This window comes from Leucopleurus acutus (genome assembly GCF_964270905.1).
Source record: "Leucopleurus acutus genome assembly, chromosome: 12".
In the NCBI taxonomy this organism is placed as follows: domain Eukaryota; kingdom Metazoa; phylum Chordata; class Mammalia; order Artiodactyla; family Delphinidae; genus Leucopleurus; species Leucopleurus acutus.
The window spans coordinates 14,700,372-14,771,843 of NC_139154.1; the positions used below are offsets into that span (position 1 = coordinate 14,700,372).

Consider the following 71,472-nt stretch of genomic DNA (forward strand, 5'->3'; position numbering starts at 1 on the left):
ATGTGTTCTTATGTCCATACAAACTCACATATTCAGAGCCACATTAAGGACTAATGGATCCTTTTGGAAAGCATAGATACAAAGTATGTTGAGTTGGAAAAAGTTGAAATCAAGAGAACTTGGAATTAGATGTGGGAAGTAGTGGAGAAGGAGTAGTCAAGATGACTCTCAGTTTCCTGCTACTGGAGAGAGGGTGAGCAGTGGTGTCTTAATCAGTATTTTTGGTGAAAATATGGAGTTCTAGGATGAAATATAATGAGTACACATTTTAGACACGTAACTTGAGCTACTGGCAGGACACCCAGATGCAGATGTACAATGGGCAGATGATGATGTGTCTGGAACTCAAGAAAAGTTAGAACTAGATACAGACTTGGAAGACATCAGCAGGTTTTTAGTAGGTAAAATCCTAAAAATGACATCAGAGAGAGAAGAGAAGAATATGATGAACACTGTCGGTTGTCCACCCAATCACCATCTCCCCATCTTCCTTACTGACAGAACCCTGACTTCATTCAGAAAGAAATATGTCTTGAATTGGCTTAGACCAACTGGACTCAAAGAATGAGTCCAATTGATCTGAGCCAATCATGGTCATTCTGTCCTCCCATGACTAAGTCACGTTGAGTTAGTCCTGCCTAATGAGATGTCTGCTGGGGGCAATTTCTGGGAAAGATTTTCTACTCTGATAAAAGAGCCATGTAGAAGAAAGTCTTTTTTTTTCTTCCTTCCTTCCTGCATGAGACATGTTCTATAAGGATGTAGAGCTTGGAACTGTGCTAACCAACTTGCACGTGGGAAGACACAGCCACACGCTGAGGATGGCAGAATGGAAGGAGAAATAGAGTCAGCATTTCTGATGACATTGTTGCACTAAGAATCTACTTACTGCCAGACTTTAAGACCACAAGAAGCATTATTGCGATTTTATTCCTTTTATATTTGGCCGCGTCGGGTCTTCGTTGCTGTGCACGGGCTTTCTCTAGTTGTGGCGAGTGGGGGCTACTCTTCGTTATGGTGCGCGGGCTTCTCATTGCAGTGGCTTCTCTTGTTGCAGAGCACAGGCTCTAGGCATGCGGGCTTCAGTAGTTGTGGAGCACAGGCTTAGTTGTTCCAGGGCATGTGGGATCTTCCCAGACCAGGGCTCGAACCCATGTCCCCTGCACTGGCAGGCGGATTCTTGACCACTGCACCACCAGGGAAGTCCCATTATTGTGATTTTAAATCATTTACATTTGGTTTGCTATTACTTACAGCCGAACTCAGCCTAATTGAGCACCACAGAATACAGACACAGATACAGAGCACTGCAGAAAAACAGAGAGAAAAGGAAAAAAACCTGTTCTCTTGTTTGTTTCACACTGTTCTTTCTAGTTGCCATTACTTTCCTAGGTTTTCTATACCCCGAGTCTGGCTAGAGTAAGACTAGGTATCAATATTTTAAGAAATAGAGAAATACAAAACACTGAGCAAGCAATACCAATTCAAGAAATCTTAAAAAGCATAATAGCTGCTCAGTCTTCAACAGTGAAATATTGAATCATTCTAGAAATGGCCTCAAGTATTATTCTAACAGGATCAGCTATGCATATCCCCTACTCCCTACTCCCCAGCTGCATAAACAGTGAGAAGGTCACCATGATGAGCTTCAACAATCCTAGCACTGAACTTGTTGGAGTCTATTTCTTTAATATGGTCTTATACATCAGTCTCCAAATTGATGAGTATAGAGCCATATCACCTGTAAGTCCAAGGTATGGAAGGAAAAGGGAAAGGATATTTCCCTAACCCTCCCCCCAATTAAATCATCCCTCTGATGCTTACATATACCTACACTTGAACTTTTGGGGGATGATGGAAATAGTTGGGATAACAGTAAGTACTGTGTTGGATGTAAAATATCCTTGTGTATCTATACCTATTCCTTGATTGTGTGGTGGTTTCATGACCATATACATTTGTCAAAATTGTCCTCTTGAGTCTTGGCCAATGTTGGCTTGTCAATATCTCTCATAAAACTTGTTACCCAGAAATTAGTATACTATTCAGGATATGGCCAGCCCAGCACAGCTTAGAGTGGGACCTTGTCCTTCCAATTTTAGACACCATGCTGTTTTTAGAAAGTGACATTAGCTTTTTGAAAGCAAGTGACATTGTTGATTCATATAGGGTTTGTAGGCAACAAAAACCTATAGGTTCTCATCCTAAATTCAAAACTTTACATATATCCCTGTTCAATTTTAATCTTTATTTGGCCCCAGATCTTTCTAGATTGTTCCAGATTCTGATTTTTTTTTTTTATACACTGACTCTTCCTCTTAGTTTTGTGACATCTGTAATTTGGTGAGCATGTTTTCATTTTGTACATAGTACAAATAAAAAATAGGTTACAAACATTTTTGCAAGGTGCCTGAACTACAGTGACCAAGGGGAGAGTGGTATGAGCTGAAGCTGTAAAAGTAGGCAAAGGCTAGGCCCTGCAGGAGTTGTAGGACTTTAGCCTCAGAGCAATGGGAAGCCATTCAAGCCACAAGATGGATACTTTGCTAGATGAGTTGAGAATTGTTAAACCTATTTAGCTTTTTTTCCATATTTTGTGTCCTACAAAATAGTTCTTCAAATATCCAAAGAATTTAGAAAAGGGTGCAGAGTCAGCCCATGTTGCTCCAGAGAACAAGGATCAATGAGCAAGAGGCTTATTTGAGCTCTTTTTTTTCTTTAATTTTCATAATAATCAGCAGTTGTCTAAAAACAGGACAGGTGAAGCAGCTCCCTGACCCAAGCAGTATTCCTGCAAAGATGCAATGCACACATGGGACCTGCAGAATACTCTAGCACTGGGTGGTGGACAAGATGACTTCTCAATCTGCAACCCATTCGATCACTAAGATTCTATAAAGACCAAGAGAACTCCTTTCACTTTTCTGAAACTGTACATGAGCCACTTTCTTACTCATTAACCAAAAATGTTCTGCCCAGCTGCTAGATTTAACCATTAGGCAAGGATTCATGGCACTAGACAAAGAGTCCAAGTTTTTCACTTAAATAATTATCAGTTGTCCTATTTTAAACATATTTGTATACTACTAGTGTGTCAAAATATATAAATCCAGAAACCCCAGCATGGCTCCCTCCTGAACACCGTGTTTGGAAACAAAGAGGAGAGCTGCCCCAATGGCTTCATGCCCAGCTGAGCACCCAAGTGGTGAAGCAAACCTGGCAAAAATGGGCCCACACACAGCTCCACCTCTCTATCCACCACCTCTCTGGCACCTAGGGAAGTGGAACCCTAACACATAGAGTGCCAAAAGCATTTCCCAAACCTCTTCATGAAACTGTGGACTAGCCAAACTGGGGAAATTTTTGAAAGAAAAGTTTTAGGACAGAAATAAAAGGAATGAGGTGTGTCTAGGGACTCAGGAGGTCTGGACCTGCCCCCATTGTCCCTTCCTTGGTTAGGCATACACCCAGCTGATAAGGTCTAATCAAAAATATACATCAGAAAGGGGCCATCCCGAAAACAGTATGGCGGTTCCTCAAAAGATTCAAAATAGAGTTACTGCATAATCCAGTAATACCACTTCAAGTTATATACCCAAAGAATTGAAAGCAGAGGCTCAAACAGATAATTGTACACTCATGTTCAAAGCAACATTATTCACCATAGCCAAAAGGTAGAAGTAACCCAAGTGTCCGTGACAGATGAATGCATGAACAAAATGTAGTATATACATGCAATGGAATATTATTCAGCCTTAGAAACGAAGGAAATTCTGTCATACGCTACAACATGGATGAACCTTGAGGACTTAATGCTAAACGAAGTAAGTCAGTCACAAAAAGGCAAATACTGTATGATTCCTCTTAAATGAGGTTCCCAGAGTAGTCAAAATCACAGACAGAAAGTAAAATGGTGGTTGCCAGGGCCTGGGGGGAGAAGGCAACAGGGAGTTAGTGTTTAATGGGTATAGAGTTTCTGTTTAGGAGGATGCGAAAGCTCAGGAGACAGATGATGGTGTTGACCTGAAATAGACTGCCAGATAGTTTCCCAGCAGAGATGGGTTTATTCAGGGTCAGCAGAGAATTGCAATTTGGGATCTGCAACCATGACGAGCCACACTGAAGTCGAGGGAAGGAAAAGGCTTTTACAGAGGGGGAAACGGAAGTTGGGAGAGCTGTAATAAACAAAGAGTCCCTGGCTTTTCATTGGCGAGTCCTTGCCAGGAAGCAGGAGTCTTTCTTCTTATGACTGGGCTCCCTGTGGTCGCAGAATATGAGAACTCCCCCTTCTGATCTCCCTACTCTATTTGAGGTACATGTTTGATTTTTTACAGTGGTGATGATTGTACAGCATTGTAAATGAACATAATGACACTGAACTGTACACTTAAAAATGGCTTAAATGGTAAACTTTGTTTTGTATATCTTAGCACACTGAAAAACATAAAAGGAGACACGCTGCAGTACTAAAAACTAAGATCCTTTAGCTTCAGAGACCCATAACAAGTGGAGATGTACACTCATGTGGAGTTGCCAAATTCATCATTTTGGTTTTATCTTATTTTTATGTGAACCTTAGCATCTAAGGGGGCTGGGGAGGCGTTGTCTATGGGGCCCGGGGGCTCCCCCATCGCCCATCCCCGCTGCCTTCAGCGTAAGTGACAGCACAACGGCCCAGAAACCGCATCCTTAAAAGGGGGGCTTCTCCCACTTAACCAGCCGCCCTCAGTGCCAACTGCCCGTTCAACTGTACGTTCTTCCAATCAAAGGGCCCCCTGGGTGATTTGACTGGCAGAGCCAACCACAACGCGTCTATTTCCTTTTGTCCCGCCCTCCCCTGCTTCCGACTGGCGGGTTTCAAAACAACGGGAGCCAATGAGAGTGGGCGCACGCCCGACGCGCCGGCCTTGACTGCAGGCGCGGCCTTTTGAAGAACTGTGGCTGGGGAGTCATGGTGCAGCCGGGGCCCTCCGCCGCCGCGGGTGAGTATGACTTCGAGCCGCTGTGTCTTACGGGCGGGGACGAAGGGAGGCCCCCGAGTGAGTCCTTTAGGCGGAAGTGGCTGGTCCGCTCGCCTGCCTGCCTCTGCCCCTCCGTCGGCGTTTCCGGTCTAGGGGACGCTGACCCGAGCCCAGGCCCTAGGCCCCGGTGAGAAGTCGGGGCCGGGGGTCGGGGAGGGTGTGCGCGGGGCCATGTGCCTCCCAGGCATCTTCCCAGTGACTCCCGCAGCAGCTCTGCAAGAAGCTGTCATTGTCACCTCGTTTGGGTAAAGAACCTGAGGCCCCTTGCCCGGGGTGGCACAGTCAGTAGGAAGCTAGGCGCTCCTGCGGCCCATATTTGGCTCCAGGCGGAGCCCGGGTGTGGCCCTCGGGCAGCGCCGGCCGCCCGAGTAGTGACAGCTGTCAAGGAGGGTCTCACCCCGACGCGGAGCTCATCTCCTCGCAAGCCCGCGCGCCCTGGTGGAAGCTGATGGGTTAAACGTGCGCGGAGGCTGAAGGGCTCCCCGACCTCTTAGATGTGCCTGGAGCCCTTTGCTGACTTTCAGCATACTCCTGCTCAGGTGCCTGCCACCTGCTCCAAAATGCGTATAGTGTTTTGTTGGTTTCGGTAATAATGCATGTTGACTGTTTAGGCACTTTACACAACAGCCTTTCAAGATGGGCATTTCTGCCGCATTTTAAAGGCTCAGCAGCAGCAAGGTTTGGTAACTTGCTAGAAGTCACAGAGCTGGGATTCCAGCCCCGTCTCTCAGTCTCCAACAGTCCTCTTGACACAGCTGTCTCCTAGGGATGCATCAGAGCCAGATATCAAAATACAGGGCATAAATACACTACCACGTGGAAAATAGATAGCTCCTGCTCTGTGATGGCCTAGTTGGGTGGGATGGGGGGGGGGCTGCCCAAGAGGGAGGGGATGTGTGTATGCGAATGGCTGATTCACTTGGCTCTGCGGCAGAAGCTAACACAACATTGTAAGGCAATTATACTCCAAAAACGAAAAACAAAAAAACCCCAAAAAACACAGGGCAACTCAGTTTAAATGAGGTTGAGTTGTTTTGCACCCCTATAGCTTTTTTTTTTTTTTTTTAAACCATTACTGAATTTTAGCCTTTTCCAACCACCCAGTCCCCTCACTGAGTCTTTGCCTCTGGACTCCCATAGTTCTTTCTTTGACCCTATTTTATGGCATTTAGATTTTGCCTTATATTGTAATTATTATTGTGTTTATTTTATCTTCACTACTAGATTGAAACTTCTTGAAGATGGAAATACTGACTTTTCATTCCCTCACAGATGCCTTGCTTAGAAAGTCACCATATGGATACATGTTTGCCATGAACCCCCTAACCTGGCCTATTTTGTCCTTAGTACCAAAGGAAACCGTGTAAAGGTTTGGGGTCAAAAGTCATCATCCCTGTTAGAAGGGATTAATAAAACAAGGCCCAGGCTTGCCAGCTTAGATGGGCCAGTAACAGAATCTCTTCAAGCAAAGCTTGATGTGTTGGAGCTGAGAACAGTGGCTGCAAGCAAGGGCTTTGGGTTTGGATAAACCTGGTTTCAAATCCTGGCTTAGCCACATGTTATCTGGGTAACTTTGGGCATATCATTTATCCTCTTTAAATTTCGGACTGTAAAATACTTCATAGGATTGTAGTGCAGATGAAAGGAAGTGTGTGTGACGAGCTTTGTACGTGGCATATAAATGATATTGTTGATGTTAGTGTTAACCTGGAGACCCATTTGTAGGGCTAGGGACTTTATAGCTTTATGGTCCAAAGCCAGAATCATTACAGAGAGGTGTCATCTTTTAGAATATAAATGAACTGGTTAGAATCTCACGCGTTTGTTTGCTCGCCTGTTTTGCAGAAGAGCGGCAGAGAAAGCTCCAGGAGTACCTAGCAGCCAAGGGAAAACTGAAGTGCCAAAACACCAAGTGAGTTTGTCTCCCGCGGTTATGCACGTTTGCCCTGGTTGCTAATAGCAACTTAAAGCCTTTTCAAAACATAGCCCTTTTGTTTGCAGTCTACTCAGACTTGCCTTGGGATCCTATGATTATTCAAAAAGGGCATTTCCAGGCAAGCCATGACAAAGATGTTGGCAAAGATTTAAGCATTACTACTGTGACAGTCTCCAGAGGCGGGAGAGGAGGGTCTACAATATCACCTGCAGTGCTGCAAGCTTTTCCTGTCCCTGCTGCGTTTCCTGGGAGAGCGATTCTTGTGAAGGCAATGTTTGGCCGAGGAGTTGAGTGACCCTGGTTCTGGTGCCTCTCTCTAAAGCAGGAGAGCCGGTTCAGTCCATCCTCCATAAGCTGCACACCCACATCCTCCAGCCTGACAGTGCTCTTTGGTCTCCCTCTTAGCACTTACTCTTGAGGTAAACGGAATAGGACTGCTTCACTTTGATCTTTTGTCAACATCTTGTCATCTAAATGGTGTTATCTCACTTGCCTTAGCATTGATATGTTTTTCTACCCAACATGTTGCTAAATTTTTATTTGAAAACCAATTTTTACAAAGTTAGCTTTCACCCTTTGTTTTAGTTTCTTTTTACTTTGGGTTTTTACTCGACTCTATTTCCTTGATTAAATAAACCTAATTCATGTAGTCAACATATATTTATTTAATACCTGTAATGTATCAGTCACTCTTGCTTCTGAAGGTATGCGCCCCCTGCCTTCCCAGGACTTACATACATCCAAGATGGGAGAAACAAGCGTCAAGTCGTGATCAAAGTCCCTGTTAGTCTTGTCAGTTTATGATCTGTGAAGACTGAGTCTAAATTCTCTGTTTTTCTCTTTTTTTTGCATTTTATCTCTCACTAGCTAGATTTCATATGTGCCTCAGTATTTTTTATTTATATCACTTTCCCCACCTGAAAATTCACTATGTGAAGATACTTAAAAAACAAGCAAGTGTTTTTCTTACTTGTAGTTGATTTAATATAAATGAATTTATTTACAAAACAGAAACAGATTCACAGTCATAGAAAACAAGCTTTTTAAAGAAGCATTTAATTATCTTATTTGGCATTGAATCTCTAGTGCCTGACACATTGCAGTGTTCCCGGAATGATGTTCCACTGAGTAAGACTATGCAGATATGAAGAAAACACATATTTTATTAATACTGTTAGAATGTTATGTTTATGCATAGGACATCTATGAAAGGATCACAGAAAAAAACGGGCAACAGTGGTTGTGGTCGCTGAGGAGTAGAATAATAGGACTGAGGAAGGGATGATAAGGAGACTTTCTATCAATCATAATTTTTGAATTTTTTTTTTACCATATATGGAAATTCTAATGCTTTAAAATTCTAACCGTAAAAATTTTTAATCACTGTACTGTTAAGCACTGTACTTCCCAAGCCTTGCTGATTCTTCTGTACCAAGAATTAATCTTCTTTCATCTTTTATAGGCCTTATCTAAAAGCCAAGAATAATTGCCCGAATCCACCACCTTCTAAATCTGTAAGTAGAAATTAGTCTTTTAAAAAATACCCGTTTTGGATGGTTAGCAATAAAAATAACAAACATGTTAACAACCTAAAGAACATGTTCTTCAAAGGTATTTACATAAATATAAGAACAGTTTGGTTTAGTAAGCAATAGTATCATTTTTTGAAAAGTACAACATACTATAGTTCAGTTTATTAGCCAAAAAAAATCTTTAAGTGCACTTTTGTCCTCTTAACGTTTATTGAATACTTACTATGTGTCTGGAACTTTTCTGACTTGCATTAACTCCTTGAGTCCTTACAACCTTATGAGGTAGGACTATTAGTAGCCCATTTTACAGATGAGGGAACTGAGTCACAGAAGGGTTAAGTTCCCAAGGTCACATAGTTATTAATCTCTTAATAGGTTGATAGGCTGAGAGCCCATGGTCTTAACTACTTTGGTATGCTGCCATGAAGTTAAATAGCTCAGTAGTCATTAAAAGAGAACATCTGTGTTGGATCTTCCAAGGTACTTAACAAACCTGTGCTTCCCAATCAGTTCGGTTCAGCTAGACTGTGGATGGAATGATAAAAAGATCCTAACATACTTAAGGTTTTAAAATGGGAGAAATTATCCTCCTGAAAATGGCACAAATTGTTCATCTGCAATAAAATAATCAATAAAAATCCCAACTTTAATTTTTAAAACCATAGTTTTATCTAAGTTCAAGTGTAATTGAAATAATGTTGCCCAAAGTGTGACACTGGTGCCAATTTTCATAAGTTTTAATGATTCGTTCATTAAATGTACACAGACACACACATATACATATATACCTATATGCATAGGCATGTATATATCATATATAGATTATATATGTTATGTGTACACGTGACATCATTAGACAGGATAGAAAATGCATAGAAAGCAAAAGTGGTGCATGATGATGTGAACAGTTGAGAATTACTGGGCTAGACTTTTTTTTAATATTTATTTTTTATTTATTTATTTTTGGCTGTGTTGGGCCTTCATTGCTGCGCAGGCTTTCTCTAGTTGCGGAGAATGGGGGTTACTCTTCGTTGTAGTGCATGGACTTCTCATTGAGGTAGCTTCTCTTGTTGCAGAGCACGGGCTCTAGGCACGCAGGCTTCAGTAGTTGTGTCATGTGGGCTCAGTAGTTGTAGCTCATGGGCTCTAGAGCACAGGCTCAGTAGTTGTGGCGCACGGACTTAGTTGCTCTGCGGCATGTGGGATCTTCCCGGACCAGGGAATGAACCCGTGTCCCGTGCATTGGCAGGTGAATTCTTCACCACTGCGCCACCAGGGAAGCCCCTGGGTTAGACTTCTGCTTTAGGAAGATTTAACTGGTATAGCGTGCAAGGCTTAAAAACTCTGTTGGAAGGGGCCCTCATTAAGAGCTCCCAGAAGGTTCGCTCAAAGCTGACAATACTGATTTCAGTAAATCATCTCTTAAATGAGGTGATACCTACCCTTTACGGTAGATATCACAGTAGTGAAGGTAAAAATGAAGTGGGGAAGGCAATTATGGAACTTGGGAGAAACTCAACGTACTAGGCAAATAACTCATCATTACAATTGTATAAGGCTTCACAATTTATAAAACATTTTTTACATATAACCATAAGAGTTAACATTTGAGTACTTATTATTATGCAGATACTGGATGAGACACCTTACATACAATATCTCAATTAATATTCAAAACAACGCTATAAGCAGGGTGGTCATATGATTTAATGTCCAGAGACCTTTGAGAGTAAAAGGAAGTGCTATTAATATGTTGGGCCAACAGGCATAAATCAAAACTATCTTGCAAAAGCCAGGACTTTATAGCACCTTCCCTAGATTATAGATATTACTATTCCCATTTTACACATGAGAGGACTGAGGCTCAAGGAGATTGGCCACATTTATACAGCCAATAAGGACCTGAGCAAAGCTTTTCTGGCATACTCTTAGTGTACTGTTACCATGCCTCACTTTTTGAAATTAACAGCCTCACCATAACTGTTTCAGGTTTCGTTCTGGCACACAAAGGAACACACAAAAGAAGTTTTTCATTTTCTGTTCCTATCAGGAGATTTAACATATTTGAAAAGACTCCTTGGAGCCATCCTCTTGGATTTATTGAGAAAATAATGTATAATAGTTAAGAAACTGCCTTGGTCCAAATCCTGACTCCTTCGTTTTCTAGCTCAGGGACCTTGGGCAAATTATTTAACTTCATCTGTGAGATGGGAATAATAGGAGGTTTCTCATAGAGTTGTTTGAAAGGATTGAGTTAATGCAGATTGAAGTACATTTAGAAGTGTCTGCATATTGGGATATATGTTCCTCTGGAGGTGCATAAAGCATCTCCAGCAGGTACACATTTTACCAGAACCAATTTCCACATCTTCAGCTTCCGTATGTGCTTTTGCCCGAAATTGATTTGTCGTCGAATGTGCTTCAGTTTCTCCTTTCCCACCTCCCTTGACACTCCCTTGTCATCCTTCTTCCACTTTTCAGTTCTTTCTCTGCTTGTTTTGCCCAGGGATGGAAATACGTACCTCCAAAGTACAAAATCAAGGGACAATTTGAAATAATGGTGGTGATGTTCAGAAAGCCTTTTGCAGTTCAAGCAGCTTCCAGTTCTTTGCATTCAACATTGTCATGTGGAAGAACATTAAAAATAATTTTTTGCTGAGAGATCACTGCATGACTTTTAGCATATGCCTCTGGATGAGTTCAAAGAATTGACTGTAATTGCTGTAACAAAACATCTTCTATTCCCATCTACTTGATAATGTGCACAAATTTTCTGTGTTTTTATTTAAAAAGCCAAAGGAATAAAACTGATGAAGACCTCTGTCTCATTCTAGCAATAAATAATATAATGTCTTCCAGTGAATACATGAACTAATTGTGGGGGGAAACCTCCAGCCAACTCACTAAGAGATATTTCCATTTCTTTATGAAAAAGTATTTTACTCTTTATACTTAATAATTATTGATCAAAATTGGTAACATTTATCTTCTTTTGCTGAATTACTTATAGTTATGGTAAATACAGATTAAGGTAAACTTATAGACATATATTTGTTGAGAAGTATGATAGGGTAATGGATTATAAACTTCCAAGCACAAATATCTAGTATAAAAATTTTGTGGTGAACTGGAATGAGAACAGACCAGGAGAAAAAAGAAAGGTATTATCTTTTCAGTTGTTAAAGAAGAGTGTGTTTCTATAGTTTTTAAATGGATTATAGTGGGTATCAAATTTCATTTCATCTTGAAATGTCAGTATTGACAGTGTGCCTGAAATTACATATTTGCAGCTATTTAAACTAATGATGAAAAATGTTAGCTATTAACTTTTAAAAGTATAGGAAGGCACAGAGTTTGTCAAAATTATTTTGGGAGTATATGAACAAAAATGCTTGAAAACCACCAATCAGATGAGCTTTACAATCCCTCCCAGCCCTATTACAGCCCTCATGTCTTCGTATCATAATTTTCTGTTAGCACTCCTCAGGGGCATGTGTCATCTTGTCATCTTTGTATCCCCTTGCAGTCTAGCACAGTGCCTAGTACAGATGCAGTAAATCTCTCCTGATTTAAACCCTAGTCATATCCTTTGTGAATTTTCTCCCTTCTCTGGCCTCATATGTACAGAATGAAGTGACCAAATTCAGTTTGTGTCACTTGTTCCTTCTTGTACATTCTGTCTTTTTTTTTTTTAATCAGATCTATCTGATGTGAGTTGTCTGAGGCCAGGAGTCAGAGACTGAAGTTCTATCCCCAACCCTGCCTCTTAACACCCTGCCTGACCTTGGGCAGCTCACGTTCCCTCTCAGATGAAGGGGCTCAATTTAATGATCTCCAAAATCCCTTCCAGCTCGAATGGTGTGTATTTGCCTATTGATTGCAGGCTATTCTGCTAGCCTAATGACTCTTCTAAGCCTAGTTTTTCTCTCAATGAAGTACTTGAAACTAACTGCATGACCAGTTCTACCACTTACAGTAAGTTAGCAAGGCCAGGCTGATCTAAAATAAAGATATAAAAACTGTACAAGAGAGAAAATATTTGCAAATCTTATATATGATAAAGATCTAGGACCCAGGATAAATAAAGCACTCTTACAACTCAACAATAAAAAGACAGCCCAATTTCTAAATGAACAAAGGATCTGAATAGAAATTTCTCCAAAGAAAGTATACAAATGGGAAATAAGGACATGAAAAGATGCTCAACATTAGGGAAATGCAAATAAAAATCACAGTGAGATACCACTTCACACCCACTAGGATGGTTATAATCAAAAAGACATAATATGTGTTGGGGAGGATGTGGAGAAATTAGAACCCCTATGCATTACTGGTGGGAATGTAAAATGGTGCAGTACCTTTGGAAAATAGTTTGACAGTTCCTCAGAAGTTAATCATAGAGCTACCATATGACCCAGCAATTCCACTCCTAGATATATACCCAAGAGAGTTGAAAACAGAGATACACACACACAAACACACAAAACTTATAGCAAATATTCATAGCAACATTATTCATAATAGCCAGAAGGTGGAAATGACCCAGATGTCCATCAATTGAATAGATAACCAAAATGTGATATAGCCATAAAATGGAATATTTATTCAGCCATAAAAAGAAGTGACGTGCCTGTGTGGGGGCAAGGAATATATGGGAAGTCTCTGTACTTCCACTCAATTTTGCTTTGAACTAAAACTGCTCTAAAAATGAAGTGGGTTTTTTTGTTTTTTTGGGGTTTTTTTGTTTGTTTTTTTCAGGTACGCAGGCCTCTCACTGTTGTGGCCTCTCCCGTTGCAGAGCACAGGCTCCGGACACGCAGGCTCAGCGGCCATGGCTCACGGGCCCAGCCGCTCCACAGCACGTGGGATCCTCCCAGACCGGGGCACAAACCCATGTCCCCTGCATCGGCAGGCGGACTCTCAACCACTGCGCCACCAGGGAAGCCCTAAAGTTTATTATTTAAAAAATAGAGTAATGAAGTGCTGATACATGCCACAACACGGGTGAATCTCAAAATCATTATGCTAAGTGGAAGAAGCCAGATTCGAAAGGCCACATATTATATGATTCCATTTATATGAAATGTCCAGAATAGGCAAATTTATAGAGACAGAAAATAGATTACTGGTTGTCCAGATCCCTGGGGAGGAGGAAATGGGGAGTGACTTCTAACAAATGTGGGATTTCTTTCTGCAGTGATGAAAATGTTCTGGAATTAGTGGCGATGGTTGTACAGTCTTCTGAATATACTAAAACCCACTGAATTGTATGCTTTAAAATGGTGAATGGCATACAAATTATATGTCGATTTTTTTTTAATATACAAAAAAGAACGAGTAAGGAATAGCACATAATTGGAAAGTTTATACCAACATCCCTGCCTCTTCAGTAAGCAGTAATGAGCAATAATGGGGGGAGCCGGGGTTGATGTAAATGTTGGGGCTCAAGGAGTAACCCAGCTGTGGCCGCGTGAGCACACTGTCTGTCTCTCTGCCTCCCGCCCCCTGCGCTCCCCTAGAGTACCCATGAGCAACAGTGCACATGCCCAGGCCATCCTAGGGTGGCCATCTCTTCGCCCTTAAGGACAAGTGGTTCTAGTTACCGACGTCCTTTACACGTTCACAAAGCTTACATAGTAATTATTCATCATATTATCAAACCAAAAATAGAGGACAGTAACTCTAGCACTGCCATATCTTTCCCTGGATAGTCTACAAACCTCTGCCAAATTCTCCTTTCTGAGTAACTGCGTTCAATGCAGACGCTGCAGAATCCACAGTGGCCTGTCCCTGTTATTTACCATATTAATTCTAAACACCCCTCCCTAGTTTTCAAAGTTCTCTGCAACCTAGTCCTACCTTTCTTATCCAAAATTAAATCACATGACTGAAATATTTACTTGTTAATAATGTACAATCTAACCTTAAAACCCTTTCCTGACTTCACAAATATGACTGACTTTCTGCTGAGATGTTAGGTACTTATTCAGAACTGTTCCAGAGTATCTCAGGACTCCCAGCATATCCATACCACTGATCTCCAGGATGAGACAAAGTTTCTTGAGTGACACTCTGACCTTTACAAAGGCAGTGTTGTTTTAAGAAAATTAGTGTAGCAATACAAAGTACTAGGAGGAACTTGGGAGGTACCCTAACATAAGTCTATTATGTATGTATCTTTCCAGAGTCCCTAGAATGACACTTCACTTGGATATAATGGGCATTCAGCAAGTACTTGTTTGATGGAGCCAAATTTATTTTTTTAAACAGCAATTTTTATGTGTTCACTGCATCTCTGCTGAATTCTATCAAGCTAAAAGATTCTAATGTATTTCTAATAGGAGCTCCAGTTATAAAAATCATCTATTAGTGAGTCTTTTATTTTCTCAGGATTCAATTCTCTTAAATGAAATTATAAACAAAATAACTAGTTTTTTTATTTTAAAAACAGTGGACTGGGCTTCCCTGGTGGCGCAGTGGTTTGGAGTCCGCCTGCTGATGCAGGGGACACAGGTTCGTGCTCCGGTCCGGGAAGATCCCACATGCCGCGGAGCGGCTGGGCCCGTGAGCCATGCCGCTGAGCCTGCGCGTCCGGAGCCTGTGCTCCGCAACAGGAGAGGCCACAACAGTGAGAGGCCCGTGTACCGCAAAAAAAAAAAAAAAAACAGTGGACTGTTGTTATGAGTTTACTTTTTTTATATCTTTCTCTGTCTTTTTAGACTATTAGACCTAAAAAGGATGTTACCAACCATGTTGCTTTGCCTGTCAAAGCTACAAGACCCATCAGCATTAAACATCAGTCCAGACCTGCCAGTATCACAGGGTCCCAGAGGCCAAAGTTGGAGCCACCAAAACTTCTGGGCAAAAAAAGGCTCACTTCAGAATGTGTTTCTTCTAACCCAAACCGTAAGCCTTCCGGAAGTAGTCAACAACACCATGAATTTGGATCATCCACTACTGGAGAACTGTCAAGAAAAACCATGGGGTCACTTAATATACAGGAATTGAAAACTAAAAAGCAGCAGGTAACACAACAAGGAACTGCTAAATGTACAGACTCTGTGGACAATACCCATGTTGAAAATGAATCCTTGGGTAGCTGTCTAAAAGAGATGAACAAAGAGAACTTGCCCCAGATCTTACCAGACTCTGGGAGGAAGCCAAATCCTGAATTAGGCACCGTCAGTAAGCCAAAAACTAATCAAACCAAGAGCAGTGTGGCTCCTGCTAAAGAAGTCTTGGGCAAAAGGTCAGTGAACAGTGCTGTGCTGAAGGACAGAGCTAATAAACAATTCCTTGAAGAAACACAAGTCAGGATTCCACCAGAGAAGGCTCAGCAACTCTCTAGAGGAACAGATCTTGCAAGACCAGGGGGAAAACCCCCAAAAACAGTTTCCTCTCACTTTGTCCAGACACTTAACAGGACTCAGGCATCAAAGAAAACAGTGGTTAAGGACATAAAGAATATAAAGGTTAATAGGGGTAAGTATGAAAGACCAAATGAAACTAAGTTACAGTCATGCACTGTTACTGAACAGAAAGTAAAACATAGCAAACCCAGCACATACCCCAAAGTGCTTCAAAGAGGATGTAACAACAGACATCCAAACACAAAGCAAGATCATAAACCCACGCGAGCTTGTTGTAGACGTCGGACATCATATGTACTGCAAAAATCAAAAGCCATAAGCCAAAGGCCTAATTTGACAGTTGACAGCTTTAACTCAGTCATTCCAAGCACCCCTAGCATAAGAGCAAATGGAGCCAAAGGGAATAAATGCAACAACAGCTGTCAACAAAAAGCACGGACTTTGGACTCCAAGTTGAAAAGGGCTCTTCCCCAGAACTGTTTTCTAAACAAGACAGCTCCCAGAACTCAAGCTGGTGGCACAACCGTAAATGGAAGAGGACTCCCAAATGGGACCCAAACTAATCCAAGTAAGAAGACCACAGCAGAGGATCGAAGGTACTTTATTTTAATTCCAAAATTTTGCAAAGTAAGATGACTAGGCAAATTGACCATCAGGAGTGCTAAAGTCAGGAGATGGGTCATAAATAATGGCTCCTGAGTAATTTTTAGCTGTAACTCTGGAAAAAAGACAAAGCAAATATGAAGACTTGATAGAGCTGGGTGGTACATACATGTGTTCAAATTGTTCTCTGTAATTTTCTGTATGCTTGAAATAATTTATTTTTTAAAAAAGAAATTGAAACAGAATAGTTGGATAAGAAGTAGAGGTTGCAGAGGTAGACCATTCATGCAAGAAGTGCCCTGCAGGGACTGAACAGCAACAGAAGAGGCAGGGTAGGAGGAGCCAGAGTAGTGAACTTACACCGCTAGGAAGTGCGGACATGGTAGCCCCTTGTCAAGCCAACTAATGTGAAATCCAAAAAGTTATCAGAGAAGAAGGAGCAGGAAACTTCTATGAGTCTGAGCAGGCCAAGTTTTGGAAAGTACGCTAAGGCAGAGAGAAGTAATCAGTTCACATACAGAGTTCAGATGTTAGAAGTCAGGATCTCAGGCTGCTGGGAGTTAACATTAACATGTGTGATGCTTGAAACTGAACCAAAGGATTTCATACACTTTCTGAACAGGACCAGACATATTCTGATGATGTGGTGAACCTCCCAGGAGAAGCACCTCTGTACACTGGATTGGAGTAGAAAATAAGGAGATTCCTGGCAAGGGCAAAAGGAACATGTAAAATTAGATGGTAGCTAAAAGGTATAGCAGAGTGAAGTGAGGGCAGGATTTATTCTCTGAATACAGCCCTGAACACCACTGACAAGCTCTCTGCCCTCCTGAAGAGACAGAAAATAACTTAATTCAGGGTGATGCGATTGAGAGAGGGAGGCTGGGATGACTTTAGATAGATAGATAAAGGTCAGGGGAGGTACTTTGAACAGTGATATCTGGACTGGGAAAAAGAGGGCTTCCCTGGTGGTGCAGTGGTTGAGAGTCTGCCTGCCGATGCAGGGGACACGGGTTCATGCCCCGGACCGGGAAGATCCCACATGCCACGGAGCGGCTGGGCCTGTGAGCCATGGCCACTGAGCCTGCACGTCCGGAGCCTGTGCTCTGCAGTGGGAGAGGCCACAACAGTGAGAGGCCTGCGTACCATAAAAAAAAAAACGGACAGTGACAGGAAGAAGGATGAGTCTTCTGAGCAAAAAGAAAACTGAATGCAAAGGCCTTGAGCTGATGAATGAGGAGGTCAGGGTCCCTACCCTGGAGCTTTGCAGTGTAGACCAGATAACAGACGATGGATCCTAAGACAGATTACAGTTGGGCCAAGTTGATGACAAAAAGTAGGAGGAGTCTGTGGAGAAGGATAGATCACTCTCTCATTCCTCAAGTGTTCCTTTAGCACCTACACTGGGAGATACAGTGATCAGCACACAGTCATAGTCTACTATTAGGGAACATTTTTTCTGGTGTATATATGGAAAGTACTAGAATAATAAAGCCAGGTCCTAGGAATATGTTAGCTTTAGAAAAAGCAAGTTCCCTCTTCATTTATGATTAGAAGCAAGGCTAAGGAGATAAGAAGAATGCCAGGAACATAGGGGAAACACATGCCAGATGACTCAGCTTCTATCATGAAGCCGGTGAAGGTAAAGGGGAAGCAGTTAGGGCTGATATAAGCACTGTGTGGACTGTGCTGAGAAATCAAGGGAGAAACAAGAGAGTTAATAGTTACTGATTTTCTCGGGGGCTTCCCTGGTGGCGCAATGGTTAAGAATCCGCCTGCCAGTGCAGGGGACACGGGTTCAGGTCCTGGTCTGGGAAGATCCCACATGCCATGGAGCCGCTAAGCCCGTGCGCCACAACTACTGAGCCTGCACTCTAGAGCCCATGAGCCACAACTACTGAGCCCACGTGCCATGACTACTGAAGCCCGCACGCCTAGAGCCCCTGCTCTGCAACAAGAGAAGCCACGCAGTGAGAAGCATGCGCACCTCAACGAAGAGTATCCCCCGCTCGATGCAACTAGAGAAAGCCTGTGTGCAGCAGCGAAAACTCAATGCAGCCAAAAATAAATAAATAAATAATTTAAAAAAAAATTTTTTTTTGATAATTATTGATTTTCTGGAAAAAGCAAAGCTATAAGGACAGCAAAGCGATCAGTGACTGCTGGGAGCTGGCATGGGTGGCAAGGTTGACCACCGAGGAACACAGGCATTTTTGAGGGTGTTATATCTTGATTGTAGTCACAGTCACATGATTTCATGCATTTGTCAAAACTCACAGAACTGTGTACCAAAAAAGGTGAATTTTACTGTAATTAAACACGTGTTCTAAACACTATGCTAGGCACTGGGACATCCAAGGTTTCTGTCTTCATAGACCTTGGATTCTAGTGGAAAAGATAGAAAATCAACATGTTGATTAAGACAGCATAATTACAGAAAATTACCTCTTCAAGGAGTTATCATTTGAGCAGAGGACTGAAGACGGACAACACAAGACCCTGAGGGATGAATGAGCTTGGGTTAAATAACGGAAAAAATGCCAGAGCTCCTGGAAGGCAGTGAGTGAGGGGGACAGTGGTGTAACATGAGGTTGTAGGCAGGAACCAACCTGCTCTGCACCTCCGGCCACAGAGAACATTTTGAATTTTATTCCAAGAGCCATGGAAAGTACCTGGCCATGACTGGTTTACTTTATAAAGATCGCTAGCTGCTGTGCACAGGATGAATTTGAGAAGGGTTAGAGTGGAAGGAAGGAGATGAGTTAGGAGGCTGCTGTAGCATTTCAGGCAGAAGGTGACAGTGATCTGGACAAGAATGGTAGTGGTGGAGATAGAGTCAATACTGATTATATGATGATGTATTGGACGTGGGGAAAAGAAAGGACTACTCAAGACAACTCCTCGTTTTAGGCCCTAGCAACTGGGTAGATTGGGGCACTGTTTACCAATGTAGGGAAGGCTGTTTGGGAAAAGATTTGGAGATGAAAATAGAGAGCTTCGTTTTGAACAATATTAAATTTTAAATGCCTGCCAGACATCAAATAAAAGTTATCAGTTAGGCACTGGAGTTTACAAAGTTTGGGACCCTAGAGAGTGATCTGGGCTGAAATGTACGTTTGTGAGTCATAAACATGTAGTTGTAATTTAAAGAAACTGAAGAGCCTACATTCAGATGCTTGGGCCTACATGTCTTGGTGACTCCTTCAACAGTAGTCTATGGACTGCCTAGGAGCAGGAGTGGAGAGTAAACAGTGTGGGGAGAGTGAGGATTAGGACGTGGCACCATCAGAGACTAGCTACTTAAGAAAAGAGCCCTGAAATTATTGATCTCATTAGGGGAAGAGGGGGTCATGTGTGGTAGGAGAGGGCTAAGGAACTGGGCAAAGTGGGTCACTTTGAGTGGCCACGACCCTACTGAGGGCAGAATACAGGTTTGGTGAGTCTGGTTGAGTGGCAGATACAAAGCTCATGATAAGAGAAATGGAGTGCTGAGTTAATGATCTCAGAGATGGAGGGATGTCTTAGGACAGCAATTGTCAGGAGTAGCATACAGTTAAAAATTTTCAGAGAAAAATATTGAAAAATAAACAGGAAATTAAGGAGTTTGAAGATTGAGATGCTAACCACCTGTTGTAATCCAACTAATCCATCTGGCATCTGCCTTCTGAAGGGTGGGGGCAACCAGTGCTTCCAATACCGATTGGTAAATTATTTTTAAAACATTCTCCTGACTTTCTAGTTGAAGGTGTTCAGTGATAATCTATGCATGTCATACTTTAGAAGCTTAACCGTGTACCAAAAAAGACCCCTAAAACCATCCCCCTTTTTAATTGTATAACAGGAAACAGTTGGAAGAATGGCAGAAATCTAAGGGGAGGATCTATAAACGGCCTCCTATGGAACTTAAAACAAAAAGAAAAATAATAGAGGAAATGAATATTTCATTCTGGAAGAGCATGGAAAAAGAAGAGGAAGAAAAGAAAGCACAACTTGAACTATCCAGTAAAATTAACAACACTCTGACAGAATGTCTGCAGCTCATTGAAGGGGTGAGTGAGAACAGTAAGCTCCCAAAGCTTTGCTGAATCTTAGAGTTTTTTAAACATTTTTGTTAAATATAGTGTAGGGGAGATAACCTCTGTCTAAGCAGAAATTTAGCTCCTCCTTTTAATAGAGAGGAAGGATAGTAATAATAAAAAACCTGTACTTAAATAATGACTCTTGTATGCCAGGTACTGTTCTAAGCACTTTACTTATATTATTTCATACAATAACATAATGACTATTACGATATTCACTTTACAAATGAAGCTGAGGCACAGAGAAGTTGGGAAATTAACCCAAGTAGCCTGGCTCCAGAGGGATTCAAAAGGAACTCTGCCTTCTTCATGTATTGAGGTCCAAAGAGTAAACATTTGACATTTAGATACGAAGCTAAAGTCAAAAGGCAAGGCCGCATGTAGAATTAGATTATCCTAAGGTCTCTAGATAGCTATGAATGGCATCCAAATTGTATCTTGGATTTTGCAGATAAGGATAAAGTAAATGGTAAGCAAAGGGTATGATCCTTAGGATATTCCTTGAAGGAAAAATATATTAATAAAAAATAACTGGATAGACTTCTATACTAAGGTCCTTGCCTGAAGCAAACTCAGTTCTGTCGTTTGACTGGTAGTATTGTGTATCAGCAAAAAAAAGGAAACCTTCAAATTAGGTCTACTCTGGGCAGCTTTTTCATTAGATTCAGTTAAACATTAACTACTTCTCTTTTGTGGAATTAAACTTCAGTTCTTTGTTTGTTCTTTCTCTTGTTTTCATTGCATTAAAAAAATACCTGAATACATTTTTATTATTAAAAGCATTTCAGATAATACAGGTAAATTACTCCCAGCACTTGCGCAGGTGCACGCACACACACAAGGTACGCACCCCAGGCTTCTCCCTGGAGGTGACCACTACTGCCCATTATCCTTCCAGACAGTTTTTATGCATTTGCTTAACAGTATAGGTATGTCGAGAAATGAAGTATATGGTTTTGTGAGTTGCAGTTATTTCAGATTTTTATGTGTGTTCTTTGGTTGTCTTTTCTTGTGTTTTCCTAGTATCAGTATTATGCTGGCTTTGTCAAATGAGTTGGGTATTTTCCTTTTTTCCTGTACCCTGAAAATACTTTATTTACAATTGAGATTCATTAGAATTATTTTGTTCTTTGAAGGTTTGGTAAGAACTTTCCTCTAAAATCATCTGGACTTTGGGGGATAATTTTCTGTTTTTTCAATTTTTTCCATGGTCATTGGTCTATTTAGGTTTTGTATTTCTTGAACCAATTTTAGTAATTCTGTGCCTTTTATTTAAATCAGACTTGCTAAAGATTTCTCTATTCATCTTTTTAAAAGGCCATCTTTTGGGTTTTATTTTTTTCTCTTGCATCAGTGTCTGCATCTATTTTTATGTTTAATTTTCTTTTCTAGCTTTTTTAGTTGAAAGCTTAGAGCATTTATGTCAGTCTTTCTTATTTTATTAAAAATATTTTTTAGTGCTGTCAATTTGCCTCTGAATTTAGCTTTGGTCATATCCTTCATGTTTGACTAGGTAATGTTTTGTATCAGAGTCAAGTCAGAAAAACAGAAACACAAGGTATCTCAATAGAAAGAATGGAATATGAAGGTTGGTTTCACAGTGTCTTAGATGAGTGTCCTTGAAGCAGACCCTTCAAGGAAGAAAGGGGAACAAAGAGAGGTTGGGGATATCAGAACCTAGCAGCTAGGAGAGACAAACCCTGGTGGAAGTGGGACTCCAACTCTAAGGAGGGCATACTACTAGCAATGCTGGTGCCACCGGAGCTGGAGGAGGGGCCCTGCAGGGCTGGGATTCAGACCTTGAGAAAATGATGCTAGCTAGCCGGTTGGTGCTTTTGCCTCTGAAGGAGCACAGTGAGGCGGAGTCTGTGAATGCCAGGGTAAAAAGGTAGAGGCTGGAACCAACTGCTGCTGCCACAGTGAAGGACCATTGCTGGGGTGATGAAAGCAAATGGGAAAGAGGCAGTCCCCTCTCTTCTCCAGCCCTGCAACCTCCCTCTAGTGCCCCATACTGGCCGAGCCCATCAGAGAACTGCTGTCAAAGCAGAAAGTGATTTATAGAATTCCAGCACATTTACAGAATTCTGCACAACAAAGCAGAGGATAAAAGGTGGGTTTAGAGCTAAGAGATCATAGCCTAATAACTGACATGTTCTCATTTTCGTTTCTAGTTTGAGATTTCCATTTTGAGTTCTTCTTTAATCCAAAAGTTATCTTAGAAGAGTATCTTTTATCTCCCAGATATGTAGTTGGTTTTGTTGGTGTTGGGTTTTGGGGGGTTCTTTTTTTGTTTTTTCTGGGTGTCAATTTTTAATTATACTGCATTGTGGTTGGTGAATGTTGAAATTTTCTTTCTGGTCTTAATGTCTGATCAGTCTTGGTGAATGTTCCAAAAGTGTTTGAAAAGGATACGTATTCTCTGTTGAACAGAAAATTCTACATGGGTATCTATTGCTCTCTGAAAGAAATATGCCAGAGTCTGTCACTGGCACTGTGATTTGTGATTGATAATTTCATTTTGTATTTCTGTCAACATTTACTTTCTACTTTTCAAAGTTACGTTGTTAGGTACTAAAGATTCATGACTTGCTTTGATTTTTCTTTTGTCTGATACTAATCTTGCCACACCTGGTTTGTTCTTACAATTTGTCTAGTAAATTTTTTTCTATTCCTTTATTTTTAAAGGTATGTCTCATGAATACATACAATTTAATTTCTCTAACCAAATCTGGAACTCCCTGCTTTTAAAAAAGTGCATTTAGCCCATATACATCTGTTGTAATAATTACGCATATGTTTAACTTTATCTCTGCTGTTTTATTTTGTAATTCAATTTACATGAATTGTTTTTTGGTTTATTTTCCCTCATCTCTTTATCCAGTTTTCTTTATTTCATAACGAAAGCATATAAATTGAAATCACAAAAGAAAGTGGTAAGTGTGAGTTCAAACATGGTATGCAAGTTATACATTCTTCTCGTGGTTACTTTTGTTTCAAGTCTTCCACTTGAATTCTAAAGTTTGTTCACTAGTAACTTTACGTTTTTGAATGGTTAACTTTCTGAGTTGTTATGCTTGTAAAAATGTCATCATTTCACCCTCCTGCTGGATTCATAGCTTGGCTGGGGGAAATTTCTAAGTTCACATGGTCTTCCCTGGGAAATTTGAAGTTACTCTTTCATATTCTTTCTCACATCTGGAATTGTTGATTTATTAAAGTCTCATGTCAGTCTAATTCTCATTCCTGTATAGGTAATCCTTTTTTTCCCTTCTGGAAGGATTTAAGATTTTCCTTTTATCCCTTTTTTTTTTGGTAACTGGCCATACCACGCAGCTTGCAGGCCCTTAGTTCCCCGACCAGGGATCGAACCCACGCCCCCTGCAGTGGAAGCATGGAGTCCTAACCACTGGACCACCAGGGAATTCCCTCCTTGGTTTTCTAAGTATGGGTCTTTTTTCATCCATCTTGCTTAGCTCTCTGAGGACCTTGCAGTCTGAACACTTGTTTCTTTGTTCAGTCCTTGGGAATTTTCTTCTACAACTGCTTTGAGTGTACGTTCTGCTTTGTTCTTTCTCTACTTTTTCTTCTAGAAATTCTATTACATGGATATTGGAATTCTTAAGTAATAGATGTATCCTCCACAACTCTTAACTTTTCTTTTATACTCTTCATTTCTTTGTTCTGTGGCACTGGGTTCTGGAAGGATTCCACAGCCAAATTTTCAGCGCACTGATTTATTCTTCAGCAGGGTCCATGCCACTGTTCTGCCTTTCTACTGATTCTTTTTCACAGCATTCGTTCTAGTTTTATGATGGCAATATTCTCTTATCACTCTGAAGATATTGACTACAGATTTGTTTGTTTTTTTAACATCTTTATTGGAGTATAATTGCTTTACAGTGGTGTGTTAGTTTCTGCTTTATAGCAAAGTGAATCAGCTACACATATACGTATATCCCCGTTATCTCCTCGCTTTTGCGTCTCCCTCCCACCCTCCCTATCCCACCCTCACCCTTAGGTGGTCACAAAGCACTGAGCTGATCTCCCTGTGCTATGCAGCTGCTTCCCACTAGCTATCTGTTTTACACTTGGTAGTATATATAAGTCCATGCCACTCTCTCACTTTGTCCCAGCTTACCCTCCCCCTCCCCGTGTCCCCAAGTCCATTCTCCACTTCTGCGTCTTTATTCCTGTCCTGACTACAGTACTCTTAAAATGTATTTCTCTTTGCTCCCTCAGCTGTTTGCTCCAGTGTTCATTCTTCTGGTTCTTGAGTTTTATGCCTCTTTCATGTAGTGTTGGTTTCCTCAAACATTAGTGATTCTTGACTGTGAGCTTACCCTTGTGTCTTTCCCGTCTCAGGAGAAGTAGGAGGTGCTGCCTGGCTGAGTGTGCCAGTGCCTGGGTTTCTGGGCATGTGGCTCTTCATATTCCTCCTGGTCCAGGTCACTGCGCTGCTCTTGGTACAAGGCAGAAGGGAACCAAACCAGGGAAGCCATTTTAAAGTTCCTTTTTAGTAGCCGCATAGCACAGGGAGATCAGCTCGGTGCTTTGTGACTGCCTGGAGGGGTGGGATAGGGAGGGTGGGAGGGAGGGAGACGCAAGCGGGAAGAGATATGGGAATATATGTATATATATAACTGATTCATTTTGTTGTGAAGCTGAAACTAACATACCATTGTAAAGCAATTATACTCCAATAAAGATGTTAAAAAAAAAAAATGCAATGTGGCATCCTGGTCTGAATCCTGGAAAAAAAAAAAAAAAAAAAGTTCCTTTTTGTGGGATTTAACCCTCTTTATCTTTATATACACCTGTGTGGATCCCCAGCACACACACATATACACCCATGACCCTTGCATACCTTTGCCATCCTTCATTCTTCCGTTAGGGTCAAGCGGAAATTCTGGTCACCATTCAGTGTTCACATTATTGTGAATGTGTAAGAAATACATGAATGGCTGATTACTCCAGGGTTGGGTTTGGTTTGGTTTTGGTTTTGCATAAAAATGGAGAACATATTTCTTACTTTCAACTATGATAAATATTTTTCTATTTGGTCTCTTAATTTAAAATGTAATGATCAGTGTCAAAATTCATCAAAACATGCTATTTAAACGGGTGCATTTTATATAAACTACTTCAATAAAATTCAATTTTCTTTTAATATAAAAAAATATTGACCAGACTGATTTCTGCATACCTTCTATGATAAATATTAGGAGAGAATAACAGCAAGACAGTAATAATTACCTCTGGGTATTTCTCTCTTCTCCAGGGTGTACATTCTAATGAAATAGGCGCCATTTTGTCCAGTATTCCTGAGGCTGAAAAGTTTGCTCAGTTCTGGATCTGCAAAGCCAAGTTGTTGGCAAGTAAAGGCACCTTTGATGTCATTGGGCTATATGAAGAGGCCATTAGAAATGGGGCCAGAGTAAGTATCTACCTTGAGTGGGTGACTTCTTAAAACTTCTCTTTAATACGACTTCTCTGTTGTTTGCAAAATGGCAGCTATGTAATGTAATGTTGAAGCTTCTAATTCACTTCATTAAGTTATATGCAAAATATGAAGTATGATATGTCCTTTATGAACATTTTAATTAAAATATTTATTTTGTAGAATATAGTGTTACATGTAAACCAATAGAATCACTTTCTTGTCAAGCGAATATGTCTCACTTTACACTCACTGTAGAAATAAGCACTTGTGAAAAGTAATAGCATAGAAAATTATAATGTAACATCAATAGCCAATACTAAGAAAGTCATACCTCACCTAAAGAACCTAAAAATATATTAAACCCAACGCATCAATGTCCATAAATCAATAATTCAGGGCTATTTTATGAAATAACTTTTAATCCTAAAACCTAGTAAAACCACTGTCTATATATAATTTTTTTTAATAAATTTTTCTTTATTTTTGGCTGTGTTGGCTTTTCGTTGCTGCACGTGGGCTTTTCCCTAGTTGCAGCGAGCAGGGGCTACTCTTCGTTGCGGTGCATGGGCTTCTCATTGCAGTGGTTTCTCTTGTTGCGGAGCATGGGCTCTAGGCGCGCGGGCTTTAGTAGTTGTGGCTCGCAGACTCTAAAACACAGGCTCTAGAGCACAGGCTCAGCAGTTGTGGTGCACGGGCTTAGTTGCTCCGTGGCATGTGGGGTCTTCCCGGGCCAGGGATCGAACCCTTGTCCCCTGCATTGGCAGGCAGATTCTTAACCACTGCACCACCAGGGAAGCCCTATATGTAATTTTTTTAACACAGACTGCATTAAATAGTTTCATAACTCTTTTCCCTATAATATCACTTTCCATGTCATCATATATTCTACCATACCTTTTCCATGATTGTTCAGAATCAGACTTGTCCATGGACATAGTTTAAATAAATAATTTGATAAGGTCTGTTCCATAAGGCCTGATTCCCTCCCCACTTCCCACTTCCCAGAGCAAACTGAGTATTTTGTTACCTTGATAGTTTCAGATAACATGCTTATATTACTATTTCTTGATTTTTCTCTCTTTAGACATGATTTGTAGACATCCAACTATACAGGATGAGGATCTAACCTTCTTTCTCACACACACCCACACAGATCCCCAACACACACACATAGACACCCCTATCACCCCTGCAGACTTTTACTGTCCTCCATATTTCCATTAGAGTCATATGGAAATTCTGGTCACTATTCAGTGTTCACATTGTTATTGACTATGTGAGAAATTTGCATTGAGCCATGTGGTATACACTGTGATTACTTTGCCTTTCAAGTATGGTTTCATGATTTTCCTGAAATTATTTTCTTGTTTTCCCTTTGCTTAGTTTTCTGAGTATTTATTATATAATTAATTCCCATACTCTTCTATAATTATCTAAATTTCTCCATACTTTCAAAACATTCGATATTCTGTTGATTTCTTTTTCTCAGAGACCTTTCTCCCAGACCCTTCTTAATCTGTTCCAGGCTCAACAGGTTGTTCTTTACCCCTGTCTTTATTGCCTGTCATTCTGGGATCTCCTTTCACTAAAACCTTCAGATTCCCGTTTCTTCCTGCATTGCCTGATTCTTCTCCAATACTTTTCTTCTCTCACCATTTTTTTTTTTTTTGGTGGGTAGGGGGTTGTTCTCTATTGTTCATTAAATGCTTTACTCAGATGCCAGTGAAACTGGGCTGTTTCAATAGAAGAGGTGGATTTTAAAAAGCTTGTTAAAAACTCTGGACACAGATGAGGCTTTACCATAGGGTGATTTGGCTGAGTGAGTTGACTGAAGAACCCTCAATATCAGTGTCTTCAGGTCTTCCTCCTAAGACTGGTTATATTCTCTGAAGAAGCCTCATCCAGTCTTCTTCCCAGGAACTAGAAGCCAGGCTACCAGGTGTTATGGGGGAGGAGAGAGCTGGGTGTCTCAACCTTCAGCGTGGAAACTTTCATTTATCCCTTTTTTCAGTAGGCACTCCCACCCTCAATCTTGCATGATATCCCCCAGAGACTTGGAGGATACATGCCCAGTGTCCTGTTTGGATGAAGGTGGGAGGGGCACAGTCACCGGGCTGCATGGAGTTTAGGGATGCAGGGTGGATTTGGACGTCTGACCGTATTTATTTATTTACTTGCTTACTTCCCAAGCCACGCAGCTTGCGGGATCATCGTTCCCCAGCCAGGGATTGAACCAGGGCCGTGGCCCTGAAAGCCAAGTCCTAACCACTGGACCTCCAGGGAATTCCCAGGTCTGACTGCTTTTTGACAGATGCTCAAGAGCCCTCCTGATTTTGACCCCTCCATCCATTCCTCGGCCTTTCAGGGGCTCTGGGGTCAAATCAGGTTCTTTCTTAGCCACACTGCCAGCTTAGAATTTGGCTCTTTCAAGTTGGTCAAACTGCTTACCTCTTCCTTCCACATTCGAGCTTCCCAAGTCTTGTTGCTGTTTCTTCTATTCCCTGTGGTTACTGCCTCCTTTTTAATCCCTTTAGTATAATTTCAGTAGAGTTTCAAGAGTGATTAGAAATAAATGTGTAAAAAAAAAAGAAATGTGTACTCAATGCATCGTCTTTAGCTAGAAGCCTGTGAAAATATAAAATACACTTGATGAGTGTTTTATATAATTAAGACCTTTTGCAGTATATTCTGTACATTTATTCCCATTTCTTAAGTTTACAGCCTTTTAGATTTTGTAAAAATGTATAGATAGCTTTGCTTTTATGCTCTGTTGTCAGTTTGTATCTGTTATTTACTTGATACAGAGTCCCAGGTCAGGAAGACCAGGCTCCAAATATCATGTTCCTATGAGAACGTACAACTCATTTATGATGTTCTGCTTCATGGCCTGGTTAACATGCTTTAAAAAGGATGGCTATCTCAGATAATTTTATCAGAAAATTACTATTCTATAATAGGTTTTTTTTATTGTTTTTTACGTTATTTTACCAAATAAAAGAAGAAAGGGAAGGCTGGGGGGAAATTGCCCAGAATGCCAACTAAAGGTTATATTTAGATGATGGGATTATGGGTGGTTTTCCTTTTCAAATTTGACCTATTGTTCAGTTTTCTGTAATAAGATATATGACTTTTGGGCTTCCCTGATGGCGCAGTGGTTAAGAATCCGCCTGCCAATGCAGGGGACACGGTTCGAGCCGTGGTCCAGGAAGATCCCACATGCTGTGGAGCAACGAAGTCTGTGCGCCACAATTGCTGAGCCTGCGCTCTAGAGCATGTGCGCCACAACTACTGAAGCCCGTGCACCTAGAGCCCGTGCTCCGCAACAAGAGAAGCCACCGCAATGAGAAGCCCACACACCGCCATGAAGAGTAGCCCCTGCTTGCCACAAGTAGAGAAAGCCCACGCACAGCAACAAAGACCCAATGCAGCCAAAAATAAAAAAGATATATGACTTTTATAATAAAAACAAAAATTCAGTTAAGACAACACTAAAAACATATGCCAAATTTTCTCTATGGCTCGCTTTACATCTTTGGATCAGAATCTTTATGTGGGAACACATCTTCAGTGGGATTATATAAGTCAGCAAGAAAATTGATTTAGAGAAATTTTATTATAGACAACTTTCCATAAATACATCTCTTCATTAAAGTCAAGCATGCCAAAAACAAGATGGCGGCGGCCACATGAGCAAACCCCCCACCCCACCCAGGTCTCTGCTGTCGTGGTCATTGCCACCACCCACGCCGCCAGCCCCTCCCGGCATTCCTCGTGCTCGCATATAGCGCGCCAGCCTCGCACCAACCAAAAAGTGTCACCTCGGAGCACGGGACCCACCACCCCGGAGAAGCCCAAGCCTACGTGTCAGAAGCCGGCACTCCCCCCAGTCGCACACCTCGCTCTCGCCCTGCGTGGCACACGTCAGTGGGGCGAGGAGCAGTCGCTCCGCAAGATGCACGCTGCTTACCTGGCAATTAAGTAAAAAGGCCAAAGAGGCAGCTACCGCCAAGAAGCCGAGAGACTGGAAAGGGCACCGCGCGGGAAGACTCCTGATAAAGCCCTCCTGAAGCCAGTTTCTCGAATTCCCCACCAGTAGGCCGTCTGAGGTGCCTTCTGCAGAAGAGGTTGCTTCAGTCTACAGGAGTAAATCCCAATCCAACAGAACGATTATTTGCTGTCGCTCAGAGTTGCTGAACCCTTGATCCCCAGAAAGGACTTCCACAATACATCAATGCACTTATCCAAAGCAAAGAGTGTCTGAGCCCACTCCCCATGGTTGGTTCTTGTTCAGCCTTCTGAGTGTGTGAGCTACCTTTCCAATGAATGGATTTGACAGACTTTTCGTTTCTGAACTCGCCAGCAAGAAAGAATGGGGGCTTCCCTGGTGGTGCAGTGGTTGAGAGTCCGCCTGCCGATGCTGAGGACACGGGTTCGTGCCCCGGTCCGGGAGGATCCCGCGTGCCGCGGAGCGGCTGGGCCCGTGAGCCGTGGCCGCTGAGCCTGCATGTCCAGAGCCTGTGCTCCGCAACGGGAGGGACCACAGCAGTGAGAGGCCCGCGTACCGCAAAAAAAAAAAAAAAAAAAAAGAAGGAATGGGTTAGTTTGCCCTCAGAGACTCTAAATATGTCATCCATAGAATGGACTTGTCCAGCCTGCTAAGGGTCAGCACCCCAAACACAGACTAGATTTAACTTTTGGACTACAGTGTAGTATGCTTCCACAAAATGGACTTGTCCGGCTTTTGCCATATCCAGACTTCTATGCCCAGGATGGACGTGAAGAGATTTCACATTGTCCACATACGTACTAGTCTTAGCCCTCTGAGAATGTGAGCCCCCGTGCAAAAATAAGAGGTACCTATTTACCTCTCAAAGTGTCGGAGGTCTGATCATATTTCACATTCATGACACATCGTCATGGTTGTTCTATGCAAAGCCTCTCATTTTATTTATTCTTTTATTCCTGTAGCCAACTATCATTCTCTTCCTCCCACAGTTAACTTTATTGAGTTTAATGTGTATCTCTTGGTGTGATTTCATATAAAATCTGCAATTTTGTGTAAAAAAAAAAAAGCATGCCAGCATTTAGCCAACATTTTCTTTGTTCCTTTATTTTTCCCATAAAGCTAAAACTGAAACCTTTTAAATGTTATTTATAGTTAGACAAGAGATAAAAAGGGAAATGTTTTTGTTATAAAAAGTCTATTTGATGTTGAACAACATCGTAAGTTCCTTAGATCACTTTTTTCCATGAATGTTTTTACTACTGTTCATGTATTTTCTTCCTTCCAGCCAATACAAGAGTTGCGGAAAGTTGTCCTTAATATTTTGCAAGACCCAGACAGAACCACAGAAGGTACTACTATTTTGTATTTAAATTCATTCCCTCCAGCCACTCAAGTAGAAGTCATTGAGGAACACATAGCGGGTAAAAAAAGAATTGTAATTGTAAGTCCCCCGAAATGCCTCTTGCTTCTTGGTTTCCATGGCCTGCCCTTTTGGCCTTCATCATCAGCTGATTCATTTCTATTCTATTATTACAAGTAAATATACTGCTCAACACCAAACAAAGGTTTCCACCAGAGCAGCCTAGACTAGGGTGTCTTGCTTCCCTGGAGAGAAGGTGAGAGGAGAAGGCAAGTGACTCTTTTTTTTTTTTTTTTTTTTTTTTTTTTTGCGGTACGCGGACCTCTCACTGTTGTGGCCTCTCCCGTTGCGGAGCACAGGCTCAGCAGCCATGGCTCACGGGCCCAGCCGCTCCGCGGCATGTGGGATCTTCCCGGACCGGGGCACGAACCCGCGTCCCCTGTATCGACAGGCGGACTCTCAACCACTGTGCCACCAGGGAAGCCCAGCAAGTGACTCTTTACCAGAAGAGACTGAGGCAAATGGGAGAGGTGCTTTGGTTTAAGTTACATGTTTCATCATAACAAGCCCACCAACACGTATACATCCAAATTCATGTTATACCTTTAAATCATACCCATCTCAGGAATCATTTCACTTAATTCACCATTACTGTCATTGGCCAGAACCTTTAGAGAACTCTTCTATGAAAAATGTGCCAAATACAGTGAGTGACACGTTAATTATAATATTTGTTATATGAATGGAAAAAAAAAGCTACCTTGAGAAAATAAAATGGGTTATTTTTATAATCTTAGAAGGTGACAAATCTTTTTCCTTTAAGTGTAGGTTTAGGGAATTGCCTGGCGGTCCAGTGGGTAAGGCTCTGCGCTCTCACTGCCAAGGGCCTGGGTTCAATCCCTGGTCGGAGAACTAAGATCCCATGCGTGCCACGTAGCCAAAAAAAAAAAACAAAGGGGTAGATTGGCCTTTGGGGAACAATCACGTCATGAGGAATTATAGCCAACTAACCCATTACTTTTGGGAATAAGGTTGTAGAGTACCTTTACTCAGTGGTCCTCTTGCTGAGAATGATGCTACAATTCAGGTATTTGTTTATAATGTGTGGCAGTGTTCTTCAAAGGGATAAAAAGAGGAGACAGGAATCCATGCCTTTCCCACCTCTTGGCCCCTGTTGGCCTCTCTTGGGGTCTCAGCCTCCAGCCACAGTATCTGTCTGTCTCAGCCTGATTTCCTTCCCTTAATTTTGGTTGTTATGGTTGGGCTATCATGCCAATTGTGTCAACACAAGACATTTTTTCACCTACTGTCCAAGGTGATAGCCATGTGGTCACACCTGGGTAGGGAGGGATCAGAAGGTCAAGTGAATTAACTCTAATGAGTCAGGAAAATTGATCCAAGGTATGATGTAAGGGTAAGAAGAGGCCAATGATTAGTCACTAAGGGAGCTCCCTTGAGAGTGAATAAGAGATTGGGGATGTGTTCACAACGTTGAAAGGGTAGCCGGGATCCATTCTCACAGGCCCCAAGGCTGCCTGGAGGGCTGGTTAGGAGGATGGCCTGATGCAGCAGGAAAAACTAGTTGTAGGTCCCACTCCAAATCAATTACTCTTTATTGAGTATATGGAATCCATAAGGATCACTGAGAAACCATTGTAGATAACTGCTGTTTCATTTTATTGATTTTTTAGCTTCAGTATTAAATTGCTAAATCTTTTTTTTTGACCTTGTATACACAGGAATTACCTCTGACTCCTTAGCTGCTGAAACTAATATAACATCAATAGAAATGCTGGCCAAGAAGATGGAGTCTGGGACGTCTTGTCTTTCTCCAAAAGAGAGGGAACAGGTTTCAGCAACACCCCAAATAACCAAGTCAGAACAGGATAATCATCCTGGTATCAAATTACAGATCGCCCCGATCCCTAGGTAAGCAAACTCTAAAGCAGGCTTGTGTTCGCAGGTCTAATTCAAGTCCAATTCTCAATTTCTCCTCCCCAGATCCAGGATACCATCAGATTAGTGATACCTTCTGCCTCACACGAGGACCAGGGGGTCTAATCCATCTTTGGTGTTAAGGGAAGGAGCTGAGGGTGAGGGGAGGGTTGGAACCAGTGCCAGGAAGATCTGTGTCCTTTCTCAGTACACACGCCATCCCCCCTCACACCACCCCCAAGGAGACCTGACCTGCAATGAGGAAGGAGCTGCCAGAGTCAGGAGGGCTGCTGGAGTGGAGTCACCCCTCCCTCCTGGCATTGGTCCTCCCTCTTCACCCTCATTTGTGCTGCACTTGCAGATCCCACCCACCTTTCCAGCCAGTCCTGGGGGGCAGGAGCAAACTGCCAAGCAGGCAGCCTCTGGAGCTGTGGGAAGGAGGGAGCTGTGAACAGCCCTGTGAGAACAGGGAGGCGGCAGGCACATGCTAGTTAGAGACCGCGCACAGTATCAGGAGTGTTTGGTTTTGAGACAAGTGTAAGTTTAAGAATCCATGGTAATTTAAGGAACTGTGTCAGGGTATCGATGTCATTTTCTAAAACATTAGTGTAACATCAGTCTCTGTTCGTGCTCTTGAAAGGAAAATTCCAAACAAAAGCACCAAGACCACAGTTCTGTATCTTCGTTCTCTGGAAAGCACAGCTGGGCCTCTTCCAGTCTAAACTCCTGTCTCAGACCTGTCATTTCCCCACCGTAGTCAGCTCGTGGGTGGATGAAAGCAGGCAGCTGACGTGAAGACCACCTCTTACTGTCTCCGGAATTGATGATGGGCGTTTTCAGCAGACTGGCCACGAGTTTTGTGAGGCTAATGTAATCAGTGGTTTTGTGATGTGTGACCAGGATTCACTGCCTGGAAAGGTCTCTGCAACGTACCCTCCAGGCTGCCTGTGATTGGAATGCATTCAGGTTTACCAGGAAGATGCCTGATTTGTTCCAGTTTCAATTTGTGGTTTGGTCCACCATCTTAAAAGATGTTTTTTGAATAATTTACTGTCAAAGCTAGAAAGAATCTTAGAATTCATTAGTCCAGCCTCATTTGGTGTTAGGCCCAATTTCATCAAAACGTGTCAGCTCTTTGAAAGTTTATGGAATAAACAAACACCAACTGCCAAGTAGCTGACTTCAAATAAAAGCACACTTAACAATTCACTCAATGAAATCCCTGTGCTGACACCATCTGAGAGCAGATGGACACCACCCAGTTCATTCTGACAATGAGGGCAAGTCCACCTTAGGACGAGAGCTGCTATAGACATTTCTCTTGTGTTTTATTAGGGAATAAGAAAAAAATAAAGACTAACAAGTAGAATTTTGAAAGAAGTTAGAAGGTTTTGAATGCATCTCTTTCTGTCTCTCAGAATAAACGGAATGCCGGAAGTGCAAGACATGAAGCTTATCACTCCTGTACGGCGTTCAGCCAGGATCGAGCGAGCAGTGTCCCGCTACCCGGAAATGCTGCAGGAACATGACCTAGTGGTGGCTTCTCTCAACGAACTGTTAGAACTGGAAGAGACAGAGTGTTTTATATTCCGCAAAAATGAGGCTTTGCCGGTAACATTAGGGTTTCAAGTCCTTGAGTCGTAATTTCTTGATTTTTTTTTAAAAAAGACATTTCAGAGCCTCCACAAGACAAGAAATGCACTTACCTGGGTGGCCTGGGAGAAACTGTAATAGAGGGGCATCGTGCATGCAGACTGTGGGCCCCAGGGCCTGGGAAGTAATTCCCTGGGCTTCCTCTCAGATTTTACACCCCCATGGGAAAGTCTGGTTATTTAAGACTGTAGTTTGCCCCAGCTTTACAGCACACATAAATTTCAAACTTTGAAAATTAACTTACCCCACAAGTATGGTAACAATTTGAATTTTATTGACCTACCTTAATCCCAACATAGTTATTTTTTATATCAGGAGGTCAGTTCCACAATATGATAGACTTTCCTTCCTGCATCCACCTTAGCAGAGAGGGCAAGTCCTTCCAGCATGGAAGATCTGAGCGTAGAAACTAGCCTTCCCCGCTAAGTGGGACGTGATAGACCATCTGGTCAGATCCTCTCATTCTGCAGCTGAGTTTATGCTGGCTGTGCCTTTCGCTCAGAGATCACAGATGACTTTTATGTGTGATCTTTGACTTCTGTCACAGATCCTTGGAGATGAGAGGTAATTCACATCCTTTCTGGGCCTGGCCTCCTTAATGATACACAATCCTGCACTGGGGTGGTCATCTAGCTTTTTATATTCAAACCTAATTTTGCATTTGTTATTGAGAAATGCTTCAAATAAAAACAAAAGGGAGCAGCAGACAGGGGCGGGGAAAGGACCCTTGCCTCTTCAGTTCTTTGCTCTGCTAGGGGACACCTGGCCTGAGAAGACATCTGAGCCCCAGAGACTATCATCGGTCGCCTTTCCTTCCTCCTGGGCAACTGCTTGTGGAAAGGTACAATCAGAATCGTTGTGTAAATATAATGTATAGGAAAACCTAGTCAATGTATTTGAGATTTTAGTTTTCTTAACACTTATGTATCATCTAAAAAACAATTGACTTTTATTCATTCCTGCTTATTCATTTATCATATTTATTACAGAAAACAGTGCTGGTGGCTTGGCCTAGAGAATTAGGGGTTTGTCTGGGGAACGCCAATAGGCTATCCCAAGAGGCCTCACAGGGAACACCCACTACCCCGGAGAACTCACCTTCCTGTGGATTTTTCCACTGTGAGGGAAGCAGACCCATCTCTCCAAGTCTGATTTATAAAAACGAGGTTCGTACAGCTGAGGTATAAACCCATAATGCTCATAGACTAACTTTGGATGAGAAATAGATTGTCACCACAACCAAAATGCAGGAATCCACACAGCTAGGCGTTCCCTTCCCTTTAGACAGACTCACTTTACCTCTAAAGCCAAATCATGCCCGAGGGGTTGCTTAGAAGTCCTGGCAGCTGAAAATGGGACTTGGGGAAATCAAATATTAAAATCACGAGACAGAAAGAGCCTGAAGCACGTCCCTCCTTGTTGGGAACGCCCTTGCCTCAGACCTCAGGCCCTCCAGCTCACGTCCACGGACCAGTCCTCTGACTGGGCCTGCACTGCTGTCCTTTGTGCATTACCTGTTCTTTGGCTTCAAACGGTTCATCCTTGCCGCCTAATGCCCATCCCCCCACCCAGACTGGGAATCAGCTGTCTATGGTGATGTTTCGTCTCTCTCTCCTCAGAACATCGTCTCAGTGTTACAGCCCAGTTCTCAAAAGAACACCTTCACTATTGCCAGTTCCCAGCAGGACTTCTCACAGTACCACCCTGGGTACTAACAATGTCGGCTGAACCACTGGCATTGAATAACGTGTAGATTTCAAACTGACAAATTGGAGGTTTTAAACAGCCTGATTGGACTAGGTAGCATCTTCAGGATATAAAAGGATGTGGAAGTGATGGGGATGGTATAGCAACTACAGAAAACTGCACCATGATTCCGGAGCTCTTTGTAGATTCTTAGTAACCCTCTTGTTTAGTAAATAGCTGTTCCTAGATACCCGGAGCAGGAGGGAGGGAGAGAGGGAAGGTAAGAAGCAGGCCCTTAATCACTTGGGAGGAAGATTCATAGGGAACTGCAGGGGAGATACGGGCCTCGGCAGAAATTAAGTCTAACGTCCAACTTCTTAGAAGGGGGGAGTGTTAAAGGAAGATAAATAAGGATGGTTATATACTGGCATCCTGGTGCAGAATGACCATGACCCAGAAGACGAGGAGAGGAGGAGGCATGACAGTTCACATTTATGACTGTTTACTAGGTACAGGTACTCATGCTATAAAAGACATCTGTTGTGCCTGCTTGGCGTGTAGTCCTTCTTCTAATAAGAGTGCCCTAATTTCCTTAGGACCACCTCTTTCCCGCTCACAATCTGTCGCTTAACAGGAACGGACTCCACCCACATGAGCATGTGGCCCAGGCTAGGCCAACCAGAGCCCAGTATCCTGGCCAGCGGCATTGATTGGACGATGGGGTTCCTTCTCACTCAAAACCAGTGAGACTCGTTTCCCAGACTTTTGTTGGAGAGACTCTTTTCCTGGTAGAGTTGCTGCAAAGAGGATGGAAACCTGTAAACCTTCTTATAACCATGGAGAAAAAAACCTCCTAGAGAATGGCACCAACACGATAAGCCTGAGAGCTGGAGAGTAAGCTTACATCCAGTGACATCATTTGATCCCTGGCTAAAGCCTGGAGCTGGCCAAGCCCTGTACTTTTCAGTGATGTGAGACAATTGATTCCCTTATTCTTAAGCCAGTTTCATTTAGGTTTCTGTCAGGTGCTAGGGAAAAATCCTGACTAGTACACATATATACAGTAGTAGAGGAAACTCCTATTTCATGTTTGCTCTGGCCGCCTTCCAGGCATATTGTCTCACTACATTCTCACAGTAGCCCTGTGGCATAGGTATGGAAACAAAGTGAGACAGTAAATGACAGGCAGGACTGAAGTTTCAAACTCAGAGCTGCCTGGCTCCAAGTGCAGAGCTTTTAACTCCTGTCTCTAAAGTATGGAAATGAGAACTAGGACGGTGACAAGGAAAGAGCAAATCTGAGAAAGACATTCTTGAACGGTTCCCCACTTACCAAATGAGAATCACTGTGATAGCCAGAGTGCTGTCATTTATCCTCCAGATGAGGGGATCGATCACATCTTTACCACAAGAGCACCGCCCCAGGGATGGTGCTTCTCGTCATTTCTGCCTGCTCGGGACTGGGTGCCGGAACTCAGACACCGATTCAGCCGGTGTGACTAGTCACAACTAGAAATGCATCTCTCTCCCATCAGCAACCCTGGTGAAACAGCCAATGCTCAGCTGTGCCAGGCCCACAGCACATCTGTCTCGGGGCTCTGCCATCCCCAGGGTGCAGCCTCACCCATGTGGACAAGCGTGGCTCCCAAGCAGTTTCACATGGCAGCCAGTGGGAACGGGGAAGAGAGGGGGCGGAAAGCACACCCTCTCCTTTTAAGGTCACGACCTGGAAGCTGGATGCATTATTTCTGCTTAGGGTGAGAGGGACCACAGCTTGCTCACGTGTCCCCACTCACCTTCAAAGAAGGCTAGGAAACGTCTTCTGGGTGGCCACATGCCCAACTAAAACTTCTTCCAGAAACGGGATATGACTATCGGTGTCTACCACAGTCTTAGGAGTAATGGAGTACATCTCTAAGGTGCAGATAAATGAGGACAGAGGTGACACAGGATTAAAAATATATATACTGCATCAAATGAACAACCCCGAGCTAGAAATATCTCCCACCCTACCCTGCCTCAGATGAGTTCCTAAGAGTTGAGGAGGGTTCTAATCCAAAGTTGTATAGCCCTTCCCCACTTCCTCTCGTCCGTCTCATGATAGGTCTTTAGCCCCACCCTTTCCCCTGCAGTTCTACAAGCTGACCCAGAGTAATAATAAATCAGGTTACACGGTTCACTCAATAAAACATACAGGACACTGGAAGCCAGAGATATAATGATGACCCAAACGACCTGTCACTAAGGAGCCTCAAGTCCGGAGGGGACACATGTTAAAGAATCACAAGTGTCAAAGTGTGATGATCCTGGGCTTCCCTGGTGGCGCAGTGGTTGAGGGTCCGCCTGCCGATGCAGGGAACACGGGTTCGTGCCCCGGTCCGGGAAGATCCCACGTGCTGCGGAGCGGCTGGGCCCGTGGGCCATGGCCGCTGAGCCTGCGCGTCCGGAGCCTGTGCTCCGCAAGGGGAGGGGCCACAGCAGTGAGAGGCCCGCGTACGGGGGTGGGGGGGGGGGGGGAGTGTGATGATTCTGAGAAAGAGGTCCCAGGGGGAGGGACTAAGAGAAGGAACTGATCCAGTCAGGGAGGTGGGGAGGCCCCCCGAGATGTGAGGTGGGGGGCAGAGATGGGGGTGCTTCAGGCAGAAGGAAAAACACGGGAAGGGCCCTTTGGCCACCTCTTCCTTTTGCAGGTCTCTCTCCCCTCCCTGTCCCTTCCCCCCTTCCCCTCTCCCTCTCCCTCACTCTCTTCCTCACACCCCTTAGGGGTCTGCTGCCAGGCCGATTACCCCCAGGCCCTTCTGCATTCTCTCCACCCTGGGAGGGAATTCTAAGGGTTCAGTTTTGTAGCATTACAAAATACTTTTTGTAATACTACTGTATTTCAGCACCTTTCCAGAAAAGCATGGACCCTAGGGTCTGAGCAGTTTTCCCAGTAAAATACTATCGTCTACCTCTTGAATAAAAATCTAGTGTTTAAAGACAAAAAGCCAGGGATACCCGGTTCTTGCCTGGAGAACCTACCCCTGCAGGACTCTGAGGCCCAAAAGTCAACCCAGGAAGAAGAGTGAAAGGCCTGGAAACTTCTGAAATAAACAGAGATTTAAAAAAATGACTGTGAACTCTCTGAGCACGCAGCCTGTTGTCCCTTATTTATCCTCAGATATTCCAAATGTTTCCCTTGTTTATCCACAGAAAATAAAACTAGTGAACTGTGCCACAGACCAATTTCTTCAAGAGTTTGTTTTGTCATTTCAAACATGTAAATATATTCCTTCTAAGCCTGCAATATTAATGCCAGACGATACACTAACATGAAAAGTGGACTCAAATTAATGACAGAACAAGAAAGGCCAGGGCTTAACACCACGGAGGAGCTCCGACTAAAATAAAGAATCAAGTTTTTAAATCATGAGTAGGACTTACAGTTTTTAATGCATGTATACATCAAGTTCAAAGATGTCTGGGCATCTCGCTGTCTTTCATAGTGACCTGGAAAGAACATTAATGAGGTCATCTATAGCCGATTAGGTATTATTGTTACTAGTAACGGAATCAAAAGTGCACAGAAATATTTTTATTTATTTTTTGATGTGGACCATTTTTTTTAAGTCTTTATTGAATTTGTTACACTATTGCTACTATTTTATGTTTTGGTTTTTTGGCCGCAAGGCATGTGGGATCATAGCTCCCCGACCAGGGATCGAACCCACACCCCCTGCATTGGAAATGCGGGGTCTTAACCACTGGACTGCCAGGGAAGTCCCGGAAATACTATTTTTAAAAAGAAATGGATAGAAATAAAATTGGATGTGAAATGATACACTCAGGGGAACTGGGCAAAATAATTCCACTTGTTACACACAAATGGCCCAGAGGCCAGGGAGGGTTGCCTTCCAGGATGAGAGCAAGACACCTTCCTCCTACCTAAAAGAAGTGCTCTTGGGCTCCAAATCTGTTACATTTAGGAGACTTCAATATGGTTGCTTTTTCTCTCTTCCATATTTTTCCCGTTATCTGAAAAATATTTCAAGTGGAAGACGACCGTGATGCCGGCCTGTGTCCTGGATTCAGTCTGCCTCCGTGCAGCCCTCCTGGTCCTTGCCTCTCTCTTTGCCCTCAGCCTTCTAAGAAACAAAGAAAGCTGGTCATGGAGGCTTCCCAGGTTCACACAGTGACTCTCAACCAGGGGTAGAAAATGTGTCAAAATGCCCTAGCCTGGGCTGGGATGGAGATGAAGGGGTAGAGAAACCAACACATCCCCAGAGAACACGCAGTTGCAGATGGTCCAGCCCTCTGGTGGGCTGGGAGGGAAAAATAGTTGCAAAGCACTGATTAAAGTATTGATGTGCTTGAATTTTGAGCTTCTCCTGGGCAGGAGTAAAGTGGCTTACAATTCCGTTTCTACCTTGTCGGGCATGCTGGAGGTGCTTGGTAAAAAAACCAGTGGGACGAATGCTCACTGAGCCCAAAGCCACCAATCTAAAGGGAACCGATGAGACAGGCATTCTGAAAATCAAGGCCCAGGAACGCCAGGGTAGAAACGGGAACCCTCCTGCAGGGCTTGGGGCTGCAGAACCAGGCCAGGGTCTGAGCCTGCCCCTCAGGAAAACTGGAGTTTGCACTCAAAGGGCAGTCAGGCAGCACAAAGGAGCAGAGGGGTCAAAGCAGAAGCCCCTACACATTGTGTCCATAAAAGCTGCCTGGAGAGGAAGCCTGGCCAGGGAGAGCCTGTGCTCTGCAACCTCTCCCAGGGCGGGGACAGAGCTGTCAGAGAAATGAGCCAGAACTGGTGTGAAGAGGTGCAGGGCCCCAGTACAGTCAGCTGACCCCGCTGAGCAGAACCTGTGAGTTTGGGCTGACAGCCAGTGGTTCTGGGCCCCCTCGGACCCAATGCCTCATTTTTTTTCTTTTTTTTTTTCCTGGTACGCGGGCCTCTCACTGTTGTGGCCCCTCCCGTTGCGGAGCACAGGCTCCAGACGCGCAGGCTCAGCGGCCATGGCTCACGGGCCCAGCCGCTCCGTGGCATGTGGGATCTTCCCAGACCGGAGCACGAACCCGTGTCCCCTGCATTTGCAGGCGGACTCTGAACCACTGCGCCACCAGGGAAGCCCCAGTGCCTCATTTTAAATCCAAATATTTTCTAACACAACATTGTAAATCAACTATTTCAATTAAAAAAATATGTAAAACAAATATTTTCATTTCTTCTATCCTGAATTGAAATTCATAGATAATATAATGATTGTCTCTATAATCTTAAAAATCAATATAATACCATAACTATAACATAGGAGAAATGAAAAGCAATGTATAATATAATATGTATTTCTATGTAAATACTCAGGAATGATTGCACTTGGAAGGCAAAAGAGCTCCTGCAAATCTCCCAAATGCCTGCTCGGGTTGATACTGCTCCATTGGGACCCCTGCTCTAGCCCCGGGGTAGCCCCTAAGTCGCTGAGCTCCTGGGCCAGCCAGGTGGCTCCTCCCACTTCCCAGCAACTCACCCTCTGGCTGCAGGAGAGGAGGTGGGTGGCAGGACCCAGACTGGCCCATTCTGGCTCTGCTGCTGACTCATGGGGCATCTGTAGGGACCAATGCAGCAAGAGGTGGAGAAGCTCCATCAGTGGTGAGGCCTTCCCGGAGTCCCCAGTTATGCATAGACACCGCCCCCCGCCCCCACCGCCAGCTCCATCCTCTGCCCCCAGCTGCCAGCTTCCTGCCCAGTGATGCCACAAAAAAGGGAGCCCAGGAGGGTCAGCTGGAGAACGAAAGATCTGGCAGACGGACTTCACTTCCTCAAAAATCCCAGGCAGCACAGCGGGGTAAAGGTCAGGTTTCTTTAACTGTTTCACCTGGGTGCTCCGGATCCTTTTTCTTCACCTGTCTGGTCTCTACTTTAGCAACAATGTCTAACAGCACTATAACTGTGCCTCGGACCCCCAGCTTTGGCAACAGGAAATCTCCAGCCCTGCTCATCTAAAAGCCCAGAGAAGGGATGAAGCTGCATGGTGAGAGCTCAGTTCCCCCAGCATGTGGCAGTGTGATGCAGGGGGGCAGAGCATGTCCCCTGAGTTCAGCAGCCCTGGGTTCAAATGCTGACTCTGCAGTCTGTCTACCAGTGTGACAGCAAGTTACTTAGGTTCTCTGCACTTAAAATTCACCAGTGGTAAAATGAGAAGAAAACCTACTTTGCTGGGTTAAGCATTCAGCAGGATCGATTTTAAAAAAACAAACACCCAGCCCAGAAACAAAATAGTTTTTCCTCCTCTCAAATATCAGGAAGGGAGCTGAGAGTGACAAGAAAAGCAGGGCTCAGGGAGCCCCAGAGAACTAGTTTCAAGTCCAGATCCTTGAGTGCAGGTGGCACACCATCTACGATGGAAATAATGACCGCCTGTTGGGAGAGGGACGGGTGTCCTCCAGGGAGCTCTGCACCGGTCAGTCCCACGGCCCCCATGAACTCCGCGGCGTCTTCGCCACCTCCACTTCCCTGCTTTTGCCCCAGAAGCATCTCCAGGGCTTCCAGAGGAAAGCCAGCTGGAGCGTTTACTGTATGGACTGCTGTTTGGTCCACTTCCTCTGCGATCACTGTGTACTGAGGGTAGGGAGACCATAGCCTTCCTCCTTCAACCCAGTATCATATGTACTAGGGAGATAATGTGGTCTCAGTTTAAAGCAGGAGGGCAGGAGGAAAATTTCCCAGCAGAGGCATCGTATCTATACAACCACAACGCCTCTAGAGCTTTTTTTTTTTTTTTTAACCGTGTGGACAGTTATCTGCAAGGGTTTGACCCGCTTGTGCCTAGAGGGGGGAGCGTGGGTCTGGTGACCTCAAAAGCCCTTGGCAGGGCTGGGGACCAGTGGATCCTTCTGGGATGGAGGGTCAGGGATGCCGGGGGGGGGGGGTTCTGCAGGGACCCACCAGCTCCGGGGCCACCCGGTACAGAGAGCTGAGCGGGTGGTACAGGAAGTTGAGGCAGGTGGCCGTGTAGAGGTCGGCGTAGCGCATCATATGGTTGGAGAAGAGCGTCTGGCGGAAGCCACAGCAGAACAGGCTGCCCATCGCGCTGTAGCACTGGTCCAGCTCCTGGGAGACTCGCTGGCAGAGATCCCATCCCCGCCCACCCCACCCCCTCCCCCCCACCCCTGCAGCCCACGACGGGGAAGGGGCTGCCGTGTTGCCCGGCCAGCCGGGGTCTTTGGGAAGTGGGGCAGCTCGCCGCTTTGCCACGGACCCCACTTCCTGCTTCACAGTTAGTTTCCTGCCTGGCCCTGGAGAGTGACCACCCTGCAGTAAATTCTCAGCATCACTTACCTTCTGATGCCTCCTCAGAGGGCTTTGCAGGAGGCCCACACGCCCAGTCCCCACTCCGGCCCCCCCCCAACAGGCCCCCCCGCATCACAGGCCCTTCTTTTAGAGTCTAGAAAACTGGTCCAGACGTTACTCCCAGAGTGACTGAGCAGCACATGTGCCTCAGTTTCCCCGTGAGTAAAATAAGGATGACGATCCCTGCCCAGCCCACCTCGCGGGGCTGTGGGAGGATCAAATACGCTACAAGAGGCTCAGCAAAGATCCTTCACTATTGGCCCCAGCTGGGCCTGGGAAGGCCAAGTGGCCTGACTCCCCTTGATGTGGCCTGTGGGACTCTCCCAGCTTTGGTGACTGGTCAAGTAATACCACAAGGGAACGTGTCCTTTCCACCGGCCCTAGATCCCGTCTTCTCAGGCCCCTTGTCTGGCTGACCCCAGACGCTAGCCGGGTGTTCGGTCACATGAGGACCCAACCCAGGAGGCCGGCACTTCTCAAGGTTAACGGTGGAGACTGAGGAACTGGCTAAGCCCCACCCATCACCCTGCAGGCCCTTTTAAGAGCATACTGCTGTCATTCGTAATATGGCCAGCAGGGGGCGCTGGCTGACAAGGCCAGGTGGCGCTCCTGACGACTGGGGGAGTCGTAATTGGGCTCTGGGGTCTGGGACGGAGCGGATCCAGTCAGGCCGCCCCGAGGCACACGCCCTACCTTCAGCCCCGCTGGGCCCATCCCCTCCTCCCTCGGCACCCCGCTCTTACCCGAATCTCCCTCTTGGTGGAGCTGATGAGTGGCAGGCTGGAACTGCTGCCATCCATGTGCCTGGTGCAAAAATGGCCACGTGACCCAGGAAGAGAGGAGCCGGCCCCCCAGGCTCCGGGCACAACCTCCCCAGATCGAGTTGGGGACACCCTACGGGCGCCCAGTGGGGGGTACTGGGCTGGGTGTGTGCCCGTGAGATGGTAAGCGTCCTCAGTCCAGGCTGGTGGGTCAGCAGGAAGGGCCTAGAGGTCACAGTGTGAGTGTCCCAAGGGGGTCAGAGGGGTCCCAAAGTCCAGTTTACTAGAGAAGCCCACCCTGAAACAGATCGTGATTTCCTGACCACTCTGGCGAGGACCCCGCTGCCAGGCCTGGACATGGACCATTACCCTCCATCCTGCTCCCCTCCCCGGGCAGGGGTCACAGGTCAGGGCTCTCACTGGTACAGGTCCGCCAGTTGAATGTCCAGCCTCTTCAGCTCCTCCATTCACTCTGAAAAGTGGACAGGGGACAGGGGGCTTGACAACCCTGCCCACCTTTGTCCCAGGCCTAGCTCAGCTAGTTGAGGTGAGGGTGGAAAGGTCACTGGGGTCTAGGCTCCTCCTACTGTGTGTATAACATCCTTCACCCTTTCCTTACATCGAGGGAGACTCTGCCCAAGGCAGAGCAGGGACGGTTGAGGAAGCTGACAGGGAGTCAGGTGACCCACCCGAGGTCACAAGGCAATGACTCAAACCCAGCCCTTAGGACAAGCCCGGATTGTTTGGGTTCATAGCAACTCCTGACCCCGAGGATACAAGTCATTCCCGGCTGGGAGAGTGGACCTTCCACTCACTAAGATTCCTCAGGGTGGGTAAGGAGGGTGGGTTCAGTGAGGAAGGAAACCTCGGACTACAGAAACACCACAGGACTCTGGAATCAGGAGACAGGATTTGAGTCTCAACTTTAGCCCTTCTGGCTGTGTGACTTTGGGCAAGCCGCTTAACCTCTCTGGGTCTCTTGTTTCCTCGTGTATAAAATAGATCTGCTCTCACAAACCACAGACAGGACGGTATTATCACGGTCACTACCAACCCCCCCCCCCCCCGCAGGAGAGAGGGGAAGATGTGACCATGGTGCCCCCTGCTGGCCCCCCACGTCTCACCCTGCTCTCAGGCCCAGATGTCCAGCTCCCGGGACAGCCCAGGAACCACCAGGCAAGTCCGCCAGCCCTGCCGCTCCTTGGACTTGAGGATGTCCCGAAAGATGTGGTCCCCAACGTACAGGATGTCCTTCCCCCACACCCCAAGCAGCTTGCACACTGCGTCTGACGACCCTGCCCGACCGTGGGAGGACAGGCCCACTCACAGCCCTTCCTGTCCTGGTGGGCAGCCTGGGGACATGGGCTCCTAGCTGAGAGGTGGCGTCTGTGGCGGGACGGGGCGGGGAGCCGGTACCTCCAGAGTAGACGGCACAGTGCTGATGGGGCCCCGTGCTGGTGCCCACGCGGAGCTTACCCATGTCCTAGAGCGGCCAGAGAGGGCAGGGGGCTGGGATTGGCAGGGGTGACCGTGGGGTGTGGGAAGAAGGAGGCGGCAGAGGGCCCTGAAGGGGTCCCCTGCTTCCTTGCTTCCGGGGACAGACAGACAGCAGAGCGGCAGCTGCCAGGGGCAGGTCAAGCCTGAGAGGCGGGTTCCCTCCCCATAGTGTGGGCCACGGGTCATGGTGGACGGGCCTCGGCCCCTGCATTACCGTCCTGAGCTGTCTCAGCACCGTTCCCTCCGCAAAGAAGCAGGGCTTCTGCGTGTCCACCACGATCAGGTCCAAGTAGGACCTCCAGGGCCTGCAGGGGGTGGGCAGGTGCAGACACAAGTGCTCAGCCTGGGAATCTGACCCGCCGCGGCTCACGGGTCCTCAGCCAGGTCCCCGCCAGCCCCTGCCCCGCCATACCCGGCCGGATGCCTGCCCAGGCTCCGCCACGCTCTGGACCGGTGAAAGCTCGCCAGCCCTCGCATCTCATGCCCGCCCACGTGCCCTGGCCCTGGCCCTCAGCAGGACTGAGACGTCCCGGGGGCAGGACCCCGGCAGTCTGGCCACGCAGCCATGCTGGCATGGGAGGCTCACAAGCTATAGCAGCGGAGGCCAGCGCGGGATGCCGCGTGCACCGCGTCAGCCTCCAGAGCCCCTCACAGCAGAGTCAGAGACGCAGAGGCACGGGACAAGAGCCCAGTCCCCGAGCTGCAGACCCGCTCACCGGCTTGCCTGCCGGGTCCCCGCGGGGTGTGTCACCACCCCCCCCCCCAGGCCTGCTACAGCCTCTTCTCACCCCCTTCCCCACCCACTTCCGCCCCATCCAGCCCCTCCCCAAATACCTGATGGCCTCTTCACTGCCTTCTCCAAGGCCGTGAGTGGCGTCCCCACCCCTTCAGGCTCCTCCTGTGGACCGGCTGAGGTCACTGGTCTCCCACCCACGGGGGAAGTTCCAACAGACCCACCCACGTGAAACGACCCCCCCACACACTTGCCTCTTCGTCCAGCGGGGGGCTGGCCATGGGAAGGGCCCCAGCAAGGTGGCCCAGCCCGGCCCTGCCTGCCCTTGACACAGCCTCCCCCAGCCAGGCGCGTGGCCCTCACCTCACCAGCGCCAAACAGGTAGCTCCGGATGGCCTGGCGGGGACAGGGCAAGGGTCAGGGCACCCAGCTGAGATGCGCCAGGGGCCGCTACCTGCCATTGCCCTCACCCCACAGGCCACGCTGGGGACCGCAGGAGCGAGATGGTGGGAAAATTGCTTCTTCCACCGAGATCTAAAAAGGCCAAGAAATGGAACCCAAGATGCCAACCAGGCAGTGGGCGGAGCAGGGTCTTGGCTGCTGTTTCCTGCAGTGCCTCAGTTTCCCCAGGGCCAAGAAGGAAGCAGTTCTCTGGCCCAGAGGCTGAGGGCCTCCCCCGTCACATGCACATGCATGTCGATGTAGTTGTAGCTGCCGGTAGCCAGGAACACCTTCCCTACCTCCTTCCTCTTGTCCCGCAGGATGGGGATTCCCGCCTGGGTCAGAGAGAAGAGCAGCCTCCAGGGCGGGGTCTCCCCAAGCTGCCCCGGGAGCCCCTTCCCAGGTCTCAGCCCCATGGGCAGGGGGCCCCAGGCCAGGCAGGAGGGCAGGGTGCACAGCTCTGTCCAGATCTCGAGGGGAGGCCAGGGAAGGGGGAGCAGCCCCAGTGCCCTGGGGAGGAGGGGGACAAAGGGACAGGCTTGGTCACGATCCTGGTCTATAGCCACTCGCATCCTTCTCCACGTATTTCTCCAAGTCTTCTGGGGTCCTCTCCTTGAGACAGCCCCGCAGGAGGGAGCAGAGCTGTGAATGTGTGTGCGTGCGTGCGCGCGCACGCGTGCCTACACATGCCTGCATCCAAGATGAGGGAGCCCAGACCACCAGCCTCCACGGGAAGAAGAGTGAAACCTTATGGGGTCTGGGGGCCTGGGCCACTCACCGAATGGTGGACGTTATCCATGGCATCTGTCACATCCTGGAAGACATGAAGAGGTTCCCATGCTGATAACCGGTGTCACAGCTGGGTCAGGCCAAGAGCGAGGCTGATAAGGGGCCCTGATGTGACCACCAACCCTGGAGCCCTACCAGGGGGACCCCTCCATCCACAGTGGGCCCGACACTGGGCTCATGTCCCAACCCTCCTGGCACGGGTGTCACCCCGTGGGGGCATCAGTTACAAGGTTGGGGGCCCCTACATCCAAGGCCTTCCCTCTGAGCTCCTGGAGCCCCTCAAACCCCTCAGGAGGAGACTCTGCCCTCTGGCGGGGCCCCCATTTCTGGGCTTGGCCCCTAAGCCGTGCAGTGTCCTGCTGGTCACCCAGGGCTGCAGCGGGGAGGGGCATGGAACTCGCTGCATGTAGCGGGGGCAGCCAGAGAAGAAGCCCGCCAGGCAGACGTAGAGACAGGTTTCTAGGGCCGAGGGAGGCTGGTCGGCCGCTGGCCCGAGGATCCAGGCAGCAGCCCGCCAGGCCAGAGCCAGGACCAAAGGCTCACCTCCCCCCACCCCCATCAGCCCTCACCAGGCAGGTTGAAGAGCGTGATGAGGGTGTGGGACCGCTGCAGCTCATCCCTCTGAATGAACTTACTGGGTAGAAACTCCAGATCTCGGCCCTAGGGAAGGGGTGGGCTGGGTGCCGTGATGCCCCTCCCCAGCGCCTCCCAGAGGCCAGGACAGGCCCCGCCACTCTTTCCCGCCTCTACCCATCCTTCTCTCCCTCCTTATCCAGCTGGCATTGCTGAGCCCCTGCGGTGTGCCTGAGTCACCCCTCCGCCACTGTCTGTCCTCCAGCATCCTCGCCCCCCACCCCGTTCCTCACTCCGGGAGGAAGGAGAAGCCGTGGGTGCCCAGCAGCCCATTCCCGCGGGTGTCCACCTTCAGCAGGTTTCCACAGGGCGCGTCAAACACCAGCCCCCCGGGAGAGGGCACAGAGGCTGTGGATGAGGCACCAGGGCCAGTGAGTGGGCCCAGCCTCCCGCCCCGCGGGCTCCCGCACCTGGTGGGGAAGGCAGGGTCGTAGGTGCAGCGCAGGATCTCGTGTGGGTACCCGACGCACACCAGGCGCTCCAGCAGCAACTCGAAGGCCAGCGTCTCATAGGCCGGGGACTTGTAGGCTGTGGGCCAAGCAGACCCAGGCCGGTTGGTGCCCGCCCCCTGCTCCCAGCCCCCAATTCCCCTCACTCCCCTCCCCCTCCCAGCCAGTGCAGTCCATGTCGAAGCCAAGGCAACAAATCTTCCCCAGCTCCAGGCTGCAGTTGACAAAAGTTCTGGAAGGGGAAGGACACTGAGATCAGCCCCCCAGACTCCAAGACCCAGGGCCTCGCGTGTGTCTGGGCACATGCGTGTGAGCGCGTGTGCAAGCGTGTGCAGGGCTCCGTCTCAACGTGGGAGTGTGCTGGGGGCATCCCCGTGCGCGAGGATGCGCCGTTGTCTCTTTCCTGAGCGGGGTCACTGTGTCCAAGTTCAGAGAGGATGCGTTTGTCACGGGTGGGCAGCACATGTCCCCACGTCGGCGTGCGTGGGGGGAGGGGACCTCCGTCCCTGCCAAGTGTACACTGTCAGGTTTCCCTCTGACGGGTCACTGCCCACCTACAGAAAGATGTCCCCTTGTGAGTGCAGGGGCTGGTCTGTGTTCTGAGTGTCACCATCCCTGTGTATGGGCTGCTGTGTTGTGTGGGATATGTCAGGAAATGGGGTGTTTGTAAGATCCCCCCGACCTCCATCCCAAATGCCCATCTCACCGCTGGTGCCAATCCTACCCCAGGGCCTGTGTCTCCCCTCTGGGCCCCCCAGGCTCTCCCCCGTCCACACAGGCCATCGCTGCCAGGAGTGAGGAGACAGCGGCCCCCTCCCCAGCCACCTGCCCGCTAGCAGTGAGGCCCAGCAGCTCCCGTCTCCCTCAAACACTTCAGACACCACTGACCCCGTGGGCGCCACCCTGGGCTCCCATCTCCTCCTTTGAGGGAGAAGAAAGCCAGGACAGTCTCTGGCATCCCCTCTCTTCTCTAAGAGAGAAAATAGTAATGATCAAGGAAGAAGAATTCATCCGTATTATGCCATCTCCACTTCTAGGGCTTGTGCCCTCAAAGACCTCAACCACCTAGAATGTAGCAGAGAACACAGAGTGAAGCAAACATGGCGTTTACAAAAGCGGAAGACGCGTGTGCTTTAAAAATAAGAGTGTCGGGACTTCCCTTGCGGTCCAGTGGCTAGCACTCCGCGCTTCCAATGCAGCGGGCCTGGGTTCGATCCCTGGTCAGGGAACTAGATCCCACGTGATGCATCTAAAGGTCCTGCATGCCGCAGCTGAAGATCCCACACGCGGCAACGAGGATCCTGCGTGCCGCAACTAAGACCGGCACGGCCAAATAAATAAATAAATACTTAAGAAAGAAAAAAAAAAATGTCCACTCAAAATGGATCTTAAAGGACACAACAGTACATTGGTAGCTCTTAACAGATCAGGGCTAGCTCTGTCTATATAAATAGACAAATGGGCCTACCCATTGAAGTTCAAACTATCTGGTTATCTCATGTATTAACACAAACTGGGTCTCAGTTCCAGTTGTATTTAATGTTTTATGATCTCCTAGACTTTCCAGTCCAGGCACTTTTTGACAAAACTTTGTCCTCATTTGAGGGGCTTTTGTTGTCGGGTTTTTGTGTTTGTTTTTGTGGGTATTTGCCTCATTCCATCCCTGAGCTTTGCAGCTAGACAGATGTGATTCAAAACTATGTTCTAAGGTGTTTCCTGTAGTGGAGTCATTGGTTTGCAATAGTCAGTCATGCTTTTCCACTAAAAGGGGACGGAGGGGTGGTAAGCCACGAGATAAGCTAAAGTTAAATTGTTAGAAGAATTCCTTGATAGGAAATTATAGCTTTGCGTTGTGTTGCTCTATTTCCTGAAAATAACTTGGAGATGCCCCTGATTTGTCCATCTACTGCTTTGATTCCTTGGATAACACTCACTCTTTCACGTTAAGCAAAAACAAGTAATTGTTGCAGAGGTCTCTGTATTTTGCGGCTGCCCTTTTGTAAGACGCACTTTTCCCAAATAAAACAATTTTAAAAACCCATAAAAAAAAATATGTCCACTCAAAAACCTGTACTTGAATGTTTAAAAAAATAAAATAAGGGTGTCTAGGGACTTCCCTGGTGGCACAGTGGTTAAGAATCTGCCTGCCAAGGCAGGGGACACGTGTTCAAGCCCTGGTCCAGAAAGATCCCACATGCCATGGAGCAACTAAGCCTGAGCGCCACAACTACTGAAGCCCCCACGCCCTAGAGCCCGCATGCCGCAACTACTGAGGCCGCGTGCCACAACACCTGAAGCCCGTGCGCCCAGAGCCCGTGCTCCGCAACAAGAGAAGCGACCACAATGAGAAGCCCGTGCACCACGAAGCCTGCGCACCGCAACGAAGAGTAGCCCCTGCTCGCCGCAATGAGAGAAAGCCCGTGCGCAGCAACAAAGACCCAACGCGGCCAAAACATAAATAAAATTAATTAATTAATTAAAAAAATAAAAATAATAAAACTGTCTAATAAAGAAAGAAAGAACTTAAGATTCTTGCTTTACACACAATTCTAACACACTTGGCTATCAATCTTCCCAGCCCAAGGCCATTTAAAGAAGTAATTGCTAGAAGCATACCAGGAGCTATAAGAAGTGGCAGATGACTAGAATCTCAGAATCAGAAAAAAAAAAAGTACAAAAGTGAGTATCAAAAAGCAGAGCAGGGCTTCCCTGGTGGCGCAGCGGTTGAGAGTCCGCCTGCCGATGCAGGGGACACGGGTTCGTGCCCCGGTCCAGGAAGATCCCACATGCCACGGAGCGGCTGGGCCTGTGAGCCATGGCTGCTGAGCCTGCGCGTCCGGAGCCTGTGCTCCACAACGGGAGAGGCCACAGCAGCGAGAGGCCCGAGTACCGCAAAAAAAAGAAAAAAAAAAAAGCAGAGCAATTGGGACCATTTAGTGTAGAGCTGGAAATAGTCCCTAAGGGTCCACAATTGCTGGTTTTGCAACAAAGCACAACGACTTCCATTCAGAGTTTTGACCTGATCATCCAGAAAGACTTCTAGGATGTGGCATGTCCTCTTTTAAAAAGGAAGGCCAGTTTATGATACATTTTTGAAAATTTTCTCTACAAAATGGCCAAACTTAGTGAAGTTAGGCACTTTTGAAGGGATAACAATTATCTGGGGGGAAAAATGTATTTCGGTGAAATAGTTCCTTCCTTGGTAATTCCAGATGAACAACGGTTAGGATGGTGAGGCAAGAGTATGGAGGCTGCAGGAGGTACATTACCTCATTGGATGGATACTTGATGGATGGATGGATGGATGGATGGATGGATGGATGGATGGATGGATGGATACTTGGATGGATGGATGGATGGATGGATGGATGGATGGATGGATGGATACTTGGATGGATGGATGGATGGATGGATGGATACTTGGATGGATGGATGGATGGATGGATGGAAGGACAGCTGGATGCACAGACCTATGGACTATATATGGTAGCCTCTATTAAGGGTATCAGAGGAGAATCAAGCTTCAGAAATCAGCAGGATTTCCCAAGTCCCTTTCACCCATTCTGTGCTCTCTGCTCATCTCAGGGAGACCTTTTTAAAGGTGCATAGTTCCTCTCTGGGTCAGAAACAGAAGGAGGAATACCCGGTTATGGGAAGTCACCAGAAATTTCCTCAGCCCTCCCACTGGGTGTTAACATGGTGAGTGTGCAAAAATGTGTCCTGCTTTTCCCATAGCTGAACTCGGGGGTCCGTCCCAAGATTCCCTTCAACCTGAGGATAAGGAAGTCACCCAGTGACATTCACATATGCTCCGTCACATCAGTGGTTTCTCAGGCCACCTCTCCAGGTACACTCCCAGCGCTCTCCTGGGCTTGACCGAACAGCGTGGGGGTTATACTCAGCCACGCTGGGAGCTGGGAGCTGGTAGTTGCCCATCACTTCTCGGTGGGGCCTCATGTGACGTGCACTGGCACAGCTGGGGAACCAGGACATCCCCACACTGCTGTGTGCTAATGTGGCCACATCCCCAATGGATCTTCAGCTGGCCAGTCTGCAGTGCCGTTCCAGGATGTGGCCACCTGTCCAGACCCCAGTGCCCCTTAGCTGACGGCAGGTCCAGCTGGGGAGGACCACAGGCTGTCACAGGGCCCTCTTGGCCTGGCCCCTGTGCCACGGGCACCCTTGTGGGACTTGGTACATTTCAGAGCCCCTTCCAGAAGAGATTTGTTACAGTAACAAGTGAACCCTTGCATTGCTTTGACTGTGTGCCAGGCCTCGTTAACAGCCCTACGGGGTAGGCCTTCCATTACTTTGAATTTACAGATGGCAAAACCGAGGCACCAAAGTCCTAAGCACCTCGCCCACCATTACAAAGCAAGATGCCGGAGTGGACTTGAGCCAGAGCCCAGGCGCCAACATCTGTGCTGTCAACCCCTGGGTGAAACCGCCTCTGCCCAGGAGCCCTCACAAAACCCCTGGACTTTTCAACAGCATGAAAGACAAAGAAAGGCCGAGGGAATGTTCCAGATTAATGCAGGGGGCTAAAGAGACATGACAACTGAATGCGGTGTCTGCTCTCAGATATTGAATCAGGGAAGAGGACATCATTAGGTCAACAAATAAGACTAGACAATCAACAGCTGCTAAAAGTACTGGCTCAATGTCAATCTGTGAAGTTGATACCGTAAGAAAAATCTCTATTCTTGGAAAATACTGAAGTATTTAGGGTAAAAGGGTAACTTACCTTCAAATGCTCCAGGGAAAAAATTATGCATATAGAGACATCCGTGCGGGGTGTGTGTGTGTGTGTGTGTGTGTGTGTGTGTGTACATGCTTGGGGAGACAAATGATAAAGCAAATGGAGTAAAATGTTAACAGTCGGTAAATCTTGGCAAAAGGTATAAAGATGTCCTTTGAACTATGTCTTATGTTTACAACTTTTCATAAACTTGGAATTATTTCCAAATTTAAAAAATATCTTTTTAAAATAAGGAGTCCCAAGGCCCCCACGTTACCACCAGGAACAGCCACTTTGGCTCCCACTTTCTTCCGAGCTCCCAGCTGGACGCCTCCCATCCCCCCAGGGGCAGAGTGGAAACAGGACCACTCAGCCCTCATACCTGTTGATTCTCACACCCAGGCTGTGCCTGTTTAGAAAGTGTCCAGGCCCAGCACGTGATGGCTTTGTTCCCCGTGGCTGCCTGACACTCAGAGAGGTGGCCAGATCGTAGGTGCCCGGGGTGTTGGGTGCACCTGTCGCCCCTCACCCTTCACCTCCACCTTCAGTCGGAGGCATTATTCCAGCTCACCCAGCTGGTTCACAGCTGGTCCACAGCATCGAGGGCATGGAGGGGCCTTTCATTCCCCTGAGCTTGGAGAAACTCTCCCGAGACCACCAGAAACTTCTCGCAGATGGGGCTTCCTCACACAGGGGTGGCTGTACAGGGAGACTGAGGCGGGGACCAGAGCAATACATCAGGAAGGCTTTTTGGATTTTTTTGGACAGGAAAGTAGGATTTATCAATGGGTGTGAGTAAGGAGGGGACAGCGCCAAGGCTCTCAGGAGTGCAGGGCCCGCCATGTGTCCAGGGGCCACGACTAGGGGTGTATTTGATCCCACAGGCATCTGGGATGAGCCACTTTTCTGCCACCATGTTTTCAAATTCATCCGCATTAAACTTAGTAAATCCCCACTTCTTGGGGATGTGGATTTTCTGGCGGCCAGGGAACTTGAACTTGGCCCTGCGCAGGGCATCAATCACGTGCTCCTTGTTCTGCAGCTTGGTGTGGATGGACATTATGGCCTGGCCAGTGTGGACCCTGGCCACCGTGCCCTGGGGCTTTCCAAAGGCACCGTGCATACCTGTCTGGAGCCTATCAGCTCCAGCCCAGGGCAACATCTTGTTGACACGGATGATGTGGAAGGCGTGGGGCTGCACTCGGATGTGAAAACTATCTTTGCCACAGCTTTTCATGACGTACGCGTTGGCACAAATACGGGCCGCCTCCGGGGCTTCGGAGGAGAGCTGCTCATACTTATGTGACACCAGGTGGCCACAGAGTGGGAGCTCAACCACTTTTGCCTTCTTCCAGCCCAGGTCAAAGATGCAGATCCTGGGCTTCCCTGGTGGCGCAGTGGTTGAGAGTCCACCTGCCGATGCAGGGGACATGGGTTCGTGCCCCGGTCCGGGAGGATCCCACATGCCGCGGAGCGGCTGGGCCCGTGAGCCACAACTACTAAGTCTGCGCATCTGGAGCCTGTGCTCCGCAACGGGAGAGGCCACAGCAGTGAGAGGCCCGCGTACCACCAAAAAAAAAAAAAAAAAAAAGATTCAGCTCCTAGCATCAGGGACACCTCAGCAGAAGCCAGACTTTGGGTACAGTCAGTTCTCACCATACCGGTAACACCGGGAGGGGCGGCGGCCCACAGCGACACCAGGATCTTCAGTGGCGCGCCAAAGGAAGGCTTTTTAACAGAGGGGCATCCTGGATGAGGTCTTCAGGAAATGTAGGATTTGTGTTAGTTTAGAGGAGAAAGGGATTTCACGTAGCCGGCAGCGCTGAGGGGCTGGAAGGAAACTGACCCACAGGAACAGCAGAGGCTGGGAGCTGCCTCCAGGGCAGTGGCCGTTGGAGGGTTCCTCCCCTCCGATGTGGCCACACAGCCGAAGGGCACGTCCCGGGGTGAATGGGGAGGGACGGTGACTGGAGGGTGGACTCCACTTGCTGGAAGGGGCTGGGGCTGACATAAGGCCCACATACAATTCTGCCCCAATCCTGCCCCACCCAGGGCAAAGGCCGGTCCCCTGAATGGGTGGGGCAGCATGGAAGGAGAGATCTGGGGTGAGACGTTAGGAAACTTCCAAGAACTTGTCTCTCCTGCCATTAGAATAAAGGAAGTCGCTGGGAGTCTGTGGTGTGTGAGTGCATATGTGAGTGTGAGTGAGTGTGGGTGTGAGTGTGTGTGCGCTGACTGCCCACACGGCCGACCTGACCATCCTGCAAGAGCACAGGATGGGGGCAGGGAGGCCGGGGCCAAGGCTCCCCCGTGGGACATCAATGCAACACTTTGGGGCTCCACTTTTAGGTAAAATTGGCCCCTGAGGGAGTGAGGTGAGGTCTCATTTACACCTAAACTGGGAAACCAGGGGCCTCCCTAGCTCAGCAGCTGTGCAGCCCTGCAGACCTTGGGTCCCCAGGGAATCTGAGGATGGCAGGAGGCAGCGGAAGCCCGAAGCATGGGAGACAGTGCCATCCTGTCCCTGAACTGTGTAGCTCAGTGGCGAAGGTGCACGATGGCCCCGAGCCAGGTCTGGGACAGGATGGAAGAGCATCCTGAGACCTGCCAGACCTGCCTGAGGCCTGGCCAGTGGCCTTAAAATCCACTGCCAGGGACAGGTCCCTCCCCCTGCCCCCGACAGAGACCCACACCTGCCCTTGCTGCGACCTGGAGAATCCAGAGGGGGCTAGGCAGGATGAGCACAGGCCAGAGCAGAGGGTCCCGGGGCAAAGGGAACCTGCGCGGGAGTCAGAATGGGGCATATTTCAGTATTATGTGCAGTATTTTCCTGCACATCAATCGATCTAGTCAGACACCACGCATTCCTTAGGTATGTGCCTCCTGCCAAGCTTATGCTAGAAGCTGGGTTTAAAGCTATGAGGAAGTGTTACCTGCCCTTAAGTAGCTGACAGTCCAAGAAAGGAGACAGACAACATGCATTAGTGGGAAACAGTGAAATGAGAAAGCTGTGCCCTTAGAACCCGGGGAGGTCAGGGAAGGCTTCCTGGAGGAGGAATCAGCCATGCAAGGGCTGCCCCCGACGGTGCTGAGCGGCCGCCTGGCGAGCCTGTGGGAGTCACAGACATGCTTGGTTGCGGTGGGGAGTTGGGGTGTCAGCTGGGGTGCACTGTGGCCGGCCTTCCAGGCCACACTGACGGGCGGGGACTTTCTCTTGGAGGTGATGAGAGTGAAGGAATGTAAAAGAAGAGTGACCCAGTCCCATGTGCCCAGGGGTGGATCTCCGTGGCTCAGGGTGGAGGAGGACACGTGAGAGGGCTCGGCCGGGCGGCAGAGGCCAGTCCGGCGCCTGGTGCAGTGATGGGGCAAGAGATGCTAAGCGCCTGAACCCGCCCTCCACGGGAGTGATGCTGGCGAAGAGGAGGTGGGGGGAAATACTAGGAAATAAGCCAGGTCAGGGCTTCCCTGGTGGCGCAGTGGTTGAGAGTCCGCCTGCCGATGCGGGGGACGCGGGTTCATGCCCCGGTCCGGGAAGATCCCACATACCGCGGAGCGGCTGGGCCCGTGAGCCATGGCCGCTGAGCCTGCGCGTCCGGAGCCTGTGCTCCGCAACGGGAGAGGCCACGGCAGTGAGAGGCCCGCGTACCGCAAAAAAATAAATATTTTTTTAAAAAACTCATGTACTTTATTATATGTACATTAGACCTCAAGGAAAAGAATTAAGGGTGATGGATTTGAAGATTTCAGATGGGGAGCAGTCTGGGGGAGGACGAGGCCCTGTGGTGCAGGGTAGAAGCAGGTCCCAGGGAGGTTGATGGAGTCTGGGAGGGGAGGGAACCCGTGCCCCATGGACAGGAAAGTCATTCAGTTGTGAATGATTGTGAAACAGTTAAGAAAAACTCTTTTGGAAAGTGGATGGTGCTGTGCTAGTTTATTCGCAGGCCCTATTCCAATGAAGGTGCCGGTCCCAGCCGCCCTTTCCCTGTCTGTCCCCAGGCCTGGTCCCCAAATCCACTGTAGCATCTGCTGGGCAACACTGTGGACACCCACCTGCCCACACACCGCACACACTTACAAGGGCCAAACCTGGAAAAAGGCTGAGTGACACCACAGGAACGGAGTGGCCCCGGCTGGCCCACTGACACTTGAGGCCCTGGTTAGGGTCATCCTGGTCATACGGGTCTCCTTTTCCTTTGGATGGAGCTCTTCCCTAGGAGACTTCTGGCTCTCACACATGAGATATCCCCCATCCGCTCACTAGCCTCTCCAGGGCCTCCATGCATGTGACACGGGACAGACCTGGAAGGCCACAGGGGACAGTGAACGCTGGCTGCCGGGCACAGCAGCTGTCCTCACCAAGATTACAACCAACCCGAAACGGGTAGAATGCTTACGTCATGAGTCTTCGTTTTCTCTTCAATAAAACTGCTAGGTCTCAATTCATTTTTAAGGGAGAGAGACATCAGGGTGACAGTTCCTACATTTCTCAAATTCAGACTGAGCTAAAGGCAGGCAGCAGTCCGGCGCCTGCCTGTGAGGCTCCCAGCTCAGACAGGGTACGTCCCAGGGGTTCGGGGCAGCACAAACTAAGCCCTGTGCAGAGATTCTAGGTCGGCAGGAGAGTGACCTAATTAAACACACAGGCTTATTCTTAGCCAAGGAGCCCCAATTAAGGCCCCTGGGCAACCACAGCGCAAAGGCACAGCTCTAGAAGTAACCGGAATAATTATTTTTAAACAGCAGTTACTTACTTCTGATTATTAAAGTAGCACATATTCATCATAGCACGTTTGGAAAATACAGAAAGTACAGACAAGAAAATGCTACCCAGAGATAACCACTGTTTTTGCTTATTTCCTCATGGTCTTTTTTTTGTACCTATTTACATGTTTGGCCTTCGGGGAAATGTTTATTCACATAACGTAAGTGAAAAAAGATACAAAATTATAAGCAGTGTGATCCCAAATTTGTTAGGGTTGTCGTAAGGATAGAGTTCTGTATCCTGTTTCTTTCACTCAGTATTAAAACACAAACATCTCCTCCACCTCATTAAATATTCAGCTACTTGATTTTTAATGACTGCACAGTGTCCATCATATAGGATAACGTATACACTCTCCCATAGTGATGGGGCATTAACATTGTTTCCAGTTTTTTAAATAACTTTACAATGGACCTCCCTGTATAGCTCTGACTTTTTTTCCTGGGCTAGATTTCCAGAAGTAAAAATTATTTAGGGCTCTTATTATACATGACCAAACGGCTTTCTGAACGTTGGAAGTGATTGGCACTGCTATGAGCAAAGGATGAGATATCATAGCGCCCATGGCATATCTTAATTCCTGTAATAACAACCAGAACTCCTTTACCTACTGGTGGTAGATCCAGATCCAACCCAGAGGCTGTGTTAGCGGATACCAGTTCCTCAGAGCCACCTGGACTTTAGAACAAAGCACAGCCCGGGTCTGAGTCAGCTTTCACTAGGCGAGGCTGCTGGAACAAACAACCCTTCAACGAGGAAGCTTTCTCTCTCACCCACGTTACTCATAAGATGTGGATCAGCTGTGGCTTTACTCCAGATGCCTTCTTGTTCTGGGACCCAGGCTGAAGGAACAAGTCCTGTCTCCATTCTCATGGCCAAGGACAAAGAGACAGAGCAGAAGCCCACCCTGGCTTTTAAGGCTTTGATGTCGACGTGGCAGGCATCACTCCCACTCACTTCCTTTGGCCCAGGGAGGTGATGTGGCCAGTCCAGTGCCCGTGAGGGGAAGAAGTACATTCCTCCCGCGGGGAGGCACCACTGGTCACACCCGGCTGTGCAGAACCCTCTACGGAGTGGACAGAAAATAACTGGGAACAAGAATACCACCGACCACAGCTCTGAGCCCTCAGAAACAGATCTCAGTGTTTGTTATCACATCCTGGGACTGAACGTGACATCAGGAATGTTTGGCAACAAGAATCCCTTTCATAATGGAAACTCCCGTGCCCCAGAAGGCTTCCCCGCTGACAGATGAAGGAGGTCACCTAGGTTTGCCTTTTGTGCAAATACAAGAAAATATTGATATATATGTGTTTGTGTGTGTGTATTTATGTACATATATTTATAAGTCGCTCCATTTAAAATAGTAAAGATATATTGTTATATTTTCAAAAGTTAAAAGAAAAGCCTTATGTATAACAGGCTACTATTTCTTGTTAAAAGGGGGAGAATACTTACACATAATACATATAACTTATGCTTATATATGCATAAAACATTTCCCCCAAATCAATAAGAAGCTGGTAACAGTGGTTATTTCAGGAAAGTGAACTAAAGAACTGAGGGCAGAGAGGGGAGGTTTTTCACCGTCCACTTTTTTTACAGTTTGAATGTTTTTCCTTGTGTTTATATTGCTTCCCTGCCTCCAAATTTTTTTAACTAAAAATTTTTTAAATTGTCCTTTTTCAATCTGCTCTTACGCATGTTACACAGTCTCTCTGTCTGTTCTTCCTTCATTGCTGTCACACTGGGACATGCCCTGATTCCCATGCCTCGCGCCTTAGAAAGCAGAGCTTCCAGAAAGCACTGGAAAACCCAGGAAGAGGAAGTAACAGCAGACACCACACCCCCATATGGTTGTGCAGGCCGTGCTCTGTTATGGCGGCAGGTAAGCCCCTCAGAGTAAGGTGAGACCGAAGGACAGAGAGAATTCTCTTGCAGGAGTCGGGAGTCTTGCCCCCGTGAGGAAGGTGGAGAGATGGAGAGAAAAGGAGACAAAAGGAAAGCAGTAACGTGTGCACAGGAAGTTAGTGGTGCCCCCGAGACAGGACACTCTAAAGACAGGGCTGCCTGCTGTGCCACCGGCTGCCCAGACCCCGGCTCCATCCTCCTTACATCCCCACGTCTGCTCCAAATCTTCAGAAAAGCCTCCTAGGGCTCCCCTGGTGGCGCAGTGGTTAAGAATCCGCCTGCCAAGGCAGGGGACATGGGTTTGAGCCCTGGTCCGGGAAGATCCCACATGCCACGGAGCAACTAAGCCCGTGCACCACAACTACTGAAGCCCACGCGCCTAGAGCCCGTGCTCCGCAGCAAGAGAAGCCACCGCAGGGAGAAGCCCTCGCACTGCAACAAAGAGTAGCCCTCACTCACCACAACTAGAGAAAGCCCACGTGCAGCAACGAAGACCCAACACAGCCAAAAATAAAATAAATTAAATAAAAATAAACTTAAATAAAAAACACTGAGGAAAGAAATCAAAGATGACACAGACAGATGGAGAAATATACCTATACCATGTTCTTGGATTGGAAGAATCAATATTGTGAAAATGACTATGCTACCCAAAGCAATCTACAGGTTCAGTGCAATCCCTATCAAACTACCAGTGGCATTCTTCACAGAATTAGAACAAAAAAATCTTACAATTTGTATGGAAACACAAAAGACCCTGAATAGCCAAAGCAACCTTGAGAAAGAAAAATGGAGTTGGAGTAATCAGGCTCCCAGACTTCAAACTATACTACAAAGCTACAGTAATCGGGCTTCCCTGGTGGCACAGTGGTTGAGAATCTGCCTGCTAATGCAGGGGACACGGGTTCAAGCCCTGGTCTGGGAGGATCCCACATGCCACGGAAGAACTAGGCCCGTGAGCCACAACTACTGAGCCTGCGCGTCTGGAACCTGTGCTCCGCAACAAGAGAGGCCGCGACAGTGAGAGGCCCGCGCACAGCGATGACGAGTGGCCCCTGCTTGCCACAACTAGAGAAAGCCCTCGCACAGAAACGAAGACCCAACACAGCAAAAATAAATTAATTAATTAATAAACTCCTACCCCTAACATCTTCTTTAAAAAAAAAAAAAAAGAAGCTACAGTAATCAAGACAGTATGGTGCTGGCACATAAACAGAAATATAGATCAATGGTACAGGATAGAATGCCCAGAGATAAACCCATACACATATGGGCACCTAATTCACAACAAAGGAGGCAAGAACATACAATGGAGAAAAGACAGCCTCTTCAATAAGTGGTGCTGGGATGGGACTTCCCTGGTGGCGCAGTGGTTGAGAGTCCGCCTGCTGATGCAGGGGACATGGGTTCGTGCCCCAGTCTGGGAAGATCCCACATGCCACGGAGCGGCTGGGCCCGTGAGTCATGGCCGCTGAGCCTGCACGTCCGGAGCCTGTGCTCCGCAACGGGAGAGGCCACAGCAGTGAGAGGCCCGCGTACAGCAAAAAATAAAAAAATAAGTGGTGCTGGGAAAACTGGACAGCTACATGTAAAAGAATGAAGTTAGAACACTACTTAACACCATACACAAAAATAAACTCCAAGTGGATTAAAGACTTAAATGTAAGACCAGACACTATAAAACTTTTAGAGGAAAAACACTGTTTGACATAACCCACAGCAAGATCTTTTTTGACCCACCTCCTAGAGTAACAGAAATAAAAAGAAAAAGAAACAAATGGGACTTAATTAAACTTAAAAGCCTTTGCACAGCAAAGGAAACAATAAACAAGACAAAGACAACCCTCAGAGTGGGAGAAAATATTTGCAAATGAAACAACAGACAAAGGATTAATCTCCAAAATAACCAAACAGCTCATGGAGCTCAATATCAAAAAAACAAACAACCCAGTTAAAAAATGGGCAGAAGACCTAAATAGACATTTCACCAAGGAAGACATATAGATGGCCAAGAGGCACATGAAAAGATGCTCAACATCACTAATTACTAGAGAAGTGGAAATCAAAACTACAATGAGGGCTTCCCTGGTGGCGCAGTGGTTGAGAGTCCGCCTGCTGATGCAGGGGACATGGGTTCGTGCCCTGGTCCGGGAAGATCCCACATGCTGCGGAGCAGCTGGGCCCGTGAGCCATGGCTGCTGAGCCTGCGCGTCCGGAGCCTGTGCTCCGCAACGGGAGAGGCCACAACAGTGAGAGGCCCGCGTAATGCAAAAAAAAAAAGACGTAAAGATACCAATTTTCACCTATCAGATTGGCAAAACTCCAACAAGATAATACATGCAGCGAGGCTGTGGAGAAAGAGGAACTTTCCCACATTCCTCGTGATAGTGCACGTTGGTGCAGCCCCTTCAGGAAGGCAAATTGGCAGCATCTACAAAATTAAGAAAAATCCTTTGACCCATCAGTTCCTCGTGACACTTCAGAATGACTTGTACACATCCGAAATGACCACATGGACAAGAACATGGACCACACTGCAACACTGTTTATAATAGTAAAAATAAATAGGATATACTCATCAACAGAGGGCTGGTTACATAAATAAGGTCCCTCCACAATGGAATATCATATATATATATATATATATATATATATATATATACAACCATGAAAAAGAATGAGGAAGCTCTCCATCTACTAATAAGGAAAGATCTCCAATGTATGCCAATAACTAGGAAGGAAAAAAGGTTGCAGAACAAATAATGCACTACATTCGTGTAAAAAGAGAGGGAAAAGAACCCATATTTGTTTGCTTGTATTTTCATAAAGAAACACTGGAAGAATATATAAGAAACTAAAAACAAGGTTTCAGAGGCCAGGGAAGGCGGTAGGAACCAGAGATGGAGAAGAAGGAAAAGAGACAGACTTTTCACAGGACACCAGCTCATATTTTTGGATTGTGAGCCATAAAATTAAATTAAAAACTACAGGGCAATTTTCATATAAAGAAAGTGTAATTATAACCAAAAACAAAATCATACCCTGAACCCAGCAGTCATTCTTTAGAATGAAAGACATATTTTTAACTTTATGTTGACAAGACAAAAAGCATACATAAGACCCAAACATTTCAAGATAACTTATTCCTGGAGTAATAACACAATGTGAATTAAAGCAAAAGGATGAATATAGTCAATAGTTGGATGCCAGAGAACCAGATGGACCAACAAACTATGAGAAACTGGAATATACGTTTTATTTTCATTCCTGTCATGTTACTATGGAAAAAGTAAAGTGTTTGCTTGTCTGTTTGTTAAGGGGAAGGAAGGGGGGCGGAGAGGGAGAAAGGGAAGGGAAGGAAATGAGGAAGGGCAGATGGAGGACCAATGAGTCTACGGATAGGAATGTAAATTGGTGCGCCCTTTTTGCAGGGCAATTTTGCAATATCTATAAACACTTTTGACACACATGCCCTTTGACCCAGAATTCCCTTGTCTGGGAATTTATGCAACAGATATATCCCCACAGCTATGTAACAGATAATGCGGCATATAAAGATTTTTAATGCAGCATAGTTTATAGAGCAAAAAAAGATATTCACCAATAGAAAACTGGTTAAATTATAAGGTGCCCTAAAATGCAACCCTCTACAGAATGAGGTAGGTGTGTCTATTCCAAAATGAAAAGATGGCTGCGATATTAGCAAGTGAAAAAACAAGTTGCAGCATAGTAAACACCATAATCCTATTGCGTAAAGATAAAATATGATTAAGGACAAGCATGTCTATAAAAATTGTCTGGAAGGATCCAGTGACGTCTGCCAATAATGGGTCACTCAGAGGAGTGAGACCGAGAATTAGTCTCGCTGTTCAAAAATTAGTCTTTTGAACAGATGATGTTTACCATGTGCATGTATTACTTTGCTTTCATTATGGTAAAATATACATAATATAAAATTTCCACTTTAACCATTTTTAAGTGTACAGTTCAATGGCATAAAATACATTCACAGTGCTGTGTAATTATCACGACCATCCATCTCCAGAACGTTTCATCTTCCCAAAATGAAACTCTGGACCCATTAAACAATAACTCCTCTGTCCCCCAGCCCCTGGTAACCACTATTCAATTTTCTGTCTTTATAAATGTGCCTATTCTAGGTACCACATGAAAACGGAAGCATACAATATTTGTCCTTTTGTGTCTGGTCTGTTTCATTCAAAATTTTTTCAAGGTTCATCCATGTTGTAGCATGTCAGAATTTTTATCTCTTTTTTATTTTTGGCCACGCTGTGTGGAATGCAGGATCTTATTTCCTGGACCAGGGATCGAACCCGTGCCCCCTGCAGTGGAAGCACGAAGCCCTAACCACTGGACCGCCAGGGAATTCCCTATCCCTTTTTTTTATACTGTAAAACTTTATTCATATGACTATGCCTGAGGACATTGTTATAACACTTTTTTTCCTAAAGTACAGTAGATCTATAATATTATATTAGTTTCAGGTGTACAGTATAGTGAGTCAATATTTTTATAGATTATACTCCATTTAAAGTCATTATAAAACATTGGCTATATTCCTTGTGCTATACATTACTACCTTGTACCTTATTTATGTTGTACATAATAGCTTGTACCTCTTAATTCCCTACCCTTATTTTGCCCCTACTCCAGCCTTCTACCCACTGGTATCCACTAGTTTGTCCTCTATATCTGTGAATCGGTTTCTGTTTTGTTATATTAATTCATTTTTATATTTCAGATTCTAGAATTTCACCCCTTTTTATGAATGAATCGTATTCCATTACAGGGACATGCCACATTTTATTTATCGATCCATCTGTGGATGGATAATTGGATGTTCCCACCTTTTGGCTATTATGAATGATACTGCTATGAACATGGGTATATACCCGTCTATTTGAGTCCCTGCTTTCAAATCTCTTGGCTATCTACCTAGAAGCGAAATTGCTGGATCGTATGGTAATTCTATGTTTAATTTTTGAGAAACCTCCATACTGAGTCCCAAAGTGGCTACACCATTTTATTGATACATTCCCACCAGCAACACACAAGGATTCCAACTTCTTCACATTGCATGTATTACTTTTATAACTAAAAATGTATTGAATTTTTAGAATCCCACCGTTTTACTTCAATAAGAAAGTCTCTAATTTTTTTCCTCTCACGAAAAATATTGTTAGATTACAAATTCCTGGAGATCAGGAATCAACGGTTTTTTTTAATGCATTAACCATTTGTTAAAAAAAACTGCAGTCCGTGGAGGCAGAAGCAAAGAAAGCCGCAGTAAACCTGCAAAGCATGGGCACGTCGGGACGGCGACCCCCGCAACACCGGAGCCAACACCCGCAGCGACCCTGAGCATCCGGGTCTCACGGGGGCCCGGCACGTGCTCCAGAACCCTGGACACTCTCTGATTTGGCAACTCAGGGCGCACAAAACCCAGCCGGCTGCCGGGGCCCCGCTGGGATCTGCCTGAGCAGCCTGGCGTCCGATAGGTTCAAAAAGGGACTCCGCTTGGGGCACCAAGGGCCGAGTGGATTTCCCAAGCCAGAGGCCGGATTTCTTATTAAGTGGGGCATCTTTTTGGCTCTTTTGGGTCATATGAGGGTAAGCAGCTCTCTCCTGAGGCTACCGCATTTTACCTACTTACCTACCCGCTACTTCACCGCCAGGCTGAACTTCAGGAGATGCTTTGCGAGTTTGCTGGGTCTTTACTCTCCATTTCATCAACGATGACAGACGCAGAGGAAGGAAAACCCAGAGCGCCTGCGCAGGGTTCGCTGCCTCATTTCCCTGGAGACCCAGCTGGGGCTTGGAGGCTGGGCCCTTCGGGGATGGGCTGTGGATGAGGGGCTACCTCTCCCGCCTTTCCTCCCGGCTTCACTTCCAAGTCACCCCGCACAGCCATTGCTCCCTTCACCTGCCTCGACCCATTTTGCAGATGGAGCCGCAGAGGCTGTCAAAGCCCAGTGAAGAACTTGTTAGAGCCTCACCTGCGTAGCCGGCTTCATCCCTTTCCAGCCGGGCCCCTGCGCCCTCTCATCACCCCATCTCCCCTCTCATCACCCCATCTCCATTCTCATCACCCCATCTCCCCTTGCTCACGTTCCTCCAGCCACTCAGGCCACCTGCTCATTAAAACCACCTACTCCTTCCTGCTCCAGGCAGGGATCTCTCCAGCCCTCCCAGATCTTCGCCCACGCTCTGCCTCGGGACAGGCAGGGTTGCTCTGCAGTCCAGACCAAATTCGGAGCAGAGGGGGCCCTTCCAGGCCCTTCCAGGCCCTTCCAATCTCAACACTGTGGGCGCTCCCCTTTTGGATCTGAAAGCCCGTTCACAACCCTTCGGCCTCAGAATGGACTTACGCTTGGAAACAGAACAACCAGGGACAGTCTGGAGAGCCTCCGACCCACACAAAGCACTGGTTTCTGTGAGCCCCGAGTCTCCTCACAGGCTTCCAGTCTGAATCCCCACCCCAGTTCTTCTTCCTCAACCCGTCGGAGAATCCTGCCCAGAAAACTCCCTCCTCCACCCTTCTGTCCCCCTACCCCCAGCCACGAGCCCAAGGACCAGGGCCGGCAGTAAGGGCTGACACGCACCCACTCCTGCGGGGATGACAGAGAGTTTGTGTCTCTTCCCAGGAGAAAAATAGCAGCGATGACTAACCTCGCTGTGCGGCTTTAAGCTGCTCAAAGCTCCTGTGCCTTGATCCCCTCCACCTCCTCCCCAAGTATCCGGTAAGATAAAGAACACACATAATTATCATAGCCCCGGTACGGCAGGGACGAGTGGTACCCAGAAGGTTTAAATACCTTGTTAAGGGGGCTCGGTAGTAAGTGGGGAGCTGGGACTCAAATCCAGATTTTCTGATTTTTCTTTTCTTTTTTCAAAACACCTGTGTCTCATCCTCTTCGCGCTGGCTCTTTGCTAGGTCTTAATGATAAACAAATGCAAATGACAGTGTCTGGAGTTTAATGGCTTCGCCATTTCACTATTTTCATTTGCGTGAAGATCCTGTATTAATCCAGGCTAGTAAAAGAGTGCTAAGTCAGGGAGATCAGCTCGGTGCTTTGTGACTGCCTAGAGGGGTGGGATAGGGAGGGTGGGGGGGAGACGCAAGAGGGAGGAGATGGGGGGATATATGTATACATATAGCTGATTCACTTTGTTATACAGCAGAAACCTACACACCATTGTAAAGCAATTATACTCCAATAAAGATGTTAAAAAAAAAAGAGTGCTAAGTAAGGAGAGCCTTCTGGACCCTCAAATCACAGAATCCTGGTGCTTACCAACGTGTATACACTCATTTCCTTCCTTAGGGGCTCCGCCCCTCTGGCCATGACTCACTCTCCCTCCATCTTCCCTCTCCACAGGTCTGCCCTCTGCTCCCCAAGCAGCCTGACCACAGTAGCCTCAGGGTGCCCAGAGGAAAAGCCATAGCATTGGGGAGAAACTGAGCCCGATCTCTGGGGGTTAGATGGTCCCAGCATCTAATCTGGGGGAGGGCCAAGAGACTGAGGCTCTGAAGGGAGAGCAAAGGCAGGCACAGGGGGTAGCAAGAAAAAGGTCAAGGCTGGCCCTGACCACAGTCCCCAGGTTGGGTGCAGGAGCGAGGGAGGCATGGGACGGGTAAAGCAGGGCCTGCTGCGAGGACGGAGAAGCTGGTATGATGGAGGGGCGGGGCGGGCAGCAGAGGTGGAGTGTGGACCAGGCTGGACCAAAGTGGGAGAAGCTGGGTGGATACAGACTGTGGGGAGTTGGGGGAAGGGTGCCTGTGGTCACTGTTGCTGCCTCCCTGCAGAAGCCAGGGGTCAAGTTCAGACTTGCCTGTCCTAGCAACAGAGCCAACAGGGGCAACCTCAGCAAAAATAAAAGCATTGATGAGAAGGAGGGTTCACAGAATGAAGTAGCAGAAACTAAAGTCACAAAGGCAGGGGTAAGGGCAGCCGCAGGGGCCAGCTCAGGGAGCCAGAACAGGGTGCCTCTGGCATGGGTCAGCTCCAGCCACGTTTCTCCGGTTCTCACGTCACCCCCTGCAGGAGTCAAAGTCCAGGAGAGACGGTCTCGTTGGCCCAGATGGAGTCATATGGCCTCACACCTTGGCTGGTGATGACTGCTTTCCGAGAGGCACCTGACCTTGGACATGTATTTCCCCAGAAGGAAATGGGGCTGCTGTATCCAAAATAAAGAGTGAGTGTCACGAGGTCACCAGTCCGATAGTGGAAGGACAAACCTCTGAATCTGTCCCTAAAATTAAGAATTTGAGTTGCTCAATGGCTATCCAGATGTTCAAATGATATTTTGCCAATTGCCAACAAATTCCAACCACTTCCTCTAGACATTTCACTCAGTCTTTTAGCTCCGGGTAACGGCAGCTGGTCACAGTGGAAGAAGAAATGTAAAGCACTGTGCATATAGTTACTGTTTGGGTTGTGACATTTCTCACTAGATTTCTTGCCAAACCTCACTCAGGTTTCTACATCCACCCACAAGGCATATGGAGCCCTCACTGGAAGCAGCCCCTGGAAGGCCCACCCAGCCCACCATAACTTCACACCCCGGGGGTGTAAAAGGCTAAAATTCTTCCCCAGCTGGACTAAGCAATGTCCCTACTTACACAGGGGAGTAATATACAAGCGCAAGGACACAGCATTGTTTGAATTCCGAAAGACTGACAACTTAATGCCCATCAGGAGGCAACGTATGCAATTAATCATGGTTCATTCACTATTCCGCCACCACAAAGCAACAAGCAGTTCTCTATTTGTATTGAAATGGAATGATCTCAAGCTGTGCTATCAGAAGCAAGGCGCCAGATGTACAGAGTATGACACAACTTTCTGTAAAAAATGCACACAACTTTTGTTCCTCTCATATGTGTGTGTAGCAGGAACAAAATTATAAAAGTATAAGCATTTGGAGTTTCCCCGGCACCCCCGAAGGAGGAAGGGAGCCCCGCAAAGCAGTAGAAGAGGGATGAGCGAGATGGAGAGTCAAGGAGACAGTCTGGATTACCTGCAATAATGCTGTACCACATTTTTAAGGAGTTTTGCAGGGTGGTACTATAGAAGGCAATTTCCATTTCTTTGGGCCATTCAGCATCTGAACTTCTGTCTATGATAAGAAAACCTCCTCTTTAGAAGGAAGAATCCCAGGAAACCCCTGGCAGTCCAGTGGTTAGGACTCCGTGCTTCCACTGCCAAGGATACAGGTTCAATCCCTGGTTGGGGAACTAAGATCCTACAAGATGCGCAGCACAACCAAATAAATAAATAAATAAATATTTTAAAAATAGAAGGCACAGGATCCCCTTCACAATAGAAGCAGAAGATGCCAGAAGCTCACTTCCCCAATTCACCTTGCAGGTAGGGTGTGGACCCATGCATGGCTCCACCAATCAGAGAGACTCACCCAGTGTTTGAATCAGAAATTAGGAACATAAAGCAGCCGTGATGGCAGGACATTCACTCTCCAGGGTGGCAGTTGCAACCAGGGTCCAGAGTGGGCATTGGTGGTGTTGTCAGCTGTAGTCACCAGCACTGTTGTCGGTGGTCATTGTACTTTAATCAGACCAACTCTGGGACATGATTTGGGGGTTGGTCTCATCTGCAGAGCCTCCCAGCTATGAGATATCCAGAGATTACATGAGCACCCAATACTGTCTAATAGAAAACAGTGATTTCTTTTTTTTTTCTTGGCTGCATTGAGTCCTCATTGCTGCACGTGGGCTTTCTCTAGTTGCGGCCAGTGGGGCCTACTCTTCATTGCGGTGCACAGGCTTCTCATTGTGGTGGCTTCTCTTGTTGCAGAGCTTGGGCTCTAGGTGCATGGGCTTCAGTAGTTGTGACGTGCAGGCTCAGTAGTTGTGGCTCACGGGCTTAGTTGCTCCGTGCCATGTGGGATCTTCCTGGACCGGGGCTTGAACCTGTGTCCCCTCCATTGGCAGGATGGATTCTTAACCACTGCGCCAACAGGGAAACCCGAAAACAATGATTTCTGTTGCTCCCAATCAAGAATCCTGACTGAGGTGCAACAAAAACCACATTCACAGAAAGATAGACAAGATGAAAAGGCAGAGGGCTATGTACCAGATGAAGAAACAACATAAAACCCCAGAAAAACAACTAAATGAAGTGGAGATAGGAAACCTTCCTGAAAAAGAATTCAGAAAAATGAGAGTGAAGATGATCCAGGACTTCGGAAAAAGAATGGAGGCAAAGATTGAGATGATGCAAGAAATGTTTAACAAAGATCTAGAAGAATTAAAGAACAAACAAACAGAGATGAACAACACAATAACTGAAATGAAAAATACACTAGAAGGAATCAATAGCAGAATAACTGAGACAGAAGAACGGATACGTGACCTGGAAGACAGAATGGTGGAATTCACTGCTGTGGAACAGAATAAAGAAAAAAGAATGAAAAGAAATGAAGACAGCCTAAGAGACCTCTGGGAAAACATTAAACGCAACAACATTTGCATTATAGGGGTCCCAGAAGGAGAAGAGAGAGAGAAAGGACCCAAGAAAATATTGGAAGAGATTATAGTCGAAAACTTCCCTAACATGGGAAAAGAAATAACCACCCAAGTACAGGAAGTGCAGAGAGTCCCATACAGGATAAACCCAAGGAGAAACTTGCTGAGACACATAGTAATCAAATTGGCAAAAATTAAAGACAAAGAGAAATTATTGAAAGCAGCAAGGGAAAAACGACAAATAACAGACAAGGGAACTCCCATAAGGTTAACAGCTGATTTCTCAGCAGAAACTCTACAA

The 71,472-nt window shown here is 46.6% G+C and overlaps 2 protein-coding genes and 1 pseudogene across 3 annotated transcripts; 1 reads left to right on the forward strand and 2 right to left on the reverse strand.

Annotated features, from left to right (window-relative positions):
- The first annotated feature begins 4,938 nt into the window (after positions 1-4,938).
- Positions 4,939-35,142, forward strand: CKAP2L (cytoskeleton associated protein 2 like). The gene is made up of 9 exons (XM_082851962.1): positions 4,939-4,982; positions 6,867-6,933; positions 8,420-8,471; positions 15,209-16,455; positions 20,304-20,511; positions 25,820-25,975; positions 31,273-31,336; positions 33,087-33,276; positions 34,701-35,142. Exons 1-9 carry the CDS (start codon positions 4,952-4,954, stop codon positions 34,924-34,926), a joined length of 2,241 nt encoding a protein of 746 aa, XP_082708088.1. The 5' UTR covers positions 4,939-4,951; the 3' UTR covers positions 34,927-35,142.
- Positions 35,143-44,505: 9,363 nt separating this feature from the next.
- NT5DC4 (5'-nucleotidase domain containing 4) lies at positions 44,506-50,036 on the reverse strand (the record flags this gene model as incomplete). The annotated part of the gene is given in 15 exon segments (XM_082852459.1): positions 44,506-44,595; positions 44,694-44,754; positions 45,132-45,169; positions 45,849-46,006; positions 46,128-46,194; positions 46,423-46,513; positions 47,261-47,337; positions 47,625-47,892; positions 48,194-48,241; positions 48,573-48,630; positions 48,741-48,806; positions 48,809-48,876; positions 49,038-49,332; positions 49,400-49,485; positions 49,978-50,036. Coding segments are annotated over 15 exon segments (1,530 nt in total).
- Positions 50,037-54,812: 4,776 nt separating this feature from the next.
- On the reverse strand, positions 54,813-56,587 carry LOC309970196 (large ribosomal subunit protein uL16-like; annotated as a pseudogene). The gene is made up of 3 exons: positions 56,440-56,587; positions 55,593-55,719; positions 54,813-55,367 (listed from the first exon to the last, which is right to left on the reverse strand). The product of its transcript is annotated as a large ribosomal subunit protein uL16-like (transcript).
- Between the last annotated feature and the right edge of the window lie 14,885 nt (positions 56,588-71,472).

What these genes read in the sequence shown, in the direction of transcription:
- CKAP2L (XM_082851962.1), top strand. Translation starts at nt 4,952, where the DNA reads ATGGTGCAGCCGGGGCCCTCCGCCGCCGCGG. An exon ending in ATCCACCACCTTCTAAATCT is followed by an intron (nt 8,472 to 15,208) that starts GTAAGTAGAAAT and finishes CTGTCTTTTTAG; the next exon opens with ACTATTAGACCTAAAAAGGA. An exon ending in ACCACAGCAGAGGATCGAAG is followed by an intron (nt 16,456 to 20,303) that starts GTACTTTATTTT and finishes ATTGTATAACAG; the next exon opens with GAAACAGTTGGAAGAATGGC.